The 59268-nt window shown below is 33.3% G+C and overlaps 5 protein-coding genes and 1 long non-coding RNA gene across 9 annotated transcripts; 1 reads left to right on the top strand and 5 right to left on the bottom strand.

The window, feature by feature from the left end:
• Positions 1–7729: 7729 nt before the first annotated feature.
• LOC25501122 (CO(2)-response secreted protease) lies at positions 7730–15635 on the bottom strand. Its single transcript, XM_013589725.3, has 11 exons — positions 15413–15635; positions 15227–15321; positions 15002–15099; positions 13437–13598; positions 10951–11062; positions 10277–10814; positions 9935–10035; positions 9466–9708; positions 8851–8965; positions 8520–8736; positions 7730–8277 (listed from the first exon to the last, which is right to left on the bottom strand). Exons 1-11 carry the CDS (start codon positions 15482–15484, stop codon positions 7730–7732), a joined length of 2301 nt encoding a protein of 766 aa, XP_013445179.1. The 5' UTR covers positions 15485–15635.
• A 3869-nt stretch (positions 15636–19504) lies between these two features.
• LOC25501121 (DEAD-box ATP-dependent RNA helicase 27) lies at positions 19505–26142 on the bottom strand. The gene is made up of 13 exons (XM_013589724.3): positions 26014–26142; positions 23470–23606; positions 23030–23215; positions 22161–22340; positions 21958–22041; positions 21779–21820; positions 21438–21521; positions 21054–21353; positions 20853–20891; positions 20680–20781; positions 20418–20486; positions 20214–20339; positions 19505–19810 (listed from the first exon to the last, which is right to left on the bottom strand). Exons 2-13 carry the CDS (start codon positions 23593–23595, stop codon positions 19760–19762), a joined length of 1389 nt encoding a protein of 462 aa, XP_013445178.1. The 5' UTR covers positions 23596–23606; positions 26014–26142; the 3' UTR covers positions 19505–19759.
• Positions 26143–26333: 191 nt separating this feature from the next.
• Positions 26334–28496, top strand: LOC112417231 (uncharacterized). 3 transcript variants are annotated; one of them, XR_005643487.1, is made up of 4 exons: positions 26334–27053; positions 27162–27259; positions 27344–27481; positions 27718–28152. It is a non-coding gene; the product is annotated as an uncharacterized lncRNA (long non-coding RNA). The 3 variants fall into 3 exon arrangements; XR_003007792.2 differs by lacking the exon at positions 27718–28152 and adding an exon at positions 28254–28496 and having other exon boundaries at positions 27162–27481; XR_005643486.1 differs by having other exon boundaries at positions 27162–27481.
• Positions 28497–32900: 4404 nt separating this feature from the next.
• Positions 32901–39911, bottom strand: LOC25501120 (CO(2)-response secreted protease). The gene is made up of 11 exons (XM_013589722.3): positions 39790–39911; positions 39608–39702; positions 39342–39439; positions 37884–38042; positions 36317–36428; positions 35605–36109; positions 35297–35397; positions 34761–35003; positions 34296–34410; positions 33972–34179; positions 32901–33608 (listed from the first exon to the last, which is right to left on the bottom strand). Exons 1-11 carry the CDS (start codon positions 39886–39888, stop codon positions 33061–33063), a joined length of 2283 nt encoding a protein of 760 aa, XP_013445176.3. The 5' UTR covers positions 39889–39911; the 3' UTR covers positions 32901–33060.
• A 3399-nt stretch (positions 39912–43310) lies between these two features.
• Positions 43311–50631, bottom strand: LOC25501119 (TMV resistance protein N). 2 transcript variants are annotated; one of them, XM_013589721.3, is made up of 6 exons: positions 50062–50631; positions 47308–48415; positions 46768–47067; positions 45731–46672; positions 44837–45349; positions 43311–44733 (listed from the first exon to the last, which is right to left on the bottom strand). In XM_013589721.3, exons 1-6 carry the CDS (start codon positions 50529–50531, stop codon positions 43576–43578), a joined length of 4491 nt encoding a protein of 1496 aa, XP_013445175.1. In that variant the 5' UTR covers positions 50532–50631; the 3' UTR covers positions 43311–43575. The 2 variants fall into 2 exon arrangements, with proteins under 2 accessions (XP_013445175.1, XP_024628560.1); XM_024772792.2 differs by having other exon boundaries at positions 47308–48375; positions 50062–50177.
• Positions 50632–52013: 1382 nt separating this feature from the next.
• Positions 52014–58184, bottom strand: LOC25501118 (TMV resistance protein N). Its single transcript, XM_013589720.3, has 6 exons — positions 57591–58184; positions 56150–57251; positions 55431–55730; positions 54413–55336; positions 53506–54039; positions 52014–53401 (listed from the first exon to the last, which is right to left on the bottom strand). The coding sequence occupies exons 1-6, from the start codon at positions 58052–58054 to the stop codon at positions 52322–52324; spliced, it is 4404 nt and encodes a 1467-aa protein (XP_013445174.1). The 5' UTR covers positions 58055–58184; the 3' UTR covers positions 52014–52321.
• Between the last annotated feature and the right edge of the window lie 1084 nt (positions 58185–59268).

The raw sequence follows: 59268 nt of genomic DNA, 5'->3' as shown, positions 1-59268 counted from the left end.
TGTTTATCAACTACTTCATTTAATCTCTGCAGAACTCAAGGAGAGCATAGTCTGTGAGTTATGCGTGCAGAACTCAAGGAGAGCATAGTCTGTGAGTTATGCGTGTTGCCATTAGTGTGTGGTCAGATTTATGTTCCTCTTTGTAGTCTTATGAATTAGTTTATGTGCTTAATGAAATGTAATCTACCCTGACTCAATGATTTTCATCGAGTTTTTATTTTCTCAAGGTGTTCCTACACCTACTAAACATTTTGTAGCTGCTCAATTCTTTCAATTATCACAACTTCATTTATTTTATGGTTGCTCAATGCAGCAAACTAACTAATGGCAAGTAGGTTATTTGCTCAATGACCACTAATCTAGATTATCCCCTATACAACTAGAATATTTGGTTGCCATAGGTTGTGTGCCCAAGGTAGTCTCACACCTATTGAATTAATTACTTCCTCCATGCTTCCAACTAACAACAGTTTCTTTTATGAGTTATAATTGCTCAATGGATCCAACTAATTAGGCATGTGCTATAAAACGACTACTCTAGCACGGGACATGTATAGCAGTGTGTCCAATATATGCTCAGGAACACATGAGGTAAATCATATCAAACACAGTCATGTTTGATTCATAGTGCAATCATTTAAGCATGGGATTTATTTGCCTCTTGTTTTTTTTTTTTTGGTAGATAGACGAAATGGCAAAGCCATTATAAACTCACACACAAGTGGAGGTACCGGGGTTCGAACCCCGGTCATGGCATCCAGCCTAACAATATCAGCATTTTTGCCAGTTGAGCTAGGACTTCTAGATTAATTAAATTGTTATTGTATAATAGATGTGAATGAATTTTTTTTATAGATTGAAAGTTAACTTTTACATAACCACCATGTGCGCATGTTATTTTATTTAGTATCACTACCATTGTTAGATTCCATGTATATGATTTGATCTATGTATGAGCTTAATTAAAGTGCAATGTTAATTTGTTATACTCAAGTGTTTATAGACAATTTTTTTTAAAAACATAGACATGTATTTATTAAAATAAAAAGTTAACTTTTGCAAACACCATTGTGTATGGTTTTATTCAAAATTTTATTTATATCAAATTCTTAGTTTTATTATAATATGGCATTTTATTTTGAAACCTATTGATTATCGTAAAAACAAAGAAAAATAACACGCATTGCATACATATTAATATGAATTTTTTTAAATTGTCAGATTGTATTAAAATTAAATAAGATAGTTCAATATCTAGTAAATTTTTTATACACAATCTTTACCTTTACACATATGGAAATGCTCTCTATCATAACTTTTTTTTTTCTTTTCAGTTTTATTAAAATATAACTTCAATTTCTTTTGATCTATCTCATCGTGTTCTATGTTGTAAAAGCGTGAAATGTCAAGTATTCTCGTCCTTCTCTTTAATAAAGCATGCATGAGTAAGTTGATTGACATAAAACAATGTTGTTCCTTGTTTAATTAATGTGTTATAAAACGGAAAAATATAATTACTTTTAAAAAACAAAAGATATAATACGTTAAATTATTTATGAATACTCAACTAACTGTATATGATTTATCATTAATTTAATAAATTTATGAATACTCAATTATTATTTACCAAAGTAGATCAATGTTCGTTTTTTGTCTAACTAACCATTAATTTTGTGAAACAATACCTTTATATCCAACATCAGTTATAACATTAATAATGTATTTAATGGAGAAGATTTTAACTTGAAAACTAAAAAAGAAAAAACAAGTTCTCCACAAAAAACTTGGGTCACCACTTTCTTAAATCATTTACACAAGGGAATGAATACCTGCAAAACAGAGAAGTGAAGACCCAAACACATAATTATTATGTCTACTTCTCTCTTCCCCTCTTATCCTTTGCCAGCTTCAAATCCCTCCTTTTTTAAGGCTTTCTCGAACTCTTTTTTCAGCTTCTTTTGCTTATCACCATACACTATCTTCACTTCAGCATCCTCAACATTCAAGTTCTTGTCTTGTTCAGAAGGAAAATCACAACTATCATTTTCTATATCTTCTAAATCCTTTTCAAGTTTCCTCTTCTCATAAGCTGTTTCCACAAATGCATGAAAATTCGTTTTCATTTCTTCATCAACAAGAGATTCCTTACCTTTCTCTTTGACGTCTACAAGAGGTTCCTTACCTTTCCCTTTGACGTCTACAAAACCTTTTTATATGATTTCATTTTTCAAGTCATTTTGCTTAGCTCCATAGTGTATCTCCTCTTTCTCATTTGCCTTTGACATGGTAATTTGTTCCTAAGGAGCTGCTGTTTGTGCTTGTGTGTCTGTAAGAGTGGAAGGGAGGCGAGAGTAGGGTTAACTTTGCGCTTATGTATAATAATAATACTCAATCCGTAGGGTCGTTTCAGGTTTTGACAACACAAATTAAAAAATAAAATAAAATAATCAATAGACATGTCAATTTTACTCAACCACCCCTATTTTATAGAGTAAGAGGGCTAGCACTTGGGTTCCATAGTTTTTTGGTGCCATTGGTGCCATAGATAACTTTGTGTTTATCTCTCTCTTAATAACTTATTCTCTCTCTCTCATCTAAATAATTTAGTTTAATCATTCTCTCTCATATAAAATGAACCTATATCACCAATGTCACCAAAAAACTATGGCACCCAAGTATTTTCCGAGTAAGAGAGACAAAGTTAAAGTTGGATAGGAATTTTGAAAGAGACAAAGTTGAAGTATTAAATTATAACTTATTTCTTTGGATCTATCCAATCGTGTACTATGCTACAAAAGTGTGAAATATCAAGTCGTCTAGTCCCTCTCTTTAATAAGATATGCACATGTAGATTGATTGACATAAAACAAAGTGGTTACTTGTTTATTTACTGTGTTATAAAACGGGAAAGTCTTGGGGTTGTGTTTTTTTATTTATTTCATAACAAGGGTAAGAATGATATTTCAAGTAGATGTGTGTAATATATAATTTTATTAACTTTTGTGGAGCCTTTTAAGATTTACCATATATTTGGGGGGAGTATACGATAAACCATGTTACCTAAACAACCTAGTATAAGACGTATTTTTAATAGGTCTAGTATAACACCCACAAACCTCTATACAATATTTAAACAATAATTCATCAAATAATCAATAAGCGTAATGTTGTCCTAGAATGCAATATTTATAATGGACTTTCAATATAAATATGTGGTTGTAATGCAATATTGCTATAATGTTGTCCTATAATGGGATGAACTAAATTGAAAACATACAATATAGTGACTCAACCATTGATATGATATGCTTAAAAATCATGTCCAACTCCTTACCGCTATGCAATAATCAGATATATGACTTAATATTGGAGTACTTACCTATCAATCAATATTGCATCATTTATTATAAACATAAACATACGCAAAAATTAGTTACTAAATAATAAAACATATATTTGTCCTAATGAAACATAAACATACACACAAATTAGTTACTAAATAATAATACCAAACATCACAATGTTATGTTTGTCATCTTTAATAATTAAAATCCAACAATAACAACTTTTGTCACTCCTAATTCTAACCATTAGAAGGACAACCCAAAAACTTCAAATTTGCCTGGGTATCACTACAATAAAGTCCGGGTATTGGTGATAGGCTTTCGAGTTTTTTTGTAAATGATAGCTCCAATACTTTCAACTAAATCCCGATATGTGACGTCCCTTTTGGTTTCTTTGATCACGCTAAGCGAAGATTTTGTAAAAAATGCATTGTTTTTCAATCGTTCCCAATCTATGCCCTAGAAAACATCTTGGTGAATTTGACATGCTCTTAAAAGAATGCTCGAGTGAGGTGTTGCCCTATTTTGTAAGTCTAAATCTACAACCTTCATTTTTCCTCGTTTCTCAGTTAAATCTTGGTCTTTAGTACTAAATTCAATAATCTCTTTTGCTCCGTCCAAAAGCCCTCCAAAATTACAACAATCAACAACAATGATAAATCAGCGGTCATGAGAAACTCCTTTACTGATATACCGCAGATCCGAGTCTGCACAACACACACCACAAGTAAAATAAAAATTTAGTACAACAACAAAACACCAAACCCAACATATTAACAAACACTACACCCCCAAACACAAACTAAAATTCCAACAACCTATAATTTGTAATACGTGAATTAGTTCTATACGAAGCAACGACTCAATAATTTGTATCTTGTTGTATGCTAATTAATTTACGATCAAGTAAAGTCCAACTTTCTTGCATCTTGCTCTCTTAAAATATATATTTTTTTTTAACAATAATCAATTGCATTGAACATCAATCCAAGCACAAGACTTAAACGATGGATTTTTTAAGGCTAAATTGAAGGGTAAAAAATAAAATTAAAACCATTAAAATAAAAATTATTCGGTCCCTGTTACCTTAGCACTATAGTATGATTAAGCTTAATCAGCATGTTACCAAGAAATAAAACTAAAACATAAACTAGGGGTTTGCAAATTGAAAGCTAAAAAAGATCTGTTATCTTAGTTCCATTAAGAAGAACCATGAATTCTTCGTAGTCAGTATCATTACAGTTTGTATTTTCAATACGGCGGTTAGCATAACCACAAAAATAAAACAACATCATATCGTCAACTTTAGAGTTATTTACTATATCACATAGATGTTTGATTATGATTTCTCTAGCAGTAGCAGTTTTATTTTCTGATTCTTGAAAATACAATGTAGGATGAGCTTCACGTGAAAAAAGAAAAAAGGAAAGAGATACCATATGTTTTGGTGTTGTGTTTTTTAATTTAATTTATAACAATTGTAAGAATGATATTTCAATTAGATGCGTGTAATTTATAATTTTATTAACTTTTGTGGAGGCACCCATATGAATATAATTCAAGCTATGCAACATAACTTTCCAGAACAATGTCTCTATTTCAAGAGCATTGTTACTGTTTTTCTTTTTCTTGTTCATGTAACTTTTTTCAAACCATTTGGCTTTGATTTCAAACTCAGAGAAAGTGTAGTGGTCCCCACTCTACCAAACGGGTCGTTTAACGGGGGAAAAGGAGGGATGATTTTGCAGATTTCAAATTTGGAAGCTTGGTTTTTGATCTTGAAAATGTATTCGATTGGATCTTCGAATTCAGCTGGAGTGGGTTGGTATTCGGGTGCTACTGGCATGGATTTTAACCATGGGAATACATCACCGTTTGATTTTGGTGATAGAAAGTTCTTTTTGGAGTTGATGGGTTTTGATGATCCGATTTTGAATGATGGTGGTGGTGTTAATTTATAAATTTAAATGTTTGATTTTGTGGTTTTTGTTGAAGATTGCCTTATGCATGCTAAACATCATAATATAAGATAACCTAAACAAAATGAACATTATATGAAGACTTTGTCACAACCTGATTTAAAACAAGAACAATTAGAATGATTTACATCTTGAAAGAAGTACTCAACACATAAAGAACAAAATTACAAGTCATATGCATATATGGAAAACCTATTAGATTTCAGTAGATTGTAGAAATTATAAAAATCAAACATAGCAATGATAAATAACTATTAGCATAATCTAACTATACTAAATGGTCGATGGTCATCTAAACTTCATTATTATCCTCATCACCACAACAACGTCCAAATTTACTTTTAACACCATAACACTTACATCTATAACCCACTCTTCAGAGAAATTGAAGCAGAGAAGATCCCAAGTTTTGTTGCGATTGGAAGAATAATTAAGGTTTGAAGCAGAGAAGATGTTCGAAGCAAATCTTGAGATATTATTGGATTGTAGGGTTATTATTCCTTTTTGGGCCAAACTTGAAGTGGAAAAGTTTGATGTTTGCTCTTTAGACGTCAAAGAGTACTATCACACACTTAAAAGTGACATTCAATACCCTCAACTGCATTGGTAGTTAACTATCGTTGGAGATATTTAAGTCATTTTCAAGTGAGTGATAACAAATATTTTACTGTAAATAACACTATTAAAAAAGTTATTGGACCTAACTTTATTGGGGAAAGTTAAAAGCCTGTTTTTATTTTTATTTTTATTTTAAGAAAATTGCCCTTCTCCCATAAAATATTGCCCATTTCCATACAAACTGGCAAAAATACCCCCCCCCCCCCCCCCCCCCCCCGCATGACTTAAGTCACACATGTGTTAAACCTAACGTGACTTAACTCATGTAGGATAATCCAACGCGAGTTAAGTCACGTTGTGGCTGTGTCCACTACCAGAACAACAGAGACACATTTTTCCCTAATTTCCTTCATTCATTCATACATCTATTACAACGAGTTTACAACCTGCGTGAGTTAACTCACGCTGAAAATACTGAGTGTGACTTAAGTCACGCATGTGTAATTTCGTCCATTCAATTGGGAATGAATGTTTTTTTTATGGGAGAAGAGCAATTTTCATTTTTTAATATGAAAATAAGTGTTTTTTCATTAATGACATATTTGTAATATTTTACAACTTCAGGGACCAAACAAAACTCAATTTTGTTCCCTAAAGAAAAACTCAATTTCGTTGACCATTTTCTCAACGTGGTCAACGCTATTTTATCTCAGCGGAGCCATGTGCAAAAATATGATTAACTGAACCATATCACTAAACTAAACCAAACTGAACCACAAATTAGTTGAACCATATTAAATGGAATTAAATGGTTCATAAACTAAACCAGAAATTTAAATCGAACCGCCTTGAAATCACCGGAGGTCCGCCGTTCGCGTCGCCGGAGCTCAACCGTGGACCACCACCGGCGGCCACTTAACCACCACCTATCACCCTCTCTTTTATTAAATTGGTTTCGAACCAGTTTATGTTTATGAATCATAAACACTCTAGATTCTTGGATTGTTAGGTTTGTCATTCTTCATTTGTTAGGTCGATTTTCTTCCTTTTGATATCAATAAAATTCATCTTAGAATTTTGATTTATATATAATTTTAGAAGTGGTAGAATTTGACGTTGTCTCCTTAATCTATGCTAAGTGGAATCCATGCCTACTTCACATTGTTGAGTATGTTTATGTTATTATGCATCTGGTGTGTGTTCATAACTAGATTCACATTGCTTTGTTGAGTGTGTTAGCATTGCAGCATGATCTAGCTTATAAGTAATGTGTTAAACTAATTTGATGTGATTGACTGTTACTTATTTAAACCAATGCATTCACTCTCTCTGCTGTTTGATGAAATGTCTGACAAAGATGATGTGTTTTGTTGGACGGTGTTGACTGTTTGTGCGCATGAGAACATTCTAGGATTGTGTTTGATCTTATTTTAGAAAATCTTTTACTCTGAGACAATAACATTATTGTTTGTGGCCTCGTCGTTAATGTGAAATAGATCAAGAGAATTGGCAGCCAAGACTATGTCTCATTGACAAATATATATATTTGAATTATGGAGTCTGGTAAATGGAAAGAGTCCATTTCCATATACAACATAAAGTTAGCCAAAATGTTACACAATCAGGTATGGCGATGCCAAAAAGCCGTATAGTGCAGGAGCGCACGAGTCTCATTCTCTCGCATTCGTCCTTACCTGTGTTCTATTCTATTGATCCATAGGAGCAGTTATATCATCCGCAGCAGATCTTATAGAGGAAGAAGCTGTTGATGCAATAAAAGCTGTGATCCTAGGAGCTGCACGTATAATTATGATATCTATTTGAATATGTATGTGCGTGTGAAAAAATTTATTCAACTTTGACTGCAAATAGTGTACGAACGTAATGTCGACCATCAAGCCATGTTAGCGACCCAAAATTGTATCCACCGCGAGCCTTGTTTCCTGAGAATGAGACTTTATAGGTAATTCTTTGAACACTCTCTGAAAACACAAGTTTATTGGGTATGACCTTAACAACCAATCCTTCAGGTGCATGCACCTTTGCAACATATGTGGCATTAAATGTTCCCACATTAGTAACTGTTCTTGTGATCACTTTTGTATTCTGATTCCTTTTTAGTGTTCCTATGGAGATTGATGGGTAGTTGATGTTTGATATAAGGTCTGGAGAGGTCCTTGGGCAAGTGACATTGCTCTTACACACGGACCTTATGATTTTATTTGAATAGCCGTAATAACAAAGGAATCTGACGTAGTCTTCTAGATTTGTTTCAAAGACTAATCCAGGGTTGAGAGCTTTGAGTGGATTAATTTCTCCAACTCCCATTTCATGTGGGTTGGCAAAGTAATTTGAGCTATTGGTCACTGGCTTCCTCATGTTATTGTAGGTTGTAGCTGAAGAATTACACAACAACAAAACAATATAAGTATATGAAACATTGACACAAACACATATCTGACACGACACTGACATGTTGACACCAATAATAAAAATTGAGAAAATAGAAGTAAATGAATGTAAACATATGTGTCAGCGCCGGATATTGACACATGTGGGACACCATACATGTTTTCAATCTGAAGTCTTGGTGCTACATTAATTAAAAGATTAGAAAAAGGTTTTCGTCTTTGAGTACCTGTTGTCATTAATGCTGATTTGATCATGGAAGGAGTCCATCTTCCATGTATTGATTTGATGAATGCTGCAGCTCCAGTCACATGTGGGCAAGCCATAGATGTACCAGATTTTATGCCAAATAAGGATGCCTTTTTCCCAATTGGAACACTTCCTGGCTCATCACTATTGGGAATCATGGCAGCCAAAATGGCAACTCCTGGAGCCATGACATCAGGCTTGACAATAGATTAGCAAAAATAGTTAGTTCACTGTTCTTAAGATCCTTATGTAATTCTTGATACATGGATAAATAAATGAAATGCATGATGGAACACATAGTAGAAAATTACCTTGAGAATGTTTTCTGTTAGGCTTGAAGGGCCTCTAGATGAGAATGATGCCACAATTGGTGCAGGCCTATATCTAGGAATTTCTATTGTTGGAAGAATTGTTGCAGTTGGTTTCCTGTAACAGAAAAATGACAGACTGAGAGCATATAGCTAGTATATAATTTTTTTTACTTTTTCCAACCAAGTCAAACATAAAATGTTACTTTTTATAAATTAATTTATTTTATTATTATTTTTCTTCAAATACAACTGCTTAGATAGCCACTATGAAATAAAGTGGCATTTAGCATTCAAATAGTTTAAATTTTGGTCCAAGAAAGTGTAGGTTTGGAAGTGTCTGGCTCTTTGCAACTACAGATCTGGATTCCCTACATTTGAAAAAAGACGCAGTTACACGCATTAACAAATGCCAGTCATTAACTGGATAATCCAGGTCCACGCAACTACATCCTGACTGCATTTGTCCACAATTTTGTGTCATTTCAATAACCACGGTGTAATTGTTTCTGCAATTTTGACTGCAACCTAAAAATTGTCAATGCATTTTTCATTTACTGTCATTGTTAGACTAACTTCATACTTGGTAGAGTTTATGTAAATATTGATAATGCTTACTTGGTAGAGTTTATGTACTGAAAGATCTGATGCCCTTCAAGATTTCCAATCTCTGTGAAGGGAAATGCACCCGCATCAAAGGAAACATCTTTGTTGTTCTCACTGACGAATATCATCCCCATGGCCCTTGCATCTTGTACCACTAGCTTCTTGATTTTCCTTGAAATATTCGGATCATCGTCAACACAGACAACTATTCTGCCTGCTATTTTGTTATAATCTAGTGATCCCGGATAACAGTTCCTGCAGTTCCTGCTATTTAGTATACTTTTCTTACGTTGGGATTTTCAATGCCCAACAGTTGTTGTTAACTAGTATCAGAACTCCTTATATATGTGTGTAATCACAACATAGTATGTTGCTTAATACACATACTAGGTAGTATCAAAACTATTAAATTTTATTGAATGTCATTTGAATTGGCCTAATGAAATTCGATACCAAGAGAAAATGATGAATAACAAGGTACCTAGCTTCTGATGTTGGCGCGAATTCAGCAGCAACTTCCTCTCCAAAGACAAGAGAATGCATCGTTGAGCGTGTAAGGTTTGAGAAGTTAATGCCAGCACCCTGACAACACAAACAAAGAGAAAATTGATTTTCTTTTTAGAACATGAAAAAGATACCGCAGTTAGCTATGTAGCAACAATACGTCAGACACAGACGTATCAGATGCTGACACGGACATTATTTTCTTAAATTTCCGAATCGACATGTCTAGTCATTATTGCGTCTAGTGTCTATGCTTCATAGATAGTTAGCTCTGCGATATTTCTTTTGGCTTGGAAGCACTTGAGATCAAGAAACTTACTTGGAAACTTTTTCCATTTCCAAGGACAATAGTTGACTGAAAGTTCCTATCAATATTAGAAGCTGCAACTGTAAATATCCATGGTGCTGTGTTGACAACTGTGTTAGGATCAGGACCATCATTCCCAGCTGAACACACAACCGTGACCCCCCTTTGTTCGGCATGAAATGCTCCAATGGCTATTGGATCATTCAAATAATCTGATTGCATCAGTGAGCTAAGTCCAATAGATATTGAGATTATATCTACTCCATCCTTGATAGCATCATCCATAGCCTTTAGTATGGTGGAACCTGAACAACCTTCTTCTGAACATGTTTTATAGGCGGCAATCCTAGTTGAAGGTGAACCACCTCTTGCTGTTCCTTTTGCTAAACCATAATAATTTGCATTATTAACATTGACACCAGCTGCTGTTGATGCAGTGTGAGTTCCATGTCCAACAGTATCTCTTGGTGAACCTTTGGCTCCTCCAATATGAGTCTTGTTGCTACCAAATGTATCTTGTGTATTATAGTATCTTGCACCTATCAATTTCCTGTATTTATTTTTTAAGAGAATTCAAATGTAGCATATAATCTGTACTTTATGATGAATATATTTTATTTGACATTTCCAATCTTTGAATGTTTTTCATTCTTATAACATACATTTGTAAGAAAACAGATAATCACCTGTTGCAATTTGATTTCTTGAAATCATGACCCTCCATGCAAATTCCTTTCCATCTTGAAGGAATTTTCCCTATACCCTCATCTGTGAAACTTGGTGACTCTGGCCATATCCCTTGGTGCAGAACAGAGATAGGTATTATATAATTGAATAATATTCAAACAAATTGTTCACAATATGTAACAGGAAAAATCAAGTAAGGTCTTGTTGATCATATTTTATATTATACTATGAAAAATTAAGGATGATTTTACACTAAAGTAAGAAGAACACTGATACAGCTGCATACATATTTACATTTAGACTCTAATTTTGTCACATATTCTATGTGTGAGCAGATGTGGTGTACACACATGACATCAGATGCCTAACAAGCTTTATCAATTTTAGGACTTTTTGTTGATTTTACTATTAGCTTTGTTTTCTCTTTCATTAACTTCTTAACCTGCCATGCCACCCTTCCCCAGTATCACTTATTTTGTATTTCTATGTAAGCAATGGGATAGGAGTAACATGATGGACTAGAAGTTATGATTGAAGTAGTGTAAGATAGGAAGAGTGTGATGGATTGAGAATGTTAAAATGGCCACATAATTGCATCTTTAGTAGTACAAGTAGCTGAAGGACAAAAGCCAGAAAAGTAGCTTGAAAAGATTCTTAATTGTTTCAACCCAATTGTTATTTCATGACTTTCATAAACGCCATAAAAAGGAATTACTACATTTTCACATATTAACTGCATGATAATCAATATTCACTACTGGATTGATATTATTGAAAGCGTAGTGAGTAGTTATTTATCACATCACTTTTGTTTTTGGGGTACAATCTTCACTTTGTTAAAATGGAGAAATGAAAAGGAAGGACAAGAGACAATGATGGAATTTAAATGCACCTAAACCTGTTCTTTAATTATTTTCACTTTCCAAACTCATGATATCATCTCTAGAGAAACACCTAATTTAAGAAGCCAGCCTCGGATCATGTGTCTTATATTTTTTAAAAGTAAAGAAATACTCACTTCTTTTAATGAATAAAAAATTCTTACTTCTCAAACTAAGGGAACCAAGGTGATGTAATATGCCAATAATGCTTGTAAAGGATTCAGTTGGCATAAAGTGCTATGGAAGTCGAGTAGTTACCAGTTGAGGTATTTGTTTTCTCTCAAAATGAAAAATCATGTGGGGTGACAATCATAACAGCCGGTTGTAGGCCACATTGCCAATGAGTTTCTATTTACACTATAGAGATGGGAAATTGATCCGTAAATCTCTCATGTTTACTAAAAAACCCTTTGATTGCATATCTTTCGATGGAACAAATTTATTAGAAAATATGTTTCGATCGGATTCTTTTTCCATCGAAAAATATCTGTCGATCAACTTTTTTAGGAGAGTGACATAAAATATGTCTCGATTGGATTCTTTTTCTATCGTAAACTATCTGTTGGTCGACTTTTTTTGGGGTGTTAAGTAACATGAGAGACCCCATAGAGCAACATTAGTAGAGATGATGTTGACGCTCCAACCGTCAATAGGGAGTGAACAGTAGTGAGTATCCAAAAAAAGGTGTAGTATGTTATGACAAATCTATTTCACATGATAAAACTATTTGTTTTGGGTCTATTTCTCTTATCAAATTTGTTTTTCATGTGTATCCCTCCTCTTATTTGCTATTACCATTTAAGTTTTTGTTATTACTAATTAAAATCATTTGTTTATTCATTGTAATTTTTTTGGTTCGGTTTGGGGTGCTATTTTTCAATGGATTGGTATAGTTACTGTCGTGCCTCATAACATTCAAAGGCATTTTAAGCAGTTCATTTATTTATGCGGTGTCTCTAAGACGAAGCAATCTATCCTTCAGGTGATCTGGTACGCGACTATGTGGGAGATTTGGAAGGAACGGAATAATAGGATTTTTAATGCCAAAGTGAGCTCTATTAATCAGGTGGTGGATAGGATTAAGTTGTTAACTTTCCAGTGGTTGAAGGTGAAGTTTGTTCATCTTCTTTTTAACTATCATGGGTGGTGGCTTAGTCCATTCACTTTACTTGGCATAGGTTAACGGTTGTTTTTGGTGGCTAGTTGTGTGGTGCTTGTTTTTTGGTGCTTCTTGTAATTTTCATACTTTGTATTTTTGTTAAGGCTTTTATTCCTTTGTACACCTTGTGCTAGGAAGGCCTTATTGTGGTAATATATCTCATTTTAGTTTCTTCAAAAAAAAAAAAAAACGTGGTCTATTATAAACAAAATACAATTTTTTAAGTTTATCGAATAAATAATGTATGTGATCTATATTAATAATAACATATATTATTAATTCAATGAATCTAAAAATTAATTTTTTACATATAATAATGATCAAAGGTGTATTTGATTTGTAATTTTAAAACAAAATTTCTTTTCGTGGGTTTCTTGAACAATTCACTTATGTCGCACTTGTTTGTGTGACCCAATAAATATTTATTATTTTGTTTATGACTTACCGGTGTCAATGAGAGCAATGATTATATCATTTGATGAATGTTGGTGAGTGAGAACATTGGTAGAAGGCTTCATTCCCAAATCTGAATCTAAGAAATCCCAAGACCTCGTTGTATGCAATTCAAGTATTGGATCTGGGAACACTGACACCACACCATCGTGGCCTGTTTACCAATCACAAACTATTAGTTACCTCAAAAGGAGACAATAACATCACTTTCATCAAATTAATATAACTCTCCATGGATAAGGGAAAATGTTCCATAAAAAAATATCTTCACTTATTTATCTCTATCTTATCTCATCTCATCTGGTAAAAGTAATTTAGGAGGCATTGAACATTGGAAATATTTACTGGAATCTCTCCATTGTAATTTCCATGGAGAGAATCTTGACCCATGGCTTGGATATATATATATATATATATTACAATTCTTTATAGGGGATTCAGACAAATAATATACACTATTCTATTGATTGAAATTTATATCATGTGCTGTGATTAAATTTTTGCGAGATCCATATGATTGAAAGGGATCAAATTTTAAAACAATGAGATGTGCATGATTTCAACCACGTATTGAAAAGAATGTTTTTCGTCAAACAAAGTAGATAGATATACCAAGTTTAAATTTTACCGAATATACATCAACTTTCTTTAATTTTTTCTTCTTCTTATATTTGATACCGAAGTAGTACATAAATAATGTGTAAAGTAAAACCTAATTACTCACAATTAATGTGTAAATATTTCTTTAATATGATTAAACGGTTCGACCTTGAGTGTTTCTTTAAATATTTTTGTTGATTAAAGTGCACCCTATACATCTTTGTCCTTTAATTAATGTGTAAATATTTATTTATTTTTTGACAAATGATGTTGATCGCTTGTCCTTTACATCTTTGTGAACATAATTAAGGTTGGTAAATAAAGTTTTTTTGGGCAAAATAACTATAGATAATATAGACATAATAATTCACTTTCAATCTCTTTATTAATTACTAATCTAGACAGACTTTGCTTCAAGCAAAGAATCAATATAATGAAAGTGACACTCTTTTGTCTTTGTTATGTGTTTATATAAAAAATCTCATATTATTTGAAAATTGACGTAGTTTATAAACAACAATCATACCTCTTTTACATAAGACAAAACTATGAGGGCCGACACAAGATCAAAAGCAGACAGTGATTCAGAAATGTAGTGTTGTCGATTTAAAGTTGGAACATTGGTGCACCAAATAGAGGTTGAATCTATAACACATTCGAGGACTGACAAGCCCTTTGGCCCCTGACTTAGGGGCTATGTAGAGTTTCGATACATAAAAAAAGTTTCACATTGCTAAAGAATGTAGTAAGGGTAGTTTAAAGAGAAAGTTGTCATAAAATGGTTGTTCAAATATCATTTCTCTATAAATTATTTTGAAGGTGTTAAAGCAAAATGACAATATTGCCTTCTCAGCAAAATAGTATAGTAGGAAAAGTCAAAGAAATTAACGTGGAAATTAGGAACTATCAAAAAGAGACAAAATGGAAAGAGAAACTATGGTAGAGAAGATCAAATACCAGACAATGCAGAAGCTTCACTCTGTGTAAGCATTGCAGAAAATCCACTAAAAGCATGATTGTAATGGTGAATAAGTTTTATCCTCTCACTTTCTTCACTGAGAAAAAAAAAAAAAAGATCATTTTCATTCCATAAGTTCAATTTATTTAAATATTGATTATGATTTATAGATAAAAATTGATAGTATATATAAAAAAATAATAAACAAATTGATGGTGAGTAACCTTGGAATGATTGATGATAGTAACTCAATATGAACTGATTCTGGTATTTGGTCATCTTCACCATTAATGTTGTTTCCCATATAAACGACATAAGGCTACATAAAATTAATGACAGAAACTATAATTTGGTGACTCTATCATATAACAAAATAAAATGGTAAGACATAAATAAAGTGTAATATGTACCTTAGTAATTTGATCTGCAATTGTTGTGTTGCATATAAGAAGAGAAGCTAAAAGGAGGAGAAGGCTCTTCATTGAAGATGAGGTGTGAATTGTTGCTAGTGAAGAGAATTTCTTATGCAATTGTTGATTTTATAGGTGACTAGGTGTGTGTGTGTGTGTATTTTTCTTGCTTGAAGCATTAAGCATGTGAGAGCTCCTTTGTATAATTGTATATAACTACGGTTACTACTGCTACTAAGCATTAATCATTTCTAGTAACTGATACTGCTTCTAGAATAAGGTTACTCATTATTGTTTTTTTGGACACATTTACTCATTATTGCTTGGCAAAATTAATAGAAGAAATTTGATTTTTTATGTTTTGATATGGACTGTTGTTAAATTAAATTAATAGTAATGATATTTATACAATTATTTTATCACAACTTTTAAGACAACATTCTTTTAACATACAAATGCAAAGATTAATTCTATGAAATAATTGATATCTATTCTCAAAAAACATTTTTCATACACTAAATCGAATAAAACCCTTAATCAAATGTTTAATAGACCCTAATATATCACAATATGTTGCACCATGTTAGTAGTGTGTTAGTACATTTGTGCATACTATAGTGCATAAGTTTTAATTGTCAATTACTTACCCTAATTCTTGTGAAAAAGAAAGGAAAAGTGGGATTCTAGTTACCTGTGTTGATGCTCTCTCTTTAATAAGACGGTATGAGTGAAATAAACTAAAGCATATCATATGCTTGAAATGCAAGTAAATTAGCCTCTTTTTGTGCAAAAGAACTAAGAAAGAATTGTTGCATACTTCCATAGCCATGTGTAATTTTCTCATTTGATTCTTTCCATTCCCTTTCTCTCATTCCCATTAATTTCTTCACCTTCAAGCATTTTCTGTTCTATTAGGCTATGTGACATCTATAGACTCTATAGGGACAGCCTTAACAATGTTTTGAGTACTCACAATTAAGTTACTATAGAACTTTTCATATAATACTCGATTTCTATACACAAGTGACTATTGGACATAACAATACAAGATAGGACAACACAATATAAGGCAGAACAGCACAAAACAAATTTTTATGGTATTGAATAATTTTCTGTATTATATGATTTTTGGGTGACGAAATGCTATTTTTGTATTTTAGAAAACTTATACGTAGGACAAAAAGTTGTGCTGTGGTTTGGCGAGGGACAAAAATTGCAGTTTTTGTTCTGTCCTTTGCCTTCAATTTGTCATGTCCCTGAAACTATTTTACAAATCAAACACTGGACAACTGAAATTGTTCTATCATGTCCTTCATTCTTTATCAAATCAAACGCACCCTTGATGCATATTGTAATCTAAAGCCTTCAAGTTGAATACTTATTGTCGTTGTTAAAAAACTTATGTATCACAAGAGTTTATGTTGTTAATCAAATTATTTTTTATGTGAATTACAGCGTCTTTATGATTAAAGTCAAACTTTTTATGGTCTAACAATTTATGATTTGCTTCAAAAAAATTAACCTGATGCTAAAAATAATTAAATATTAACCTAATATAATTAAATAACTTAAAAAGACTATATGATGTAGTTTTCGATAACTTTTTTTTTATTTTTACTAAAAAACTTTTTAATCCTTGATAACTCGAAACTTTGAGGTTTTTAGAATTTTAGAAAACTCAATTTTCCAAAAATTCATTTAGTCTCCAAGCTAGTTTATCTATTTTGATTCAGAAAATATTCCACATTATAAATTTTTGTAAATTATTCTCTTATTTGTAAATATCTATTATTTTGTTGTCAAAACAATAAAATCTTATTTAATCCTTCGGATGCTGCATCCATCCTTGCAATACCACTATATTCCACCCAAAGTGAGGATATTCGTATTTGGAAGACCTCGGTAGATGGCTCTTATTCAGTTAAATCTGCCTACCGTATATGTATTGATCTCTTGCATGCTTCCATAACCTCCCATGACAACCATAAATGGATGGCTCTTTGGAATCTCAAAGTTCCTCCTCGAGTGCGCTCATTTCTCTGGCGTCTTGCTCACCAATGTCTTCCTACACGAGTGAATCTCATTACACGCGGCGTTCCATGTAGTGAATCATGTGTCTCTTGTGATTTGTTGGCAGAAACTCACATGCACACATTCTTTGTTTGTTCCAAGGCCATGGAATGTTGGGAGAATATTGGAATGGGAAACCTGGTCCGTGATCTACTTCTAACAGTAGATAATTTCACAAACACTCTGTTTGATTTTTTTGACAGGTTGCTGCTCCACCAACAGCCCCTAGCCGCAATGCTCTTGTGGAGCATTTGGAAAAGTCGCAACACAAAGTTATGGGAAGCATCAGAATCTACTTCCGCTTACATCATCTCCCGCGCTAATGGCTCCTTACAAGAATGGAGTTGTATGCAAAGAGCAAAGCTCCAAGTGCAAAATCAAGTGCTTACTCCCTCTTGGGTGAAACCGCGGTTTGGTACGATTAAATGCAACACGGATGCTGCCATGTTTGATAACAACTCTACCATAGGGTATGGAATGTGCTTCAGGAGCCATTTGGGACAACCTGTATTGGGTAAATCAGGTTACATTCACTTATATGCCTCGTCCCTAGAAGCTGAAACCATCGCCTTACTCGAAGCTATCAAAATGGCTATTTCAAATGGATTTCACTCTGTTTGGTTTGAAACAGATTGTAAATTACTTGCAGATTCCCTTTCATCATCTATTGTTCCTAATACTGAGTTTGGAGATCTAGTCTCTCAATGTCAAATCCTTTTATCTACTATTTTCGACTTTACAGTGTCGTTTGTTAAGAGGCAAGCTAATAAGGTTGCTCATAGTATTGCTAGAGCATCCTTATCTCACCCTAGTCCCTATGTTTTTAATGATGTACCATCTACTATGTACTCTTTATTTCTAAATGAAATGCACTAATTTTGTCTTTGCTCAAAAAAAAAAAAAAAATAAAATCTAACTATTGGTCAACTACGCCTAAAAAAGGGGTTAAACACGTTTTTAGTCCCTATAAAATTACAAGTTTTCAAGTTTAGTCCTTATAAAAATTGTATTCACTTTTAGTTCCTATTTGCATTTTACAGAGACTATTTTGGATGACTAAAAATATCCAATTTTTGTTAAAAGTTTTCAAAATAGGGACTATTTTTTAGATAAATGATAGGGACTATTTTTACAAACTACAATATTTTGAAGACTAAAATTACCATTAAAATTTTACAGGGACTAAACTTAAAAACTCATGATTCTGTAGGGATTGAAAACATATTGAAAAATGTTTTTCTCACATCTTTAGGTTCCTAAAAACACATGGAACTAGCATAAGTTAACTACCGCTGAGCACGACGGTAATTAACTACCGCTGCGATTTCCCCCCCAAAACCAGTACAATCCACACCACCCTACCTCTCCTATTCATTCACCACCTTACACCACCCTAAAAAAAAAAAAAATCCCCAATTTCAAAAATTTTCCCCCAAATCTAGGTTCCAAATCTTTGTAGAAGGATTCTACACACATTTGGCGTCAAGAAACAGGTATTGCATCTTTAAACTCGTTTTCATTGATTCATTTGTCTACCATTTCTTATTCTTCTGAAATGCAACATAGAAATAGTTAACTACCACTGGAGATGATGATCCAGTTGCAGTTAACTACCATTAAATTAAAATTATTAACAATAATGTCGGTTGGTCGGGTTCTGACGGATCCAAAATAATCATCCGAACCGAATGTATCCATAATAACTCGTAATATTCACCAATCGACCTGTGACCCTTTTTAACCCAAACCGAATGTGTAAAATGGTATCGGGTTCATCCGGGTTTGCTCATCCCTACTTAAAACTATGGACTTTTTATTTGTTAACCTCTAATAATAAATAAATAAGTTACTAAATATCAAAACTACTTCTTTTTTTTTTTGAGAGATCAAAACTACTTTTTAAATTTAGAGCAAATGAGTTTGAAATAGCTTTTATCATTCTTTTTTTTCCAAGTTGGAATAAACATAATTTTTAAAAATAAAGGTTAAAATCATTTTTTTAATCTATAATAAACAGACCTATCTAATGGTTAAAAGTGAGCTTGACCATCATGAACAATTCCACACACCATTTCAATTCTTTAAAGAATAATACATTTCCGCCCATATCCACTAAATTAAGGCCACAGATAATAGAAAAAAGGAAAAGTTTTCTTGGACACTGCTACTATTCTACAGCTTGAGAGATAGAGAGAAGTGATATCGCAAAGTTTGCAAAAGCCTTACACAAACCACAGTCAGATGCAACAAAACACGCAAAGGCAAGCTTCGGTAATATCAAATTGCTTCGGTAACAGGATTCCAAAGACAGAATGAAGCAGCCACAGCCTGCTCAAAGTATATAAATTGGTATTATGACACTATTTACGTACTTCACAATTGAAGTTTCAAGAATAAGTTAGAAAGCTTATGTTGCATCTTTGAATTGAGGGTGGGAAAAAACAATAATGTTACCTTTTTACTAGGAATTCAAACATAAAAACCTCCTTAAATCTATATGTTGCCACTTAGATTAATTTTGTTCAGTAATTTATATTTACCAATCAACCATTCCATTTGCACCTATCGTTAAAGCTTTTGATCAAAAAGAAAAAACATCAAAAATTTCAAGTAACAGGTGATTTAAATTAGGCATAAGTGCTTAAACGCATAAGATTAATTTAGACTATATATTTCATCAACATGCATATTTAAGAAATAATTATAAAATATAATATACTAAGAGTTGTACCTCTTTATCGAGAAGATGGATACCAAATATATCCCTCATGGTAATCAAATTGTATGCGGATATGTATTCAATGTATGCTTTTGTAGCCATTTCCATCAACTCTTCAGTCTCGGCAACCAATCTCAACTACACAGCGCATAAATTGCAGTTGATTACTATAATAAATTATAAAATTTATTAAAACGCAAGGGAGAAGGAGTATACCAGATAAGATCCTACATTTGGAGCCATCTTTTCGTCAAACATATGCTCTCTGATAAGGACTTTATGTGTCTGAAGTGCAGAAAAATATAAAATGTATGATTTTCGATGAGACAAGAATACATTTTATTGCAAAAATAGGGGACAGAGTTGTTTGTTACTTTGGTTATTCTTATGAAGTCTTTAAATAGCCCTGAAGGGTTGAAAGGAAATATAGTTTTTAAATAGCCCTCAATATCCTCTACTGTTAGAGGGAGAAACTGACCTTCATGAAGCTAATAAATCTCAATTCGTGAGGCATCAAAAAAAGTAGAGCATTGCCTTTCCTTGTCCCACGAGCTGTTCTACCAACCTTGTGGATATATTCCTGGTAGAAAAATAAAACATATAGTATTATATTGTATATCAATAGATAAGAGTGCTAAGAAAAGGTAGTACCTCTGGATCAATCGGCGGATCGTACTGCACAATCAAGTCCTACAACATAAATAATTGTTCGAGGGGTTTGGTCAATTAATATCCAGAGAATAGATTAGCCGATTTCATACTCTATTGGGGGAGACCTTATAAATCTAGTAGAAATGGGTCATATTTTTCAAACAAAATATTCATTTAAGTTGATAGGAAAGATGAATATACCACATCAGGTATGTTTAGTCCAAAAGCAGCGATATTAGTACACAACAAGATCATCTCTTCTGCGTTGCTGAAGGAATAATATATTTTTGAATGTTCGGATACGGTTTGATCACCATGAACACCATAACACTTTACATCAAGGAAGGTGAAAAGTTCTTCATGGAATTTGACACTCTCAGTTGTAGAGAAAAAAACCATCACTTTTTTAGATTTAGTGGTCTTCAACATGATATAGAGAGTAATCAGCCGCTTGGCGCATGGAACAAGAATAAATTCTTGTTCCAATCTATCATTGGTTACCTGCATTTATAAGTTTCCTCTCAGGTATAATTCTAATGCGGATGAAAAAAGTTTAAAGACTGGTAATTTATGCGGACACATTACCCATTGTCGGTTTTGGACTTCATCAATAACAGAAAAATCACCAGGTCTCCTCCCTTCTGGCAGCAGGCGAAGAAGACATTCACGCTGTATTTTGGGGGGGGAGATGTTCAGAACCAAAAATTGTGAATGAGAAATCCTCTATTCTTAACAGGAAGTAAACACACACTATCAAGTATCGAATTCTAAAGGAAACAAAATTGAAATGAGAACTCTAGTCTCAATTACAAGTAGAGTGTAAACAAAGAAACTTGTATGAAAATTATTAAAAAGTGAAATTAGATTAAGATAAAATAAAATTTAGGCGAAAGAACTTGATGGAAGATGGAAAATGAAGAACAAACCTTCAATTTTGTAACTGAAAATATAGCTATCTGGAGTTGTTCCTGTTGAATGGGTAATAGATCAATTAGCCAAGCCCACAGACATCAATTAGCAATTTGAAGACACCACCATTATAATTTCACAGGCTCGTGCATGACAGTTAGAGAGAGGATAAAGAGGGAAAACTATAGATAGATACCTTCGGGAAATTTGACCTAACCCAATTCCATTTTTTCTGATCGGAGAATCTCAAAATCAAGTATGGGTCATCAAAAATGAGGAACTGACAAAATTCAATGTCAACGTTTCAGTGATGCGAAATAGAGAAATATGCCCCTTCACCCTAAATTTAAACTATCAAAAGAAAAAGAAAAAGAATTGTATGAAAAACACATAATATACCTTTAGCTTATCATATTTGATTCTTTCAGGATCATATGCATGATGATAACGAAGCCCAGCAGGTGTAGCTATCAATAAGTTTTTCCTTACATATCTATCTCCTGGTGATGCAATTAAACGTCCAATAGTTTGAAGAGTTTGAGGAGAATCTTTTAAAATTGTCTTGATATCTCTATCAATCTTAAAGCAATGGACAATCAGCAGATAAGAAGAGTTAGATTATAAAATCTGTGGACATCAAACATGAAAAATAAACCACAAAAGATAGAGAGAACAAAAAAAATAGGTAGTTTATTAGGCGAAGAAAATAAAAGAACCAGTTCGGATAAACTACAAAACAAACAATAATATGAGTTTTTCAAAAAACAGTTTCTCATAGAAGTTGAAATTATCTTCCTCATCTCAATTTATTAGAAACCTGTAAGTTTGTTTGGTTAAAATTATAACCAAGACTGGTGAAAAAATAAATAATTAAAGAATCTTGTGATAACAATGAGACTTTTAACTAACAGTTTCTATCAAAGGAATAACCTGCAAAGCTCAAAGAGAGCATGTGGTGCATCTTTCCTCACCCTAGCTTAGCCTAGTAACGGTCTCTAATTGACCATAACAACTTGTAACTAACTGACTGAGACAGCAGTCATCGGGAAACTGGCTATGAGACAATCTATAGATAGATTGTTCATAGTTGTAACCGACTCAATTAATTCAGTTAATGAAAATCACAATTTGAGTACTCTCAGATTCCCTCAACTATCTCTAACTACTCTAGCATAGATTCTAGATATGTAACAGTTTCTCATATAAGCTAAAATTTTCTTTTGTATCTCAATTAATTGGAAAATCCGTTAATTAGAAAAATATATTACCTGTATAGCAACCATAGTATTTGGGCACAAGACCATCACAATAATTCCATCATCAGGTTCATATTTGTTTTTGCACAAATGGTCCAAAGCTGGAATTAAGTATGCAAGAGTTTTCCCAGAACCATTACTTGAATAAGCAGCAAGATCATCTCCCCTCAAAAGTAGTGGAATTGCCTTTGCTTGAATCTACATTGATAACGAAGTGGTTAATTCTATTTCTAATGTGCCACCAGTATTCCTATAAGCTCTTATGAAAGCTGTTTACAAATTATACAAGTGTTTTAACTTGAGGGTCTGCTTGTTACAACTTTTAAAAAATGATTTGCATAGTATATTATCTTTTTTGTTATACATAAACACTTATATGATATGCGATTTTATCTAAAATAAAGTTTGATTAATACATTATCATTTATCATATAAACTATCTTATAACAAACCGAAGTCATTCTTGCAGCTTGAAATTTAACCAGAGTCCTACTTATAGTTGGAAATTTATCCCGAACACCAAAAGTAACCGGAGACAAAGGTAGATCAGTAAATTTCTGAGGATTGTCGTCAGCCATAGCAAAAGAAACTGTGAAATCAACAACAAACTTTAAAAGATTGTACTTTGGAAAGGATTAATTAATAAGGTATAAAACAAACAAAACAAAAATTCCCTTCGAAGAAGAAAAGAACAACAAATAAAAAACGAGACAATATTAAGTAAAAAAAAAAAAAGGGTTAATTGTTTTAGGTTGTTATAAATAGGCGCGTTTCTAACATTAGTCCCTACTTAAATTTTATTAAATTATTGGTCTCCAACGTTTTTTTCGTTAGCAAAATAGGTCCTCGCTGTTAATGGTTGTTGATTAAGCAAACGGTGAAGCACACATGGATGACACATATGACCTTTTTAATAGTTGTTTTAGTCCTTACAAAAATACTATGCACTCAGTATTGGTCCCTGCTCAATTGAAATTTGTTCAATTTATGCTTAAACTCTTGTATACTGTCACTAGTTTTGCATGAAATGGAAGCATATGGGTTGGTTCAAATTAATATGGAATTTTTTTCCCACACTTATTCAATATTTTGCCACTAGTTAATGATATTAGGTTCTATTCAAATAGTATATGCCGATTCAACATCTTTTGGTCAACGTAATTTAAAAAAAAGAATAGCTTATTCTTCGGTATCTTATATGGGTTTCATAATTCTAGGAATTGGTTCTATAAGTGATATTGGACTCAACGGGGCCGTTTTACAAATAATATCTCATGGATTATTGGTGCTATCCTTTTTTTCTTAGCAGGAACTAGTTATAATAAACTACGTCTTCTTTATCTTAACAAAATGGGCAGAATTGTCATCCCAATGCTAAAAATATTCACGATTTTCACTATCTTATCGATGACGTCTCTTGCATTGTCGGGCATGATTGATTTTGTTGCCGAATTGATAGTTTTTTTAGAATAATTACTAGTCAAAAATATCTTTTCATGATGAAAGTACTATCATAACGAGTTTTAGTAGGTTTTTTAGTCCCTACAAAAAAAAAATTATTTATAATATTAGTCCCTGCTAAAACAAAGTTTGTTTAATTATCCTTAAACTCTTAAATTTTTGAATGATTTTTTTGAGACAAATTTAGAACACTATGAAAGGTTCAATTACTAAAATTTATTTTTTTTTTAACATGAAACGAATTAAATATGAATTTTTGAAAACGATAAAAGTTAAAGATAAAAGTAAAAAATCTGGACATATAAATCAAATTTTGCGATAATTTTTTGCAGAGGAACTTTTAATAATCTTAACACGTCTACAAAAAATGGTTAAAAAACGTTTAAGCATAAATTAAACAAATTTGTATTGAGCATAGACTAATTCTGAGTGCATAGTATTTTTGTAACGACTAAAACAACTATTAAAATTAAGTAAGGACTAAACTTAAAACGCCTCAATTTATAGGGACTAAAAACATATTTAACCCAATAAAAAAAAGTCCGATGTGGCATCCACGTGTGCTTCACCGTTTGCTCAATCAGTAACAATTAACAGCAAAAACCTATTTTGCTAACGGAAAAAACATTGGGGGTCAAAAATTTAATAAAATTTAAGTAGGGACTAATGTTGGAAACGCGCCTATTTATAGGGACCTAAAATATAATTAACCCAAAAAAAAAATCACATAATTATAAGGCTTAAATATGCAATCCGTCCCTGTAAAAAAAAAAAATTTAAAAACATTCCTGTAAATTTTTTTTTAAGGTCCCTGACCCCACTATTGAGGTGAAGTGGCATGGTTTTGGCCACGTGGCATGCAACATAATAAATCAGTTTTTTTAAAAAATAAAATAATGACGTGGACTGCCACGTCAGGGCCACGTGGCAAAAGTTGCACAGTCAGCAACTGCCACGTGGCCAAAGCCATCCCATGTCAGCAAAAAAGTGGGGCCAGGGACCTTTTTGAAACAAAATTTTTTTTGCAGGGATGTTTTTAAATTTTTTTTTTTACAGGGACGAAAATCAAAACGCGTCTAAATTACAAGAACGGATTGCATATTTAAGCCTTTACTAAATTAAATAAATGAAAGAAAAAAAAATGAAAAGAAAATTCCAGCAACTAGATCCAGCATCTTACTTGTAAACCCAAAAACTAGAAATTCGGCATCTAACTTAAAACCCATTTTTTTTCATATTCTTTCATCAATTTCTCTTCAAAACCAATTTTTACAATAAGCTTTTATGATTTCATGAACATATAGGCTGTTGGAACAGCGATTAAATGCCATTTCTCACGATCCAAGGCAACTTTAAAGTAAAAATATAGAAGCTAAAAAAGACAGCTTCACACAAAATGTGGTTTTCTTTGCTTTCTACAGCTTCAACAAACACACCAATAGTCATCATCAAAAGATTCATCTTTAAAACCCATTTTTACAATAAGCTTTGATTGAGAATTCTCCTGCTCAGAATCCATGAAACCCAAAACATACCTGAACACAGCAGCACAGAGAGTAACAAATAACTCAAGCACACCCAAAACGCAAAGCAGCAGTGAACCCAGAACGTGAACAGAGACCAAACCCAACAACAAATTCCGGTTTGAGAGCTAAAAGGTAGATCGAAAATCAGATCAGAAGCAAAAATTGATCATTGAAGAGAAAACCCATTTTCAGTGAGTAAGATCTTGGTTGATTATGATTAAGAACGGTGGAGATGTGAATGTTGATTGAGAATTGAAAGGGAAGGGAGAGTGAAGAGAGAAATATCCAAAGTACACATCATATCTCTGTTGTTCATCTCATTGGTAAATGTTTTTAATTTATTTGAATTCTCTTTTGTTTTTTGTACAATGTTTGAATTCCCTTTAAATTACTAGATGAAACCTAGGAGATAGAGGACAAAAGGGCAGAATGTCAGATCACTGGTACAAAAGGTTAGGATGGAGGAACCTTTTTGGCATCTCAGCAAAAATATGACCTTTTAGGAAAAAGGGTCCAGATAGGGGAATAAGGGAGCAACACCGTTGAGTTGCTTGGAGAAGGAGGTTTTATGTTGGGAAGTGGGGGAGTGGGACATTTCAGAGGACATGTGGGGCAAAAGTAGTAGTGTGAGAAGAGGGAGAGATCAAGAACAGCAGTCTCGTTAAGGATATTAAATTAAGTAATCCTTTATTATAAACGCCAGTCTTGCCATGCTGCCATCTTTGCCCTAATCTCTCCCTAATTTCCCTCCTAATCCCATATTAATTGCTAAGCTAAACTACCAACCACCCAAGTAAATCTCAACCGTTGTTAAGAGGACGTTTCATTTTCCCTCCCAAGCTTGCATTAATTTCAGTCATTCCTCCCAACTACCCACTGATCCATTAAACATTTAATGTGGCCTTCCATATCTCTCCATGCAGCAAGTGAATTTGTATTCCACGAGAATTCTCTCCAACTCCCCAATTCATTGTGTACACATGTCACCATGATTCAAATTCATTTTTGTCTATGAACCCGGTATAAATAGTGGCGCACATACATTTGTGGTACAATTAATCTTAATGGATTTCCATAAAATTTATGTTTAATCAATCTAATCATGTTTCATTGAATATATTTTGTTCTAATCAGTTGCTTGGTATTTTTTTGTGCAGCTCCTTTGAATCTAATTCCAGTCACTGATTTTGACAAAATTGTGAATGAATTACGACTTCAATACAAAAGGATTTGCATTGAGTTTCATGTTAGGGATGTAAGAATGCTTCAGTGTCGTTTTTTTTTCCTGTGCTGGACTTGAATCAATGTGGTAACAATTTGTTATTCTCTTTTTATGCAGGGCGCTAGAACGCCTACTCAAGGAGCAGCAATGATGATCTTTAATTTCCTGTTTTCTCTATCACTCAGTTTCTTAAGGTTGTACCAGCTACGCTCCTCATGTTTACCTCGCCATCGTCTTGAATATTTTGTCGTTGAGGTAATTTTCTCTCATCATTTTTATTCATGTGCAATTCCTTTTCTTTTGAAGATAGTTGGTTTATCTTCAATTGTTGACCTTGAATGGTTAAAATGGATTATTGATTTCGTTCGAGGTACAAATTGTTTTCTTAATTTGCTTTGAATTGGAATAGTGAATTTAGGACTGTTCTTCATCGACAACATGGTTTGGGCTACAATTACGTACATTGATGTTGTCCCTCTTCACTATTGCAGATTCAAGCGTGTATTGTCTTTAATATTCATCCATATTCCCTCCTCTACGATTTATCCCATCAAACTATAAATAGAGTGATTACTCATGACTCTGACATTGAGAAGGGCATATATAACTCCATTTTGCATATTAGTTTTAGCCTTTTTATTTTTGAAATAATATTAGCTTTAGTCCTTGATATCTAAGTTCTTTGTATATTCCACAATATTTTATCCCCAATATAATGGAATTAGGGAGCCAAAAAACTATATGTAATAGCACAAATCCTCATTTGAAATATATGAATCTTTATCTTTTTTTTTTTTTTTTGCAAAAAAAAGCTTAAGTGTGTTCGATTGGATGAATATGAACCTTTTGTTGTTTTTTTTTTTTTATGCATAAACTTTTGATCATAAAGATAAAATAGGGTGTTGAATAAGTGTTAGGGAATATGAGATGTGTACATGTATCATTAATAATCATTGTATTATTGTTTCTTATAAGTTAAAGCTGTTTCTCTTTTACCGGTATTAATTTATTTTTTTCACATTGACAGATTCATATTGTAGCATTTCAGAAAGAGAATTTATAGGATACTCATAGCATGATTCTCAATGGAAGAAAGATAGTAGCAATGACCAAAAAATAGAAAGTTTAAGCCACTCCACATTATTATTGTTGAGATTCTGAAATGGGAAATTCTATTGTTTAATGGTAAAAATGGGAAATTCTTTGTATATATCTCTAAACTTAATACGTATCTTTAAACTTATATATAAATAATTATTCTTCTGGATTATATAATCCTCCGGCATGCATAGTACTTCCCTTAGGTTCATGAACAAATCGCATAGCAGCAGGATATATCTTTTGTTCCAAAAGTGAAGTGTGTATTTCATTTGTTCTTTTAGTATATTAGTTCTCATTTGATAATCTTTGTTTATGTTTTGTTATAAAGTCAATTAAAAATGTGTGTCTATATGGAAATCAATCACCCTCTGTAGTAGTTCTAAGCTATTAATTGAATAACTTCCTTTAAGCCTCAATGTGGAATCTCTAACAATTGGTTTAGTCATCATCCAAAAAAGTACATGGGTACCATAGCACCTATAAGTGGTTGTTTAAAGGGATCCTATTGTAAACTGAAAAAAGGACATCTAATTTTACTTCAAATTTTAGTTAATATCAATAAAATATGTGGTTGTTTAAAGCAAAAAAAATTTCATACCCAAGTTATTTCTTTCACCGTCTGATATTAAAATTCCTTTCAACTTTTAAAGAAGACAATTTTCAATATTTGTTTCATTTGCCATGACAATCAACAAGAGTCAGGGGCAATCACTTAAAAATGTTGGAATTTATTTGTCAAATCCTGTGTTTTTGCATGGTCAGTTGTAGTTGCAATTTCAAGAGTCACTTCAAAACAAGGTTTAAAATACTAATCGTAATATATCTTGATGATTAAAGTTCAACCCTTTTTCATGTGTATTCTATCATCTATTTTTGTTGTTATGGTTATCGTATAAGTGAACATGTTTTTTAGGTTTTATATGACTTCTATTAACTATATATATTTACATTATTGCAACTTATTCGTTTAAATTCTTCTCAGAAGGACCCGTGCGGTATTACACAAAACAACGGTGAGATAGAGGATAACGAACATACACTTTCGGGTTTCAACCAAACCAATGCAGAGCCTGATGGTGATGAACAACCCCCCACTGGAACCAACAAGAAGCGTCAAAACACCAGACACGTCTTCAGACCCTTAAAGGTTGTTTGAAGCTGATGTGACGACGACCAAAAATCGACCAATTAAAACGATCAAGGAACCAGACCCATGAGGGGTTCTACACCCAAATCAACCACCAACATCAAAGAGAGTGGGGGCGACGAAGATCTAGATGTTCACGACAGCGGCTTACCTGCCGCTGAGAAGCCAACACACATAACCAAAACAGAATCACCGATCACAACCAACGATTTACGAACACCAACAACCTAGAAACCACCACCCGTAGTAGATGCGGTACTGGTTGAATAAAAAAACCAACGACACAGAACACCGTAAGAACCAGACAAAGGGTGGTGCGGAGGGAGGACACTGCTCTTCACACCACCATTGCGTGCTGTTACATCGTGAAGGAGGACATGTTTGAAAAAAGGGTGGTGAGGCGGCGACTTCTGGTTGTAAAGTGAGTGTTATGTCTTTCAATTGTGTGATTTTGATCTACTTAAATTAACTTTAATATATATAGAATTTTTTTTATTATTATTATTATTATTACTACTACTACCGTGTCTGTTTTACAATAAGTGTCATTTTATTAAAAAAAAAATGATTTCAAATGAATATCACTTTTTTTTAACTTTACTCTAATAAATAAATACTTCAACTTTCTCTCTTTCAAAATTTCCTATCCAACTTTAACTTTGTCTCTCTTACTCGGGAAATACTTGGGTGCGATAGTTTTTTGGTGACATTGGTGATATAGGTTCATTTTATATGAAAGAGAATGATTAAACTAAATTATTTAGATGAGAGAGAATAAATTATTAAGAGAGAGATAAACACAAAGTTATCTATGACACCAAAAAACTATGGCAGTGCTAGCCCTCTTACTCCATAAAATAGGGGTGGTTGAGTAAAATTGACATGTCTATTGATTATTTTATTTTATTTTTTAATTTGTGTTGTCAAAACCTGAAACGACCCTACGGATTGAGTATTATTATTATATATAAGCGCAAGGCTAACCCTAATCTCGCCTCCCTTCCACTCTTACAGACACACAAGCACAAGCAGCAGCTCCTTAGAAACAAATTATCATGTCAAAGGCAAATGAGAAAGAGGAGATACAGTATGAAGCTAAGCAAAATGACTTGAAAAATGAAATCATAAAAAGGGTTTTGTAGACGTCAAAGGGAAAGGTAAGGAACCTCTTGTTGATGAAGAAATGAAAAGGAATTTTCATGCATTTGTGGAAACAGCTTATGAGAAGAGGAAGCTTCAAAAGGATTTGGAAGATATAGAAAATGATAGTTGTGATTTTCCTTCTGAACAAGACAAGAACTTGAATGTTGAGGATGCTGAAGTGAAGATAGTGTATGGTGATAAGCAAAAGAAGCTGAAAAAAGAGTTCGAGAAAGCTTTAAAAAAGGACGGATTTGAAGCTGGCAAATGGTAAGAGGGGAAGAGAGGAGTAGACATAATAATTACGTGTTTGGGTCTTCACTTCTCTGTTTTGCAGGTATTCATTCCCTTGTGTAAATGATTTAAAAAAGTGGTGACCCAAGTTTTCAAGTTAAAATCTTCTCCATTAAATACATTATTAATGTACGGGATTTTCGGTTAAATTTAATTTGTCTTTGGGATCAGCAATTAATTTATTATGTATTTTTGGAGACATAATTATTTTTTTATTTTTAATTAATTCTAGTGGAGTTTTTATTCAAAATGTTGCTAGTTTCTTGATTCCATGTGGCTTTATCTTCTGTCTGTTCTTTTCCTATCTTCCCTAATTGATTTTGATTTTAGGTTTCCAATCTCTTTGTTATCCGTTGAATTTACTCTTATTTGTTATCTGTGTAACATGCTCTTATTTTTTCTCTAAATTTTTCCCTATTCACCGTTCTTTGGCATTTAGGGTGGGAGAGGGAAAGTTTTTCCCGTTGCTTGTTTACCATTAGATTAAAGTGGAGCACTGATTTTATCATGACCTACCTACACTATATCTTTTTTTTTTTAGTTTGTCTTCTACCTCACTATCATCAACCTCTGCTCTGCCCACACCATGGTGAACAAGTCAATGAACTCAAGTTTGGCTTGATTGCCAGAAAAAAAGCACCCATCCATTGCATAGAACCATTAGTATCCAATAAAAGAAGGAAGCAAATCAACAACACTGAAAATTATTTAGGTTGGATGATAGTGAGGTTGATTCAAAGCTTTGCACCCATCCTTTTCGTGTTGACTCCCTCTCTTTTTGTAATTTCACTCCGTTCCAGTAACATCTTGTGATTGTTAATAAAGTTTTGTTGATTAAAAAAATAAAAATGATTTAGCAATATGAATATGAGCAGAGCAGTTTCACAATGGTTAGTACTTAGTATGTCTTTCGAAATGATACATTTTCTTTTGATAATGATATTAAGGTTGCAACAAGATCAGTTATAACATTAGTATTGGGTTGTAAATGAGAAGGAGATCCCATAAATATAATGTCGTAAGGTTTTATCTAAGTGAATCGTTTTGAGTAACTCAAATGAGTTCAATATCATAAATAGTTAATCATAGTACATCAAAACTCTTGCCTAAAACGAGTCACTTGCATATTGGTCAAATACAAAATAACCTTAAAATAAAACAAAAAATGATTCAGAGGGATGTGATACATAGACCACCTTAGACGGCATGTACCACTTGTATACCCACATACAATTGTGACATGTGTCTACGTGGTCTCTACATAAAAAAAAAAAAAAATCATCTTTTTTTGTCTCTCACACATTCTGAAATGGGGTGGTACATTGTGTGTATTGAAAAAAAGGTGTCCATGAAACATTATTTATGGGCGTTCCACTTATAAAATGATCTACATTAACTTTTCTAAATTAACAAACATTCACTTTTTTATCCAATCCAATGTAGAACATATTATTCATACTTGATATATTTGATTTTACAAATGATCAGAAGCTCAAAACGCTTGTCAAAAAGTAAGTCCTTCGTTCCTCGCAATCAGATATGGAAGCTAATTATATCATTTCCTGATTTTCTTTGAGCTTGTTTTGTAATTAATTTGAATTTATCTCTGTATTTTTCTTTCCTATTCCAAAAGAAAAGGAGCTATATTTGATTTTAGCAGGATATAAGGATAGACTGCAGGACTTTGTAAACAAAAAAAAAAGAGGATATAGGTCTGTTTGTTTTGGAACTTTTTTAATTAAAAAATCACTTTTAATTAATTATATATATATATCCGTGTTATTTTGAAGTATCCGTGCTTCATAGATGGAATACATATACTTGGGTTTTAGAAATTTAAGTTTCAAGCTAAGCTAAATTATTAAGGATTCAATTACACTTATGATTCTGAAAATTTGTATTGTGTAAATAAGAATAGGATCTTCTATATTTATTTTCTAATAATTGCTTAAAATTACTCCATTGTACACTTGGAAAAGGTAGAATCTCTCATATTTGTAATTGAAAGTCCATTGACAATATGGTAGAACAAAGGTTGGAAGCTTTGTTAAAAATACAAGCATGTTATTGTTGTCTCATTAATGTACCAAGCACATTCACATACACAATAAAGTAATGCAAAAACAAAGAAAAAAACACAATCAGGCCATATTTATTCAACTTGGACTGCAAATACTGTATGAACATAGTGTCGACGATCAAGCCATGTTAGAGACCCAAAATTGTATCCACCGCGAGCCTTGTTTCCCGAGAACGAGACTTTATAGGTAATTCTTTGAACACTCTCTGAAAACACAAGTTTGTTGGGGATGACCTTAACAACCAATCCTTCAGGTGCATGTACCTTTGCAATGTATGTAGCATTAAGAGATCCAACATTGGTAACTGTTCTTGTGATCACTTTTGCTTTTTGTTTCCTTTTAAGTTTTTCTATAGAGATTGATGGGTAATTGATGTTGGATATAAGACTTTTTGAGGCCCTTGGGCATGTGACATTAGTCTTACACATTTTTCTTATGTCTTTGTTGGAATAGCCAAAGTAACATAGGAAGTTAATGTAGTCTTTCACATTTGTTTCAAAGACTAAACCAGGGTTGAGAGCTTTGAGTGGATTAATTTCCCCAACTCCCATTTCATGTGGGTTGGAAATGTAGTTCGAGCTATTTGTCACTGGCTTCCTCATGTTATTGTACGTTGTAGCTGAAAAAATGAAAGAACAAAACAACATAAGTATCAATCCTCTATTATGTAGCACCGACACTTCAGACTGATGGCATGTCTGACGCGGAAACATGTGTTTACATTCAACAATTTCATTTTCTCAAATTACTATTGGTGTCAAAGTGTTGGTGCTTTATTTATCCTCTTTCTCCCTTGTATATGAAGCACTAATAGAAGCATAAACATTAGACATGACTATGACACTGTCACCGGTGATAATTTAGGGGAATATAAGTCATTGCATATAACCACATGTGTTGCTGTCTGGACGGCACATACATGCCTTTAATAAGTGTCGGCGATATATTAAAAGATTAGAAAAAGGTTTTAGTCTATGAGTACCTGTTGTCATTAATGCTGATTTGATCATCGAAGGACTCCATCCTCCATGTACTGATTTGATGAATGCTGCAGCACCTGACACATGTGGGCAAGCCATAGATGTACCAGATTGTATGCCAAACATCGATGGCTTTTTACCGATTGGAACATTTTCTTTTTCAGGAATGAAAGCAGCCAATATTGAAACTCCTGGAGCCATGACATCCGGCTTGACAATAGATTCAGCGAAAAACAGTGAGTACATTTTCTAAAGATGCTTCTTTAATTCTTGGTTAATTTAATGATGAAATGAACTGCATATAGGAACACTTGGAATAAAGTTACCTTGAGAATGTTTTCAGTAAGGCTTGAAGGACCTCTTGATGAGAAAGATGCAACAATAGGTGCAGGCCTGTATCTAGAAACTACTGTTGTTGGAAGAATTGTTGCAGTTGGTTTCCTGTAACAGAACATGATAGGTTGAGCATATCTATGGTATATTATTTTTCAACTGTTTCCAATCAACTTACAGATAGAATTATAATAATTTGAACCATTTTATTTTTTTATTATTCTTCCTTTATACAAAGATGTTTAAAAATCACCCTTAGGCTTTTGCATTCAATAAGTTTTTTATATTGTGATGGCAATCGTGCGATTTTAGAAGTCTTTGCAACTGCATCTTGACCACAAAATATTGTAATTGCGATCGTGATTGTAACTTAAAATCTTGTTCATGCATTTAACATTTTCTGAAATTGTTTGACTGACTGAACAGGAAGTTTTTATGCAAAGGATGATAGAACTTACTTGGTAGATTTTATATACTTAAGGATTTGAAGCCCTTCAAGATTGCCAACTTCTGTGAAGGGAAATAAACCTGCATCAAAGGGAGCATCTAGGTGTTCCTTCTCAATAAGTATCATCCCCATGGCTCCCGCATCTTGTAAAATTAGCTTCTTCATTTTGCGTGTAAGATTTTGATCATCGTTAGCACAAATAACAATCTTTCCTGCAACTTTTTTGTTATCTAGTGATCCAGGATAACAGTTCCTGCATTTTAGAAAACATTTTCACACTTTTCTTACTGCTTCTGTCAACTAGTATTAGAAGCTTACTATAACCATGTGTCATGTGTGTGTACATATATATGCTGCTGGTGTTAATGCCATAAAATTAACTGGTATGTATTTTATGTACTACTAATATTTACCAACAACAAAAGCAATATTGAATTTGAATATATATCTCATTTGAGTTGAGCTATGAAATGATAACTAAGTTATTTTAGGCTTAAAAAGTATGACAGTAACATGATAAGAACAATTAGTATCACAATTATGTACCTAGCTTCTGATTTTGTTGTTTTTTTGGCAGCAACGTCCTCTCCAAAAACAAGAGAAAACATCGTTGAGCGAGTAAGGTTTGAGAAGTTAATGCCAACACCCTGACAACACAAACAAACGGAAAATTGAATTAATTTTAGATCAAATGCGCGTCTAATATCCAACATGTGTTAAGTATCTGACAGTTATGTTTTCTTTGATTAATATCGGTGTCTAAATATCAGTGTCTAGTGTTTGTGCTTGTGTCGGTGCTTCATACATAGTTAGGTCTATCGTTATTCTTTTGGCTTGGAGATCAAGAAACTTACTTTATAAGCTTTTCCGTTTCCAAGGACAACAGTTGACTGGAAATTCCTATCGATATTAGAGGCTGCAACCGTAAATATCCATGGTGCTGTGTTGACAACAGTGTAATGATCAGGACCTTCATTTCCAGCTGAACACACAACCATGACACCCCTTTGTTCTGCATGAAATGCTCCAATAGCTATTGGATCACTCAAATATTCTGATAGAAATTCTGAGCTAAATCCAATAGAGATTGAGATTATATCTACTCCATCCTTGATAGCATCATCAATAGCCTTCAATAGAGTGCCACCGGAGCAACCTTCTCCTGAGCATGCTTTATAGGCAGCAATCCTAGCAGAAGGTGAACCACCTCTTGCTGTTCCTTTTGCTAAACCATAGTAACTAGCATTGTTAACAATGACACCAGCTGCTGTTGATGCAGTGTGAGTCCCATGTCCATTAAAATCTCTTGGGGAACCTTTGGGATCTTTTTTATTATAGTATCTTGCTCCTATCAATTTTCTGCAGTTGTTTTAAGAAATTTTAATTTTAAATAGAACATAAAATCGATGCGAATTTTGTCAAAATCCATAATATGATAATGAAAAGAGTTAGCAATAGATGTGAGCTTTTGGTGCAACATGTATAATGCATTAGTAGCTTAAAGAAAGTTGCACTTTCCATCCCTTAGGACATTCATTAGCATGTTTCAGTGAAAAGTATGATGACCTGTTGCAATTAGATTTCTTGAAATCATGAGCCTCCATGCAAACTCCTTTCCATCTTGATGGAATCTTCCCTATACCCTCATCTTTGAAACTTGGTGACTCTGGCCATATCCCTTGATGCAGAACAGAAATATCCATAGTAAAATTCAAGCAAATTGTTTCATAATATGGAAGAAAATTGTTGCTGAACATTAGGTCTACATTCTGATAACATTTGACATTATTGAATGTTCAACATCGATTTACTCTTTAGAAGAATAACGCTACATACACACTTCAACACACTCTAGTTTGCCATATTGGGAGGCCAAAAACCAAGGGATAAAGTCCTGTACAACCCGTCGATCTGAGATTAGTCTCATAGTCGGTCTAAAGGACCTGAAACTATGGTGATATTTTAATGTATTCGTCGGAGTGTCAAAGACTCTAATTACAATGTATTTCAAAATAAATAATAAACACTCAACAAATTATATCTGTACATTGGTGGCTACAACTTAACATTATTTTACAATGCTTTCTAGAGAAAGTTTGTGCCAGTGTATGGATTCTTTTGTAGCTGGGGATTATTTAAGAAATCAAAGTTAATTTTATTTATTCATTAGCATTATTATAAGGAATAGTGGTTGCTTTTTCTCACATCACCAGTTCACTCTAGCTGCTATCTTGACTCATGCATGTTTCACTTTATACTTTATTCTGCATAAATACATACATACTTGTTAAAGTAAACCTATATTATATAATATAATATATACCATTTCAAAAAAAAAAAATCAAGATAAGCCAATAATATTAATTGAAGGTATCTGAGTTGGCATAAAGTTGCATGGGAATAGTGTAATAGTTTTTGCATGTTTTCTCTCAGTTAGCATAAAAGTATTTAGGTAGATTATATCCAAAATTTATTCATCATACAAATGCAGTGTGCATTATAATAAAACAAATATTTCATGTCAGAATGAAGTCAAAAATTGTTCTGGTTAAGTAACATGCAACCAAAAAAAAAGTAACATGCAACCATAAAGAAGGTAGCACTAGTAACACTTTTACTATAAAATTAAGTGTTTTGGCTTTATTAAGAAAGATAATATATAAAACATGTCATATGCAGATCTAGTAATGCTTACATAAACATGCATATTAAAGATTTATGAATTCTTCGATGTACTTTAGATCGAACAACTCTGGAAACACAGATTTAAACTCTTATTTGGTCACACACTAAAACGGAAAAAATAATTTTTAAATGATTATAACATCTTCACTTTTTTGTGTTTGTGATCAAATAAAGGGTCCAAATTCTTGTGTCTATCCAAAAATTATTCCTTTAGACCACATCCTATCTTTGACAGATGTCTTTGCATTTCTTTTTATTTAATATTGTAAAGTAAAAGTGTATTTATGGATTAAATAAATATAGTAAAAGTGTATTTAACAAATAATGGATAGAGAAATTGCAAATATATAATTGTTGTTGACAAAAATTAGATTAATCTAACTTTAAAATTTGTAAATAATTCTTTGTGAAAAACCGACAAATGAAAAGTAATATTGTTATGACGTACCAGTGTCTATAACACCAATAATGATATCATTTGATGAGTGTTGGTGTTTAAGAATGCCATGAGGCCTCATTCCCAAATCTGACTCTAAGAAATCCCAAGACCTGGTTGTATGCAATTCAAGAATTGGATCTTCGAACACTGACACCACACCATCATTGCCTGTTTACAAACCATGCAACATTCATAGTCATCATAAAAGGGACAGCACTAATAACTATCATAAAAAAATTCTTAAAAAGAAATAACTATCATAAAAATTATTTAATGGCCCTTAATCCAATTTAGAGATAGTCTCAACTCTCAACACTCAAAGAATACTTATACGTATTTTGGTCTCAAATTTAAGTAAAAATTGGAAGGAAAAAAAACAGTTAATTTACTTTATTTAAAATTTTGAATTAAATATATCAACTTTGTTTGACCAATTACAAAAATATTCATGTAAATTCACAAAATGAAATACTTATATAACTAAAGAAACTACGAAATTCTAAATATCATCTTAGTAACATCTTAGTAGAGCTTGCAAAATAGGCTACTCGGTTACGGTTGGCCAACTTGAATGAGCTTCGAGCTTTGCCAAATCAGGTTAAAAAGCCCATTTTAAATATGGGAAATGTTAATGATTGCTCCCGGGCACTCTTTAAGCACCTTTAATAGTAAGTTTTTATGAAAAATTGTGTAACTCGTGCATTGAAATTTGTAACATTTGACTTTTTTTAAGAATATTTTTTAAATTTAAAATACTTAAAAAGTATCCCAGAGACACTCGTTAACAAGACCCTTTAAATATAAGTTCTAAGAACATTCTCAAACTCGATCTTACGCTGGTTGGAGGCTTGGCCCTTCATATAATTTTTAATTTAAAATAACTCTTAAATTATTGATTTTGACAAATCTTTAAAATTATATATGATTCTCACGTTTAACATAATTTGACTTTGATGATGATGGAACTTGTTTAAATCCAAGTTGTCAAACACTGGTTTGCCTGTATCTCTACCACTCAGAGTGAAACTATAAACTTTACAAACAACAAATGTGTTATGGTATTTTTATGGGGAAAATATTTTACTTTTAAACCTATAAATACTAATTTTATTTTTAATTTCAAATTTGTAACTAAAATACTAATTTTATCAAAAGAATATATACTTCTTTAATATATGTTAAAATATATACCTCTTTATTTTCACATTTTCTCATTATGTTTTTTTATTTTTGAAAGAATAAATATACTTTTTTATTTAAACAACCATTTCCCTCCAACAATATTTGTTGTACATGTTTTCGATTTTTGTATGATAATCTTTATGGACATATTTAATTAAGGTTGCCAAGCAAAATTATTAATTTCTGCTGAGTAGTAAATGATGACTTCACAAGAAAACAAAATCAAGCACAAAAAATGTTAAAGAAGCAAAGGTATAGGCTATAGCTGAAATAAAGATGAAATACCAGCTAATGCAGAAGCTTCACTTTGTGTAAGCATGGCAGAGAATCCATTAAAGGCATGACTATAATGGTGGATAAGTGCTATCCTCTCACTTTCTTCACTGCGAAAATTGAAAAAAGAGATTAAACTAAATATGATTATTATGTATTTATTTTCCATTCCGTAAAAAAAAAAGTTCAATTAATCTAAATATGATTACTATGTATTTATTTTCTTAGCTAGGTATTAAACTATATGAATATAGTGATGGTAGTGACTAGTGAGTAACCTTGGAATGATTGATGATAGTAAATCAAGATGAACTGATTCTGGTATTTGGCCATCTACACCATTAATGTTGCTTCCCATATAAACAACATAAGGCTACATAAAATAAGAGAAGCTTTGGTGATTTTGTCATAAAAAATAATTAACAATAAAGGCATAGAGGAAGTAGTGTGTAATATGAACCTTAGCAATTTGATCTGAAATTGTTATATTACTACTACTACTACATATAAGAAGAGAAGCTAGAAAGAGGAGATGAAGGAATTGTAAAAGCCACTCCATTTGAAGATGATGTGTCAATTGCTTATAATGAATAGAGCTGCTCATGCAATCTTCCATTTAAAGGCTAAGTGTGTGTATTTTTTCTTAATAAAATAAGAAGGGTGTTGAAGCATGAAACATGTGATGGCATTTTTGTTCATTCTTTTGCTTCTCCACTTATGTTAAACTAATGTTTTTCCATTTATAAACTAAAATATGTAACTTATTCAAACTTATAAAACATCCAAAAATAATAACATCGTAAACTTGCAAGTCTCGTATCCTTCAAAGAAATGAAAAGAATGCTTATAAAATATTAATTTATTGTATTTCTTTCTTATTGTACATTTTTCTTCTTAACAAAAATACTTTCCTTTGTGCGTACATAAGAAACCTTCGTTATTGTGCATGCCAGTGAATTAGTTGTATTTGTTAATTTGGTGTACCAGGGCGAGGGGTGTCCTGCTAATTTGATACTATAGTTTGGTGGCCGATCACTTTTGATTCGAGATCGGGAGTCAGTTCTTTGACTCAAGTTGGTTTTTAGGCTTTGTGTTGTGCTCTTTCGGTGGTTCGGATGTCGTGAGGTTTGTGATAGCTGCATGATCTTGTGGTTAGGTGCTCTTTGAAATGTGGCTCAGCTTGGGAGTTTTATTTTCAGGGTGGTCTTTATGGGTGAGTAGTGACGATGGACGGTGGTGGATACCGTGTTTACAGTGCTTGTTTTTTTTTTAGTCTTTTTTTAGGTGGTGATGTGTTTTGGTGCGATTATCCTCAAGGATTTTTTAGGTGGTTATGGTGTACCGTCTATATGTGGCACCATTTGTATCTTGTTTCGTCCATACCTTACGTCTTGCAGGGATGACGTTTAATAATATTTGCCTATTAAAAAAAAAGAAATATTTGTTAATATCTTATGAAAAAGAAAGAAAAAGTGAGATTCTATTACCTGTCTATGCAGATGCTCTCTCTTTATTTTGAGATAAGATGTATTAATTAATGAAATAAAGCAAATCTTGTGCTTGGAATGCAAATATATTTGTCTCCTTTTGTGCTTAAGAGCGGGGAAGGAGAATTGATCACATATACTCTATAGCCATACGCCCATACGTGCAATTATGTACTTTGTTTCCTAATGCATAGAGTCATAATATGATATGAACATGATAAATATTAATTATATTATGTGTATGATGTACACATGATAATAAATATGATGTTATTATTTAATTATAATTAAATAAAAAAATTACTCTCATAATTATTTAAATATTTTAAAAATGACATCGATTAATTATAATAACAAACATTTGATATCATTATTTTAAAAATGACAGAATGTCATGATCATAAATAAGAAATATATTTTTAATCCTATCAAGATAATTTCTAACGTAGCTTATACTCAAGATAAGAATTACAAAAGCAAATCAGGATAGGATAAAAAAATAGTTTATTTTATCTTATCTCTTTGGTGCATCAAACATGATATTTAAGTAGAATATGATTGATATATCATATTTCGTCTCCTTATCCTGACCATCAAACGAACCCTACAATTTCGTTTAATGAGCTTCGGTTTCATTAGGGTCAAAGAAAGTCTCAAGATTTTTAAAGAATACTTATATTTATTTATTTTTTGAAAACTCGTTCTCCGACCCAAGAACAAATTATTTCTAAAAATACTTATATATATTTTATCTACAAAATTCTCATATCAACAACGAGATTTAAACATATACCCTTAGAAAATATGAGAAGAGCTATTCTAATCCTTCAACGTGTATATCCGATCCACCAAGATTAATGTTTTTGGTTGGTATTATATTATCCGAACGACTGACTGAGGTATTTTAGTTAAAAACAAATGCTGCAAGAAGAGGGAAGAGTGGGAAAAAAATTCCCAAAAGAATTACTTCACACAATCACTCCACTTTAAATCCTAATCGAAATAATTATTAGTTAGACTTTATTTACGTCTCTGTGCAAACTATGAATTACTAAATCCCCTTCCATTAACAACTGAATAGTTAAGACAAAAGAAGTTATGCCACACAATCAAGCTTAACTGAGGAAAGGGATGACAAAAGTTAGGAGTAAAGCAGCCAAACATGTTATTGCTAGAATACTCCGTTGAAGCCTCAGTGGTGGTCTAATGATTCTAAAGGGTCTGTTTAGAATTTTGGGAGGGAGTTTTGAAGAGTTTTGGAAGGTTAGAGTTATAGTTGATATTTTTAAGAAATTAAAAGAATGTCGTGATATATGATCATATAACATTTCAATCACACTTCATTTATTTAAAAAACATTTTATAGCTTGTTTAAACATCCCATGCAAAATCCCCTCCCAAACATATCAAGAGTAAAATTAAACATGTAAGATACTAAGACCATAATTATAAATTTGGATAGACCTTAAAATTTATGGTCAAAATTATGGTGGTTTTTAGAAAGTCATGTGCAACAATCTTTTTATTTCAAACCAAGTATCACAGCTTCAAAGTTGACTCTCTATTAGATACTTAGCTATAACTATAGTCATTTACAAAGCTTACTTGTTCCACAAGCTATCACTGTTTTGTAACTCAGCTTAGCTTTAACTAATAACTAATTTTCAGTTATAGATAGTGTTGGTTAAGAATAGATAGAGTTAGTTAGTGTTGGTTATGTGATTTTCCTCCACCTTTACTCTCGAAACAATGTATATATACATGTACTACACTCTTTGTAATTCAATTCAATGTTAATTCACAATTTATCAATATTGTGAAGTTCTCTATACTCTCTGAATATGAATTACAACCTAACTTGGAAACCCTTACATCATAGACATGTTTACCTGGCTTCTGAACTTTGTTGCAACTGAATAGATTGAATGTAACATCTCTAAACATTAACTCTGGTATTATTCCTACAACTGATTTTCAAACATACTAAATCAATCTGATAATATCATTGTAAGAAAAAACTCCAGTTGATGTATACTAATGACCAGTTATATGTAATTTTGCAAATACATATATTGACTCTTCCTTTTTTTCCTAAATTTTCCCTCTTCCCCCACACCATTTTATTATTGCTTTTTAAGGCAAAAGAAGGCATAAAACTAATACCTAAAGAAGGATACTCTCATAGTATCAGTCAACAAATGAGGACTCAAACCATGTAGAGCCTACAAAAAACAACCAAAAACTCACTACACCAAGATCCCAAAGACATTCCGATGAAGTTGCACCTCCATTAGCCACTTCAAAGCATGTCATTTATTGGAAAAAAACCAAGTCTCACATCGGATAGATAAGACTCTTAAGAAGAGTATATAAAGAGGAGGCAATCCTCACCTTACAAGCCGGTTTTGTAAGGATGAGTTAGGCCCCAAATTTCAACATCATTATCCCAAAGTTTTGCCTTCTCTAACATTCATAGCAGGGCTTTGTCAAGGACTATCCTAAATTTTGTAAAAAATCAATACTCAATTAAAAGTTTGATAAACTGTAGATACCAAGAGATTATATATTCTTTTAAAATGATTTGAATTTTACATGCACCTCGAACTGCTCGGGTTGAAAATGAAGAGAATTTATGAATTGATTAAATAAAAATGGTTTCCTTATTCCCAAAAATTCAGTGCCGGGACTTCCCTGATCCTTCTTGATAACGCAGTGAGAAGAAAGAAAGATTAGTTCCTATTCTTAGGTTATATTAGAGATCAACATTCATTGTGAACTGACCCAAAAATGTTATGCTTGATTTTACTAATCTGCAGAGTTATGTCAGAGGACCAGGTTGACTTGAGCCTATTCTGTTTTACTTCGGCAGCTTCACCCTCGTCTTTAGCAGCAAGTAGAACATCAGCTTCTTCTAATAGCTTTTGAGCTTGATCGTTCAGAGAAGCACAATTGGTTGAATATGCTGAGAGTGTTGCTTCCTTATTCTTGAGATTCAACAAAAGTTGTTCAAGGTCTCTTCCTTTGGCATCTAGTTGTTCTTTCAAACTATCAATTTCTGCCTCTAGCTCCTTCTTCCTCTTATTTTCAGCCTTGATGACCAAAGAAATCTCTTTTATTGAGTTTTTGAGATCATTCCGTCGATCCTTACTTGTGATAGTCTCCTGCTGAATTCTTTCTAGATGCTTTTCATTACTCTTCAGTTTGTTCACAGACTCAACAGTTGATTGGAATTCTTGGCAAGATGTCACTGCCTTTCTTTTGAACTCTGCAAGAGCCTCTTGTACCTCAACAGTCCTTCTACTCAATACATCCAATAGCTGATGAAGTCCAAACTGTGTAGCAGGATCAGAAGAGACTTCAGATAAGTCCTTAACCATTAACAGCTCCAAGGCATTGATAGCCTCTTTGATTGATCCAAGAGAATCAGCCCTAGAAGGTAAGGTTACATGGCCATTAACAGAGGATTTTCTATCAACTAAGTTGATGACATAATCTGAGTGTGACCCTTTAGTGTTGGAAGAAGACTCATCAGATTTCGCACCAGGAGATATGACTTCCAGGCCACTAATAAAGTGTTTTCTACCAACTCGGTCGAAGGGGTCATCTGAGTCGGAACCTCTAGTGTTGAAAGGGGACTCTTCAGAATGAAGTTCGGAAGAGGATACTGATTCCAGTTGGACAGCATCATTCTCATGACATCTTTCAATCCCATTTTGAATTGTAATATCATAAACTTCTCCATCCTCTCTAACACTTTTTGAAGTTTCTCCTACCACATCCTCCAAAGGACTCATAGGTAGAAGTATTGGTTGACGGGCTAGGCCTTTTTCTGCATCAGCAGGTGGAGGTTGGGTCAATGTGAGAATGGATGAAGATAACACCATAGCCTGATTTTTCTGAGGTCTCTCTGTTACAATCTGTAAAAACAAAAAAACAAAAAAACAAAAAAAAATAATAATAATAACTGAATTTGAATCCCAAATGGAGTAAATGACTAAAGAATCCAGAAGAAATATTAACCTTGACTCTTTGCCGTGGTCTCTCCATTGAATTTGAATCAAAATTCACACTTATCAATGTTTGTGGAGGATGGAATTGGACATCTCTTGGACCACATGTTTGTTCATATAGCACATGGATTCCGCTAAACTTAGCAACCTCTCTTATAGAGTCCTCGTTGTTTGTTATATGATCCGCATATGACACCTCCACGTGATTCCACCCATTATCTGTAAACACTATGTCCTCATTATCTTCAAACTGTAGCAAAAGCACATGATCAGTTGCTATCATGAACTCGTAGATTTTCTGACAACCTAGCGACTGTTTATGGCCATTGATGCATACTCGAGGGCTAAACTTGACCTTGATATGTTTCTCATCCCCACGTCCTATAACAAGACAAAGAGAAATAGCAGGGAATTTGTTACAAAACCAGAAAGACGTTGACCCTCCCCTTGTATGATGCGTGAACCACTTTGGAATTTTTTTCCCCGGAAAAAATAACTTTTTGTTTCCAGCTTCTACCCATTCCTGTTGATCATAAGTATAGAAGAATGGTTAAAATTTACCAGCATTTAGACATTGATAGTAGTTGATGATATCAATTTGATAGGTATTGATTTTACAGATCACAAAAGTGAAGACTTCGATCTAGAAACTGAAAAAGTTTAATCTAGAAAATTTGAGACTTCAATTCAATCAGATGTTCTCTGCAAAAACTCCACTTCGGGAAAGATAAATCCAATCTAAATAAATCCTAATTTAAAATAAGACAAAGTCAAATGCTAAAAAAAAGAAAATACAAGTACACATAGGGATAAAAAGAGAACTTAATTTTGTGAATGCATCATGCATGTCAACATATTCCAAATACTAGTACTAAATTAAATCAAATAGGGATAAAGAGAGGACCTGATTACATAACATGCTTATACTCTGTAAAGTCAAGGAAGTGCATCCTTTTGCAGAGAAACTATTCAAGTTTGGTGGAAGCCCTGTAATTTCTCGAAGACATGCACAGTCATCCAAAATCAGTTCCTTTAGAAAGCAACATTCTGCATTACATTCAGGTAGAACTGTGAGGTCTAAGAATCTCAAGGATATGCACCCTTTCACGGAAATTTTTTCTATATTCCTTGGAATCCCTCTAATTTCTCGAAGAAGACTGCAATCGTCCATCTTAAGGTTCCTCAGAAGATGACACTCTTTGATCCACGCATGAAGAGTTATGAAATTATTCCCTGATAGGTTTAACTCTTTCACATTGAAAAAAAAGCTAAGACCTATTGGAAGAAAATCATTGGATATATTGCAGTTTGAGAGGACAAGATGATCCACGTTTGAAGACTTGAGCACCATTTTATTACCTTTGTCTTGTTCAGATAAGGCCAACCCTTCACATTTTGAAACATGCATCAAACTTAGTTCAGGCAACATAAAAATGCTACTAGGTAACTGAACCATTCCACACATTTGCAGTTCCAATTTTCGAAGCCGAATAAGGTTTTGAATCGAAAATGGATATTCTTTTATAGGACTCCCCCTTATTTGAATTTCTGTTATTTTTTCCATCTTCCCCAATATTTCAGGGAAACTCTCAAGAATTGAACAATGTGAAAGATTGAGTTGTTCAAGAGAGGTCAATATGATGGGTGGAAAATTCTTTAGATTCTTGCAACCAGAAGCATCCAATATCTTAAGTTTTCCCAGACGTCCAACCGAGTCATGAACTTTAGTTAAAATCTCACAACATCTAAATGACAATTTTTCTAAGTTTCGGACACCAGATACATCAGGTATCTCAGTTACAGATTCACTGTTGCTAAAATCCAAAATTGTCAAATGTGAAAATGCCTGCAAAAAAGAAAAATATAAAAGAGAAAAATAAATAATCATATGAAGTTAATGTGAATTTATAAATATGCACGCACAGTCCCGCACACACTTGCCTGGATTGGTTCGCATGGCTTTAAGCAGCTATCAGGTAACTCAAGTATGGAAAGTTTCTTTGGATGGAAATAACATGGTAAAGACAGTAAAGGATATCCTTGCCATTTCAAAACTCTTAAGCTATTTGGAAGATGTGTGGGGCCGCTGGAGAAACTACCATTTCTAATAATAAGTGTTTTGAGGTTTTTCATATCCTTGAAGGCCTCTCCATCCCAATTTACTTCTTCGCTTTTCGGTCCTTTCATGTGCGCTTCATCTTTTGGAAAATCCAGAATTAAGATATGAGTTTTGCTACTTCCCTTTTAAGACAAACATCAGCCAATAACAATACATGAATATATTAGGAACATACATATCAGATAAATTGCAAATTTATAACATATTACATTAAGATGATAAAAAAAATCAATTGTGAATTGATGCCATCCGCAGAATATTAGAAATGTGGGGAAACATAAAAAATACATCGGCCATATTATAATTAAAAGAGACAAACCAAAATTACAAATGCAAAATCAAACTAAAAAAATCAGTATTACCTTATTTTCATTTAAAACTTGGACTACATCTTCACAAAACCATAACCTACTACGTTTGCCAGGCTCATGTGGTGATTCAAGTCGGACAATTTCTCTGCCCATTTTTTGTATCAGGTCATGTAATGTTACAAGACCACTGTCAATCTTTATCAGAGATTTTCCAATCAATTCTTTAATACTATATTCCACAGATAGGTGATAGTGAGCCGAGAGTATATCTTCGACATCTGCCAACTTATGTCCATTGAAGAAACAAGCAATGTCAAGAAAAACACTCCTCTCATCTTCATCCAAGGAATCATAGCTGACTTTAAGTATGTCTTTGATCTTTTTATCTGGAAATCGGTCGTACCGATCTAATGTATGTGTGCAAACGTCTTCCTTTTGTCCATGCAAGTTAGAACCTATTACTTCCAAAGCTAATGGAAGCCTAGAAGCATAACCCACAGCACGGTTTAAAATGGCGATGTATCTTGAATCAACTTTGTCAGTTTTGAAAGCATTCCAACAAAGCAATTCGCGAGCTTCTTTGTCATTCAACTCCTCCACCTCATATGTACTTTTAACCTCATGATGTTTTAGTAACCCATGGTCCCGAGTTGTAATGATTACTCTGCTACCCAAACCAAACCAGTTAGGTGCTCCAGCAATAGCCTGCAACTGCTCTATTTTGTCGACATCATCGAGAACCAAAAGAACCTTTTTACTGCAGAGCCTTTGCTCTATCATTGCCATCCCATCGCTAACATATCTCAACTTAAAATCCTCGTAGCCAAGTATATCAGAAAGAACCATTTGTTGGAGATGACATATGCCATATTTGTGTGAATTCTCCCGCACATTTTCAAGAAAACAACAGAAACCTTCAAAGTGGTGTCTAATGGAATTATATACTGCTCGAGCAATAGTACTTTTACCAATTCCCCCAATTCCATGTACACCTACCATGTGGACCACGTCATCAGAGCCAACCTTCAGACGCGAGATTACTTCATCCACTCGAGACTCCAATCCAACTGGATAATTCGCAACATGTAAAAGTTTACGCTTGATCTTGAGGGAGACGTCCTGGAAGATACGCCAAATGAAATCACATTCATATTCATTCCTGCTCAATGTGAAAAAGCTTGTGTGAAGTCAAGTCAAGTGATATAAAATGCATTATATCTATGGTTTCATGCTTCAAATGTAGGATTGTAGTCTAAGCGTTTTTTTATTTTTTTTTTTTAAATTCTAGAGTTAAATACATTTCTAGCCCCTTTTAAAATACTTTCTTTAGTTCATACAAAATTTTCTCTCACTTATTCTTTTTTTTTTTTTTTGTCAAGTAGCCTAGTGGCTAGAGCTCACACAATTAAATTGTGGAGAAGTGGAGTGTCTGGGGTTCGAACCCCAACCCCTGCATATAATATGCAATATCCCTACCAACTGAGCTAAGCTCACGGGGATTCTCTCACTTATTCTAGGTGTCCAGGAAATAGTTCATGCTACTTTTTTTTTTCTTTCTATTAACTTAACAAAGATTCAAATGATGTAATTAACATTAAGATAATATTAAAATCTTGATTTATTTACTACTACCAAATAGTATAAAGAAAGATAATAAATACTAAACGATTCCATGGACACATTAATTGCACTTCCAAAGATTTATAAGAAAAATTTAACTTTTTAGATTCATTGAGTAATTGATGTATCTTATATAGAATATAAACCAAATATATCATTTATGCAATGAATCAAAAAAGTCAAATGTTTCTTATAAATAGGACCGGAGGAAGTATTTACTACCTTCATCCTTATAAGACTCTTTTGAAAAAAAATTTGTCCCTTTTTATAAGACCCCTTTTCTATTTCCAACTACATTAATTATTTCTTTACATGCATGCCCCTATTTATTATACATCTTTTTTTTCAATCAGCAATAAATAGAATATTGAAAACATAAGCCAACCCTCTTTTTTAAAGGATAAAATTGTAAAAACAATAGTAATTACAAACATATTTAATACAAATATTTACTATCTTAATTCAAGTTATTTTTTTAAAATAGCCTTATAATTAGGGACGAAGGTAGTAATTTATCATGCTACTTTTGTTCTTTTGGTTCTTGATGAAGTCGACAAAATAGAGCAGTTGCATGCTATTGCTGGAGAGCCAAAGAACAAATTTTTAGAGACTAAAAATGTATGAACTAAAGAAAAGGTTATTGCAGGCAATTAATGTGTGTATATGTTAATATTATCAAATTATTATGTGTATTAAGTTTGACTTTTTATATTTTAAAATAAATCAGTAGTATTAATTAGGGTATGTTTAAGAAAGAAAAAAAATGCATCAATTAATTTGAAAAATGGTTACATTTATAGACAATTTTTTAGTTAAATTGGTGCTTATACATAGGGACGGAGAGATTATTAATTAGAGGGTAAAATGGAAAAAAAAAATTAATATTGTATTAAAAATCAAAATGGGTTAGTCATTTTAGGACAAATTATTTTTACAAATATGTCGGTTATTTTGGACGGACGAAATATTATATTTTGATTGACGTTCTTTAATTGAAGGACTATGCTATTTCATAATTTCTAGTCCTGTGAGGAAGAGTGGTATCAACACTCACTTTAACACTATTTTTTGACGAAATATTATTTTTTGAAAATGGTGTGATCTAGGTGGATTTCACCGGTAAATGAGTGTCTCTAACAAGATAAGCAAAAGGAAATGAAAAGATAAAAGGTAGCAAAAATATACCCATTTTTGAAAGTGAAGCCAGCTATGTTAGATGCCTTGTGTAGAGCAACCCTCCATTTGTTGGGTTTCTCCTTGTCACCCTTGAATCTCTCCTCAAGATTCTCCAATGCTTGACCATATTTTCCTCTACAGTGCCTTACATCAGAAGGATCAATATTGAAGAAAATAGGTAAAACAAGCTGACCCTTGTTCTCCTCACAGCACTCTAGAATGATGGAAAGTTCATCTAAACAAAAGGAAGAAAAAGCGTAGTTTTGAGAAAGAACAACGATGGCAACCTTGGATTCTTTGATTGCCTTTACAAGTGATGGAGTTATTTCTTTTCCTTTTCGAATCTCTTTATCATCAAAGAAACTACGGATCCCTCTTTGACTCAGAGCACTGTAGAGGTTTCCGGTAAAACCAAGTCTTGTGTCTTCACCTCTGAAGCTGAAGAACACATCATAGTTAAAGGAACCTCGACCAGCCATTAATGTGATTGAAATAGTACGTCAACGTAGCAAGCAGAGTGATTGAAATGGACAATCTAAGATGATGATGGTTGGTGATGTTTGTTTATTTATTTATTTATTTTAGGAGACTCTCTCTCCCTCTCTCTACCCAAGTCAAGTCAACTCACAAAGTCTTTAAAAATGGGCTTGCTTAAAATGTGACCGAAAAGTAAGAAATAATAATATTTTAACAACCATTTCTTAATATTCAATTTTCTTTCTCATACATATATTATCTTTGTAATTTTTCTTTTTCTTAGGAAAATTCTATGGTGAAGTCATGAAAATGACTTTTCTGATAAAGTTAACACTATAACATCAAAATTGTAGTGAGTAACACCCCACTGTTTGTATAATGGCATCAAAAGTTTAGTCCCCATACTATCATCAATTCATCAGATTAACAAGACTACACTTAATTTAATTTTATCCTACCTTGTTTCAAGTGTAACACCCCACAAAGCGTAACACTTAAGACTATCACATAATATCATCAAATCTGTTTGCATGTTAAAGATGCCAATGATAAAATAGTACCTGTAAGTCCAAGATGTTGCAAGCATTACTAGATGAATTACTATTGATCATTAATCAGTAATCAACAATTTAAAAATGAATCTAACATTAAAATCAAAATTAACTTTTTCAAAAAAGTCAGTTTCCTGACTGCACCGTAGAAGCTCCCTCCTTCTTAACACTACACACATCCAGGTTAAAAGCTAGCTGATAGCAAAACTGCTATCCCCCCCCCCCCAAACTGACGTGCTTGTGACCCCACGAATTAAGTCTAAAAGAGGCTCCCACGTTGCTAACTTCAATGGGATTCACTCCACATCAAGCAACTTTTATAAAAATTAACCTTAAGATCGGAGGCCATTTCAAACCCTCTCAACAACGCCTTTAATGTCCAAAGGTTAAGATTGTTGCTTCCCATATGCAAAGAGTATCATCAGCATATTGAAGATTAGAAATTCCAACACCCTCATTCTTAATCTTAAAACCGTTAAAAATTCCTTAAAACCGTTAAAAATTCCTCCGACACCGCCTTTAAATATGTTTACATTTGCGTGTTTGCGTTTATATGGGGATGAGCAAATCTGGATGGGAGAAGAGTAATTTTCATTTTCTAATTGTTGAGTTAAAGACAACGTTGAGTTAACTCACGTTGGATATCAATATGAGTTAAGTCACGTTGAGTCTACCAAACATGAGTTAACTTATGTTGGGATTATTTTTGAAAGTTTGAGGTTGGAATGAGCAAAAACGTTTGGAAGAAGAGCAATTTTCCAATATCTTTGGCACAATTGTTAGCATGATCCAAAATTTAATGCATAAATTTAATGTGGTGCATAATTTTTCGGTGATGTGCATTGACGTGGAATATACATGAAAATTTACATTTTAGCCTTTAACAACAAGGGTTTGTGTAACATTACATATGTTAAAACAACTAATAGTAGTAACTTTTTCTTGGAAAACAACAATTATTTATTCAAAAGTTTTATATTTAATATTAAATGTACAGTTCCAATACAAAATTTCTATTTTAAACTTCTTAATATGTGCAAATTTGCACATAATAGAAAAACTCTAACATACAAGTTTTATGCTTTACAATTTTCAATTCGTTTAGAAGTTGGAAACCACACCAAACTAATCAGATTGAAGGTAAGGACATTTTACCGATAAACAATATGTTTTCCTTATTATGCTGCTTTCCACGCGCTTCTTGATAACTCGGTTAGCAGAAACAAAGATCACATCCCATCCTACCCATAAAAGCCAAGAATGTTTTCTTTCATCTTATTAAGCTGGCCAGTTAGGTCAATAGACCATGTCCACTTGAGCCTACTCTGTTCAACTTCAGCTGCTTCGCCATCATGTTTTATCTCACTGCTTGAAGCAAGTAGATCATCAGCTTCTTCTGATAGTGCTCGAGCATGTTTGTTGAGAGAAGCATAACTCATTGAATAAGTTGAGAGTGTTGTCTCCTGATTATTGAGATTCAACACAAGTTGTTTGAGGTCCTTTTCTTTGGTAGCTAGCTGTTTTCTTAAAGTTGCAATTTCTGACTCTAGCTCATTTTTCCTACTATTTTCGGCCTTGATGTACGACGAAACCTTTTTTATTGAGTTTTTTAAGTCTTTCCATTGATACTTGCCGGCCACAGTCTCCTGCTGAATTCTGGCCAGATGATTCTCATAATTCTTCAGCTTATTCACAGATTCAACAGTGGCTTGGAATTCGTGGAATGATGCAAAGACCTTTCTCTTGAACTCAGCAATAGCTCCCTTCATTTCTACCGTCACCTTGGGGTGGCTACTTGCACTCAATAGATCCAAGAGCTGACGAAGTTTGGAATGTGCGGAAGGATCAGCAGAGACTTCGGATAAGTCCTTGATCATCAATAACTCCAAGGCATTAATAGTCTCTCTAATAGATCTTAGATTTGCATCTCCAAAACTGGCCCCGGAAGATATGGTTTTCTTGCCACTAACATGCAGTTTTCTATTAACTAAGTCGAAGGGATCATCTGAGTCAGAACCTTTAGTGTTGGAAGAAGACTCCTCTTCACAGGATACTAATTCCAGCTCGACATCATCACCCTTGCCACATCTTTGATTGAGAGGAATGTCATTTTGAATTGCAGTAGCATAAGCTTCATTATCTGAAAGATTCTCCGAACTTTCTCTTCCCACATCTCCCAAAGGCATCTTAACTGGAAATGTAGGTTGAGGGACAAGGCCTTTTTCAATTTCAGAGGGTGAAGGAGATTGTTTTGATGTGAGTGAGGGGGGAGACAGCACAATGATCTGGTCTTCCTCGGATCTCTTTCTCTTGGTCATAATCTTAAAAAAAAAAAAAAAAAAAAAAAAAAATTACAAAAACAAACAAAATCTTGAGTAACGTAGAACATGATTAAAAAGGAAGAGAATTAAAAGAAGAATTTTACCTTTCCTCTTTGAAGTGGCTCCACCATTGAATTGGGATCCAAATTTGCATTTATCAATGTTTTCCGGGATTGGGTGAATTGGATATCCGCAATATCAATCCATTCTTGAGATACATGGATTCCACTATATTTGGCAACCTCTCTGATTGGAACCCCGTTGTCAGTAACAAGATCCTCGTATGAAACCTCGAAATGATTCCACTTGTTGCATGAAAACACTGTTTCTCCGTTATCCACAAATTTTAGCGGCCGCTCGTCAAACAAAAGTATATGATCAGTAGCTATCCTGAACTTGTAGACTCTCTGATTGCCGTTGGACAGTTCGTTGCCATTGAGGAACAATTTGGGGCTAAACTTGACTGAGATAGGTAGCTCATCCACCAATCCAATAACAAGACACATACAAATTGCAGAGAATTGCAATTTGTTACGAAACCAGAAAGATATTGAATCTCCACTTGTACGGTGTGAGAACCACTCTGGAATCTTTGTTCCTGGAAAAAAGAACATCTTGTTTCCAGCTTCAATCATTTCCTATCAGTCATAAGTTTAGTAGCTGTTAAAAGTTAGTCTAGAAGATTGAGACATTGATAGGAATTAATACCCATTTGATAGGATCTGATATTAATAACCAAAGAATGTGAAGACTTCGATCTACAAAAATAAATTAAGAAATGTCTAGAAACTTATAAATGATTACTATGGGGATGATAAAAGTCTATAAATAGCATCGATCAATTTAAAGTTATGTAAGTATTTTCTCATGTACAAAAGCACTCCATCAACTAATCTGCCTGATACACTATAGCATCAACTAAAGAGAAAATACCATGATAATAAACATGAAATTATGTATACGACTCAGCATATTTATTAAATTAAATAAAACAGGGGTCAAAAGAAGAACCTGATTTACTAACAAGCTTGCACACTGGGAAGTCAATAAAGTGCAGTTTTGTGCAGAGAAATGATCCAAGTTTGGCAGAACCCCTTTAATTTTTCGAAGATAAATACAATCGTCCAGAATAAGCTCTCTCAAAGATTGACATTCTTCTGTAAGGTCTATGTATTTCAAGGATTTGCACCGTTTCGCAGAAAGTTTTTCTAATTTGCATGGTATCACTGTAATTTCTTGTATAAGCGTGCAATCATCTAGCTTTAGGCTCCTCAGAAAGTGACACTCTTTGATGCATGCGTGAAGAACAGTGAAATTATTCCCCGATAAGTCCAAATCTTTCACATTGGCAAACCAAGTAAGACCTGTTGGAAGGAAATCATCTGATAAATTGCAGTATGACAGAGTAAGAAGTTCTGTCTTTAAAGACTTGGTCTCCCATTCTTCACCTATGTCCTGTTTAGATAACCACAATCCTTCGCATTCTGAAACACACACCAAACAAAGTTGTGAAAACATGGCAATGCTACTTGGTAACTGAACCATTCCACAGATTTGTAGTTCTAATTTTCGAAGCCGATTTAGGTTTTGAATTGAAGATGGCAATTCTTTTATTGGACTTCCGATTATACGAAGCTCTGTTATGTTTTCCATCTTCCCCAATATTTCCGGAAAACTCTCAAGAGCTGAGCAATGTGAAAGATTGAGCTGTTGAAGAGAGGGTAATATGATGGGTGGAAAAGTCTTCAGATTATTGCAATTAAAAGCATCCAAGTATGTAAGTTTATCCAGAAATCCAACTGACGGATGAACTTTAGATAACTTCTCACAGTCTCTAAATGACAATTTTTCTAAATTTGGGAGGCCAGATACATCAGGTATACGAGTTATCAGTTCACAGTTTCTGAAACTCAAATCCTTCAGACTAATAAACCCCTGCAATGTAGGGAAAAGATATGACACCAAACGAAAAAATCAGAAGAATTTAAAGTGAATTTAATAATATACATCGAACAAACACAATACTTGCCTGGATTGGTTCAATTACCCCCATGCAACTTGCAGGTAACTCGAGTATGGCGAGCTTCTTTGGATGAAAATCACTTGGTAATGATGGTGAAGGGTACCCCCGCCATTTCAACACCTTTAAACTGTTGGGAAGATGTGAGGCGCCTTTGTTAAAACAACCATTTTCAATAACAAGCATTCTGAGGTTTTGCATCTTCTTTAAAGCGTCACCATCCCAATTTACTTTTTTACCTTCGGATCTATTTGAGTTCACTTCATCTTTGGGGAAATTCAGAAATAAGCTTTCAATTGTACTAGAACCCTGATCACAATACAATTATAAATGCTTGCAATTCAACATTCATACTTAGAAAAACAGTCATATCATAAAGACGGAAAACAATCCATTTTGAATAGGGTACTGTCAGCAACAGTCAACCATAGATAAGAAACAGACGGAACAGGTATTATTCTTTTTAGAGGAGTGCTAAGAATATTCTCTTTTCAACACTATCTATAACACTCACTCTTTTACTGGATGAAATCAATGTGGGTCCCATCACCTTATGTGGGATCCATTTCCGAATTTTGGAACCTACATAGATTTCACTCAATAAAAGAGTGAGTGTTAGAGAGAGTGTTCCAAGCATTCCTCTACTTTTTACGTATATATAACAATCAGGAAATAAAGCAACGATAAAAATAAAAAATTAAGTCATCTTATATCAGTTGATTACTCACCGAATTTGTTTCTAAAACCTCAACTACATCTTGGGGAAGCCATAACCTACTACGTTTGCCAGGCTCATTTGGTGATTCCTGTCGAACAATTTCTCTGCCCATGTCTCGTATCAAGTTATGTAATGTCACAAGACCATCATCAATCTTTAAGAGAGATTTTTCAATCAATTCTTCAATACTATATTTTGCAGATTCACCATAACGAGCCAAAAGCATATCATTGACGTCTTTTAACTTATATCCATTGAAGAAACAAGCAATATCAAGAAAAATACCCTGTTCTTCTTTCTCCAAGGAATCATAGCTTATCTTGAGTACCGCTTGGATATGTTTCCCAGCAACTCTTTCATACTGATGCAATGAACTTATCCCTTCCTCTATGCTTTTGCCAAACAAGTAGGAGCCTAATACTTGTAAAGCTAATGGAAGCCCAGAGGCAAAAGTCAATGCACGCTTTAAAATGTTTTCATACCTTGCATCAACTTTATCGGTTTTGAAAGCATTCCAACATAGCAAATAAAGAGATTTTTCTCCATTTAGTGCATCCACTTCATATGTTCTTTCAACCCCATGACTTGCTAGCAACTGTTTGTCCCGAGTTGTAATGATAACTCTGCTACCAGGACCATACCAATCAGGCCTTCCCACAATAACCTCAATCTGCTCCATTTTGTCAACATCGTCAAGAACCAAAAGAACCTTTTTCCGGCTGAACCTCTGCTTTATGATTGGAATTCCTTTACTTACATGTCCAATGCCAATATCCCCATCACGACATATATCAGAAAGGATAGTCTGTTGGAGATGTACCAATCCATATTTCATTGAATTCTCTCTGATGTCTTTGAGAAAACACAACTCATCAAACAGGTCACTGATTGAATTGTATACTGCTTTAGCAATTGTAGTTTTACCAATTCCACCGATACCGTAGATGCCTAACATGTGGACTACATCATCAGAACCAAGATCCAAAAGTGAGTTTACTTGGTGCACTCGAGACTCCAATCCAACAGGGTAATTAGCAACATGTAAAGGAGCACGATTAACTTTGCTACCGACTTTCTTAACAATAGTCTCAATGAATTCAGATTCTCCATGCCTGCATGCCCAATTAGAGAAACTTGTGTCAAGATATATTAAGATGCATGCTTTCATTTTCATTTTCATTTTGTTCTTATATAATAAAGATTATTAGAAGTAAAAGTTAGTTGCACTTTCTTTTTAAAGTTAGTAGTTTCTCCCTTCTCAGGATTCGAACTTTGAACCTTTTTACTCATTTAATATCTCCCCTTGTTAGTAGTTCTTATTAGCCATAGATGTCAGTCATATTGTATCATCTCATTTTATTTTTCTCAGCAATGAAAATGGTAAATAGCATTTTAAAAGCAAAAATGAAAGACAGAAAATAAAATCAGGTAAAGGATCAGAGAACCCATACTGGAACTGGAAGTGAAGACCGGAGATGTTAGCCGCCTCGTGTAAAGCAGTCCTCCAACGGTTGACCTTCTGGATGTCATCTTTGAACCTCTCCTTGTGCTTAGCGAGTGCAAGACCGTAACTTCCTGTCCCGTGTCGCAAATGAGAAGGATCCACGTCATAAAAAACTGGTATAACAAGGCGACCGTTTCTCTTCAACTCAAGGATCGCTGTGAGTTCTTCCAAGCACCAGATAGAAGAGGCATAGTTCCCAGAAAATATAATGATGGCAATCCTGGACTCTTGGATTGCCTTCAAAAGCGATGGAGTGATCTCACTTCCTATTCGAAGCGATGAATCATCAATGAAGGTATCGATCCCTTTGTCGCACAGAGCTTTGTACAGATTTCTGGTAAAACTAAATCGTGTATCTTCAGCGCTGTGGCTGATATACACATCGTAAGTGAAGGAAGGTCGCACACCCATTAGATCAATGGAGCAGATGTCTGTGTGTGCTGGAGATGACTTTCACCAAACACTGCACCAAGTCAACTTAGCAAGAAGATTGATCGAGTTCAATTCAATGCTAAGATGCCTTTTTAAGACACTAGTAGCATATGTTTGGTTGTTAGAAAAAGAAAAGAAAAAAGTGAGTCACGCAAAAGTGAGTCTATTATTTTGATTTTTGTGTCGATATCTATTTCTTTTCTAAAAATACTAATATGTGTTTTAAGGATACAAGATAATGATATAAAAATAAAATTAAAAAATAGATTATGGTTATCCTCAAAGTTGTCCCTGTTCAAATAATACACCTCTTCGAAAGACTCGACTCTAGTCACGAACACAAAATTTGGTCACATATATGGAAAAATATACATACATACATACAACATATATATATAATGTAAATCTTTCAAATAATCAAATTGCAGATAAAAATTATATTAGAAGTTTTTTATCTTATTTATTTGTAATATTTGAATATTTTTTTAAACATTTAGATCTTTTAATGTGTATACAAGTTAACTTTTTTTACATATTTTATTAAAAAATTATAAGTTGGCTTGCCACGTAAGGTTATTAATAATAATTTTATTTTTCAATTAATTTCTTTTATCAAAGTATCCTAATAAAAGGCATTATAAATAATCTTTATCTTCAATCTTCTTCGTCACACCAATACAAAATCTCTCTGAATTGATATGGATCACTGAACAAAATTGAAATCTCGCACAACAAAGAATAAACAATGAAAAAAAATAGATTGTCGGATGCTATGCAAGTCACCCAGAAAGAATTATTGAAGTTGTGCAAGTGGTCAAAGATAGATTGTCGAATGTTATGCGTAACATATTGAAAGCTGAGTTCACAGAAAATGAGGTTTTATTAGCCGCTAAAGATTTAAAGTCTCATGCTGCCCCGGGATACGGAATGTCTGCTTTATTTTATCAACAATTTTGGGGTATAGTTGGCAAGGATGTGACTTCTTTTGCTTTGAAGATTCTCAATGGTGGTGGAAATTCGAGCAACATTAATTATACATATATTTGTCTCATTCCAAAAATGAAGAAGTCGAAGGTGCCAGGTGATTTTTGACCTATTTCTCTTTGCAATGTCATTTTTAAAATAATTATGCAATTAATTGCAAATAGGTTGAAATTGATTCTTCTGGATATCATTGGAAAATTCTAAAGTAC

Source organism: Medicago truncatula, chromosome 8 (genome assembly GCF_003473485.1).
Source record: "Medicago truncatula cultivar Jemalong A17 chromosome 8, MtrunA17r5.0-ANR, whole genome shotgun sequence".
In the NCBI taxonomy this organism is placed as follows: domain Eukaryota; kingdom Viridiplantae; phylum Streptophyta; class Magnoliopsida; order Fabales; family Fabaceae; genus Medicago; species Medicago truncatula.
Note: the sequence above shows the minus strand (reverse complement) of the source record. Positions and strands in the feature narration are given on the sequence as shown.

Coding starts and splice junctions, on each gene's coding strand:
- LOC25501122 (XM_013589725.3), bottom strand. CDS start 15,484: ATGAAGAGCCTTCTCCTCCTTTTAGCTTCTCTTCTTATATGCAACACA. Junction 15,100..15,226: donor CTATCATCAATCATTCCAAG/GTTACTCACCAT, acceptor TTTTTTTCTCAG/TGAAGAAAGTGAGAGGATAA. Junction 10,036..10,276: donor GAAATGGAAAAAGTTTCCAA/GTAAGTTTCTTG, acceptor TTGTGTTGTCAG/GGTGCTGGCATTAACTTCTC.
- LOC25501121 (XM_013589724.3), bottom strand. CDS start 23,595: ATGGCTGACGACAATCCTCAGAAATTTACTGATCTACCTTTGTCTCCG. Junction 20,892..21,053: donor GACTAAACATACCTGATGTG/GTATATTCATCT, acceptor TTTATGTTGTAG/GACTTGATTGTGCAGTACGA. Junction 19,811..20,213: donor TCCATCTTCTCGATAAAGAG/GTACAACTCTTA, acceptor TACTTTGAGCAG/GCTGTGGCTGCTTCATTCTG.
- LOC25501119 (XM_013589721.3), bottom strand. CDS start 50,531: ATGGCTGGTCGAGGTTCCTTTAACTATGATGTGTTCTTCAGCTTCAGA. Junction 46,673..46,767: donor AGCCATGCGAACCAATCCAG/GCAAGTGTGTGC, acceptor TCTTTTTTGCAG/GCATTTTCACATTTGACAAT. Junction 45,350..45,730: donor TAAGCATGTTATGTAATCAG/GTCCTCTCTTTA, acceptor TATGATCAACAG/GAATGGGTAGAAGCTGGAAA.
- LOC25501118 (XM_013589720.3), bottom strand. CDS start 58,054: ATGGGTGTGCGACCTTCCTTCACTTACGATGTGTATATCAGCCACAGC. Junction 57,252..57,590: donor GGTCTTCACTTCCAGTTCCA/GTATGGGTTCTC, acceptor TTGGGCATGCAG/GCATGGAGAATCTGAATTCA. Junction 55,731..56,149: donor AGGTTTTAGAAACAAATTCG/GTGAGTAATCAA, acceptor TATTGTGATCAG/GGTTCTAGTACAATTGAAAG.
- LOC25501120 (XM_013589722.3), bottom strand. CDS start 39,888: ATGGAGTGGCTTTTACAATTCCTTCATCTCCTCTTTCTAGCTTCTCTT. Junction 39,440..39,607: donor CTATCATCAATCATTCCAAG/GTTACTCACTAG, acceptor CAATTTTCGCAG/TGAAGAAAGTGAGAGGATAG. Junction 34,411..34,760: donor AAGTATATAAAATCTACCAA/GTAAGTTCTATC, acceptor GTTCTGTTACAG/GAAACCAACTGCAACAATTC.